This window comes from Pseudophryne corroboree, chromosome 5, assembly GCF_028390025.1.
Source record: "Pseudophryne corroboree isolate aPseCor3 chromosome 5, aPseCor3.hap2, whole genome shotgun sequence".
In the NCBI taxonomy this organism is placed as follows: Eukaryota; Metazoa; Chordata; class Amphibia; order Anura; family Myobatrachidae; genus Pseudophryne; species Pseudophryne corroboree.
In genome coordinates, this window is record NC_086448.1 from 479,082,908 (window position 1) to 479,154,996 (window position 72,089).

A 72,089-nucleotide genomic window follows, 5' to 3' on the forward strand; every position below is an offset into this window, starting at 1 on the left:
AAGGGAGCAAGAGGAGGGGGACGCTGGAGCTTACTTACCCGGCCGGCGTCTTCCTCTGTAGTGTATGGCTGCAGTCAGCGCCCGTCCTGTCCAAGGAGGAAGGCAGAGCGTCTGGGACCCGGCAGCAGCAGACAGGAGGTGACCCCCAGCAGCATAGGCACGAGTGGGATGACAGACTGCAGCGTTCAGGGTAAGTCTCTTCCATTCCATCCTTTCCCCTGCAGCCCACCACTGCTCCCATCCTGACCCCTACTGTCCACCACTACTCCCATCCTGACCCCTACTGTCCACCACTACTCCCATCCTGACCCCTACTGTCCACCACTACTCCCATCCTGACCCCTACTGTCCACCACTACTCCCATCCTGACCCCTACTGTCCACCACTACTCCCATCCTGACCCCTACTGTCCACCACTACTCCCATCCTGAACCCTACTGTCCACCACTACTCCCATCCTGACCCCTACTGTCCACCACTACTCCCATCCTGACCCCTACTGCCCACCACTACTCCCATCCTGACCCCTACTGTCCACCACTACTCCCATCCTGACCCCTACTGTCCACCACTACTCCCATCCTGACCCCTACTGTCCAATACTACTCCCATCCTGACGCCTACTGTCCACCACTACTCCCATCCTGACCCCTACTGTCCACCACTACTCCCATCCTGACCCCTACTGTCCACCACTACTCCCATCCTGACGCCTACTGTCCACCACTACTCCCATCCTGCCTCCTACTGTCCACCACTACTCCCATCCTGACTCCGGCAGTCCACCACTACTCCCATCCTAACCCCTACTGTCCACCACTACTCCCATCCTGACCCCTACTGTCCACCACTACTCCCATCCTGACGCCTACTGTCCACCACTACTCCCATCCTGATGCCTACTGTCCACCACTACTCCTATCCTGACCCCTACTGTCCACCACTACTCCAATCCTGACCCCTACTGTCCACCACTACTCCCATCCTGACCCCTACTGTCCACCACTACTCCCATCCTGACCCCTACTGTCCACCACTACTCCCATCCTGACGCCTATTGTCCACCACTACTCCCATCCTGACCCCTACTGTCCACCACTACTCCCATCCTGACGCCTACTGTCCACCACTACTCCCATCCTGACCCCTACTGTCCACCACTACTCCCATCCTGACTCCGGCAGTCCACCACTACTCCCATCCTAACCCCTGCTGTCCACCGTTATGCCCATCCTGCCTCCTGCTGTCCACTACCACACCCATCCTGCACCTTGCTACTTAATACTTAACTCATCCTGCCTTCTGCCCCAATACTTCCATCCTGCCCCTGCTCTCCACCACCACTACCCCTATCATGTTTTAAAGCCACCTTCTACCCACTACTCAAATCATCATCCTGTCCCCCCCACACACACACACCTATATCGTAACTAGGCCAGCTTAGAGGTGCCCCAGTCCTCCCTACAGCGCTGCAACTGGGCACTAGGACCCATCGGAAGGCCAGCGGGTACTTGGTGCCACAGTCCTCCCTCTTTGCACTGCCTCCATATAGAAGAGAAGCCATCGCCGCAGCAGTCGGCAGGCACTAGGACCTAGCAGCAGTCAAATACATCTCCTTTAGTCCCGGCATGAACAGGCTGTGGCTTGCACTGTGACCCCTGCACCCCCCCCACCCCCCCACCCCCCCACACACACACACACACACCTGGCAGCAGGGGCTTACACTGTGCAACCTTGCTGCTTGCATCCATTTACCGGGCTGGTCTTCCATCCCAATCCGTCCATGGTTACACACACAACACCATGGTTATTTTGTTGTCCAGCTCTTCTATTCAGTTAGCGCCACACCCACGGCGACCACTACACATTTTGTACACACACCAGTCAGTGCCTCACCAGCCACTGACCTCACCGCACGCCACTGGTTATACCTGCCCCCCCCCTACAGTGCACATGGTTTTGCCCATTAGCTAACAAATTTGGTGCTGTGTTCAGGTCTGAATCAGGCCCTTTGTTTCAGGAACTTGACATTTTCCTTTTATCCTGCATGCGGTTAATTCACTAATCAAATATCAGACATATCACATCACTGCTTCACCCCTCTACAAACTGGATCTGGAATGACTTGCCCTTCCAACATAATATTACAAAAATGTAGTGTGCTTAATCCAACTACACATATTCCTGTAAATTAAACTGAGCTGTTCAGAGGGAGGAAGGAGAGGAGATAGAATCAAATGCATCTCACAATTATACAAAAAAATTGTGAAGCAAGACCAGATCTCACTGAAAATTCTATATATAATGCAGATGTTACACTATAATGTATGTAGATGGCAGTTGTCATAGGTAAACTGAAAGAGGCATAGTTACAGTACTTTAGCATATGCGGTGGTTATGTAATGCAAAATGTTTACAGTAGAATCACTTCACCTACCACGCTCTACAAAGATATAATTAATATAATTAATAGAAGCAAGTAAATTTGCTAATGGAAAGACTGTAAACATTTAAACTGACCTTTGCTAGTGTGGATGCCACTGCAAAGGTAGTGGCTAAACAGGACTGTCCCGCGAAAATCGTGAAAATGCCAAAAGGTACTTTGAATATTTAATATAGTTTGAAAAATTCTCTAATTTAATGTTGCGCTCTTCAATAGACTTGTCTTCCACTCAGTATTTGACTGTAAACTAGTGATGTGCACCGGACATTTTTCGGGTTTTGTGTTTTGGTTTTGAATTCGGTTCCGCAGCCGTGTTTTGTATTCGGACGCGTTTTGGCAAAACCTCCCTGAAAATTTTTTGTCGGATTCGGGTGTGTTTTGGATTCGGGTGTTTTTTTCAAAACCCCTCAAAAACAGCTTAAATCATAGAATTTGGGGGTCATTTTGATCCCATAGTATTATTAACCTCAATAACCATAATTTACACTAATTTCCAGTCTATTCTGAACACCTCACTCCTCAAAATATTATTTTTAGTCCTAAAATTTGCACCGAGGTCGCTGGATGACTAAACTAAGCGACCCAAGTGGCCGGCACAAACACCTGGCCCATCTAGGAGTGGCACTGCAGTGTCAGACAGGATGGCACTTAAAAAAAATTGGCCCCAAACATCACATGATGCAAAGATAAATTAAAGAAAAAAGAGGTGCAAGATGAAATTGTCCTTGGGTCCTCCCACCCACCCTTATGTTGTATAAACAGAACATGCACACTTTAACAAACCCATCATTTCAGCGACAGGGTCTGCCACAAGACTGTGACTGAAATGACTGGGTGTTTGGGCCCCCACCAAAAAAGAAGCAATCAATCTCTCCTTGCACAAACTGGCTCTACAGAGGCAAGATATCCTCCTCCTCCTCATCGTCCGATTCCTCACGACTTTCACTGTGTACATCCCCCTCCTCACAGATTATTAATTCATCCCCACTGTAATCCACCATCTCAGGTCCCTGTGTACTTTCTGGAGGCAATTGCTGGTGAATGTCTCCACGGTGGAATTGATTATAATTAATTTTGATGAACATCATCTTCTCCACATTTTCTGGAAGTAACTCCGTACGCCGATTGCTGACAAGGTGAGCGGCTGCACTAAACACTCTTTCGGAGTACACACAGGAGGGGGGGGGGCAACTTAGGTAAAATAAAGCCAGTTTGTGCAAGGGCCTCCAAATTGCCTCTTTTTCCTGCCAGTATACGTACAGACTGTCTGATGTGCCTACTTGGATGCGGTCACTCATATAATCCTCCACCATTCTTTCAATGGTGAAAGAATCATATGCAGTGACAGTAGACGACATGTCAGTAATCGTTGGCAGGTCCTTCAGTCTGGACCAGATGTCAGCACTCCCTCCAGACTGCCCTGCATCACCACCAGTGGGTGGGCTTGGAATTCTTAGCCTTTTCCTCGCAGCCCCAGTTGCGGGAGAATGTGAAGGAGGAGCTGTTGACGGGTCACGTTCCGCTTGACTTGACAAGTGTCTCACCAGCAGGTCTTTGCACCTCTGCAGACTTGTGTCTGCCGGAAAAGAGAGATACAACGTAGGCTTTAAACCTAGCATCGAGCACGGTGGCCAAAATGTAGTGCTCTGATTTCAACAGATTGACCACCCGTGAATCCTGGTTAAGTGAATTAAGGGCTCCATCCACCATCCACATGCCTAGCGGAATCGCTCCATTTTAGCTCCTCCTTCAATCTCTACAGCTTCTTCTGCAAAAGCCTGATGAGGGGAATGACCTGACTCAGGCTGGCAGTGTCTGAACTGACTTCACATGTGGCAATTTCAAATGGTTGCAGAATTTTGCACAACGTTGAAATCATTCTCCACTGCGCTTGAGTCAGGTGCATTCCCCCTCCTTTGCCTATATCGTAGGCAGATGTATAGGCTTGAATGGCTTTTTGCTGCTCCTCCATCCTCTGAAGCATATAGAGGGTTGAATTCCACCTCGTTACCACCTCTTGCTTCAGATGATGACGGGGCAGGTTCAGGAGTGTTTGCTGGTGCTCCAGTCTTCGGCACGTGGTGGCTGAATGCCGAAAGTGGCCCACAATTCTTCGGGCCACGACAGCATCTCTTGCACGCCCCTGTCGTTTAAAAAAAAAATTCTACACCACCAAATTCAATGTATGTGCAAAACATGGGACGTGCTGGAATTTGCCCAGATGTAATGCACGCACAATATTGGTGGCATTGTCCGATGTCACAAATCCCCAGGAGTGTCCAAATGGGGTAAGCCATTCTGTGATGATGTTCCTCAGTTTCCGTAAGAGTTTGTCAGCTGTGTGCCTCTTCTGGAAAGCGGTGATACAAAACGTAGCCTGCCTAGGAACGAGTTGGCGTTTGCGAGATTCTGCTACTGGTGCCGCCGCTGCTGTTCTTGCTGCGGGAGGCAATACATCTACCCAGTGGGCTGTCACAGTCATATAGTCCTGAGTCTGCCCAGCTCCACTTGTCCACATGTCCGTGGTTAAGTGGACATTGGGTACAACTGCTAATTTTAGGACACTGGTGACTCTTTTTCTGAGGTCTGTGTACATTCTCGGTATTGCCTGCCTAGAGAAATGGAACCTAGATAGTATTTGGAACCGGGGACACAGTACCTCAATCAATTCTCTAATTCCCTGTGAATTAACGGTGGATACCGGACACACGTTTAACACCACCGCAGCTGACAAGACCTGAATTATCCGCTTTGCAGCAGGATGACTGCTGTGATATTTCATCTTCCTCGCAAAGGACTGTTGGACAGTCAGTTGCTTACTGGAAGTAGTACAAGTGGTCTTCCGATTTCAACAACAACAACAACAGCAGCGCCAGCAGCAGTAGGCGTTACACTCAAGGATGCATAGGAGGAATCCCAGGCAGGAGAGGACTCGTCAGACTTGCCAGTGACATGGCCTGCAGTACTATTGGCTTACCTGTCTAAGGAGGAAATTGACACTGAGGGAGTTGGTGGTGTGGTTTGCAGGAGCTTGGCTACAAGAGGAAGGGATTTAGTTGTCAGTAGGCTGCTTTCGCTCTCACCCAAAGTTTTTGAACTTGTCGATGACTTCTGATGAATGCACTCCAGGTGACATATAAGGGAGGATGTTCCTAGGTGGTTAACGTCCTTACCCCTACTTATTACAGCTTGACAAAGGCAACACACGGCTTGACACCTGTTGTCCGCATTTCTGTTAAAATAATTCCACACCAAAGAGGTGATTTTATTTGTAATTTGACCAGGCATGTCAATGGCCATATTCGTCCCATGGACAACAGGTGTCTCCCCGGGTGCCTGACTTAAACAAACCACCTCACCATCAGAATCCTCCTTGTCAATTTTCTCCTCAGCGCCAGCAACACCCATATCCTCATCCTGGTATACTTCAACAGTGACATCTTCAATTTGACTATCAGGAACTGGACTGCGGGTGCTCATTCCAGCACTTGCAGGGGGCGTGCAAATGGTGGAAGGCGCCACCTCTTCCCATCTAGTGTTGGGAAAGTCAGGCATCGCAACCGACACAATTGGACTCTCCTTGGGGTTTTGTGATTTAGAAGAACGTACAGTTCTTTGCTGTGCTTTTGCCAGCTTAAGTGTTTTCATTTTTCTAGTGGGAGGATGAGTGCTTCCATCCTCATGTGAAGCTGAACCACTAGCCATGAACATAGGACAGGGCCTCAGCCGTTCCTTGCCACGCCGTGTCGTTAATGGCATATAGGCAAGTTTACGCTTCTCATCAGACGCTTTTAATTTTGATTTTTGGGTCATTTTTACTGAACTTTTGTTTTTTGGATTTTACATGCTCTCTACTATGATATTGGGCATCGGCCTTGGCAGACGACGTTGATGTGATTTCATCGTCTCGGCCGTGACTAGTGGCAGTAGCTTCAGCACGAGGTGGAAGTGGATCTTGATCTTTCCCTATTTTACCCTCCACATTTTTAATCTCCATTTTTTAATGTGTGGAATTATATGCCAGAAATATATCAATAGCAATGGCCTAGTGTACCATACTGCTATATATATATATATATATATATATATATATATACTGGTGGTCAGCAAAATTCTGCACTGTCCTCCTACTATATACTGCACACAACTACAATGCAGCACAGATATGGATGGATAGTAAACTTGACGACACAGAGGTAGAGCAATGGACTACTGTACCATACTGCTATATATATACTGGTGGTCAGCAAAATTCTGCACTGTCCTCCTACTATATACTGCGCACAACTACAATGCAGCACAGATATGGATGGATAGTATACTTGACGACACAGAGGTAGAGCAATGGACTACTGTACCGTACTGCTATATATATACTGGTGGTCAGCAAAATTCTGCACTGTCCTCCTACTATATACTGTGCACAACTACAATGCAGCACAGATATGGATGGATTGTATACTTGACGACACAGAGGTAGAGCAATGGACTACTGTACCGTACTGCTTAATATATATATACTGGTGGTCACAAAATTCTGCACTGTCCTCCTACTATATAATGTGCACAACTACAATGCAGCACAGATATGGATGGATAGTATACTTGATGACAAAGAGGTAGAGCAATGGACTATTGTACCGTTCTTATATATATATATATATATATATATATATACTGGTGGTCAGCAAAATTCTGCACTGTCCTCCTACTATATACTGCGCACAACTACAATGCAGCACAGATATGGATGGATAGTATACTTGACGACACAGAGGTAGAGTAATGGACTACTGTACCAAACTGCTATATATATATATATATATATATATATATACTGGTGGTCAGCAAAATTCTGCACTGTCCTCCTACTATATACTGCGCACAACTACAATGCAGCACAGATATGGATGGATAGTATACTTGAAGACACAGAGGTAGAGCAATGGACTACTGTTCCGTACTGCTATATATACATAAATACAGGTTGTCAGCAAAAGTCTGCACTGTCCTCCTTCTATATACTGCGCACAACAATGCAGCACAGATATGGATAGTATACTTGACGACACAGAGGTAGAGCAATGGACTACTGTACCGTACTGCTATATATAAACTGGTGGTCAGCAAAATTCTGCACTGTCCTCCTACTATATGCTGTGCACAACTACAATGCAGCACAGATATGATTGGATAGTACACTTGACAACACAGAGGTAGAGCAATGGACTACTGTAACGTACTGCTATATATATATACTGGTGGTCAGCAAAATTCTGCACTGTCCTCCTACTATATACTGCGAACAACTACAATGCAGCACAGATATGGATGTATTGTATACTTGACGACACAGAGGTAGAGCAATGGACTACTGTACCGTACTGCTATATATATATACTGGTGGTCAGCAAAATTCTGCACTGTCCTCCTACTATATAATGTGCACAACTACAATGCAGCACAGATATGGATGGATAGTATACTTGACGACAAAGAGGTAGAGCAATGGACTATTGTACCGTTCTGCTACATATATATATATATATATATATATATACTGGTGGTCAGCAAAATTCTGCACTGTCCTCCTACTATATACTGCGCACAACTACAATGCAGCACAGATATGGATGGATAGTATACTTGACGACACAGAGGTAGAGCAATGGACTACTGTACCGTACTGCTGTATATATATATATATATATATACTGGTGGTTAGCAAAATTCTGCACTGTCCTCCTACTATATACTGCGCACAACTACAATGCAGCACAGATATGGATGGATAGTATACTTGAAGACACAGAGTTAGTGCAATGGACTACTGTACCGTACTGCTATATATATATAAATACAGGTTGTCAACAAAAGTCTACACTGTCCTCCTTCTATAAACTGCGCACAACAATGAAGCACAGATATGGATAGTATACTTGACGACACAGAGGTAGAGCAATGGACTACTGTACCGTACTGCTATATATATACTGGTGGTCAGCAAAATTCTGCACTGTCCTCCTACTATATACTGTGCACAACTACAATGCAGCTCAGATATGGATAGATAGTATACTTTACGACACAGAGGTAGAGCAATGGACTACTGTACCGTACTGCTATATATATACTGGTGGTCAGCAAAATTCTGCACTGTCCTCCTACTATATACTGCACACAACTACAATGCAGCACAGATATGGATGGATTGTATACTTGACGACACAGAGGTAGAGCAATGGACTACTGTACCGTACTGCTTAATATATATATACTGGTGGTCAGCAAAATTCTGCACTGTCCTCCTTCTATATGATGTGCACAACTACAATGCAACACAGATATGGATAGATAGTATACTTGACTACAAAGAGGTAGAGCAATGGACTATTGTACCGTTCTGCTATATATATATATATATACTGGTGGTCAGCAAAATTCTGCACTGTCCTCCTACTATATACCGCGCACAACTACAATGCAGCACAGATATAGATGGATAGTATACTTGACGACACAGAGGTAGAGCAATGGACTACTGTACCGTACTGCTGTATGTATATATATATATATATATATATATATACTGGTGGTTAGCAAAATTCTGCACTGTCCTCCTACTATATACTGCGCACAACTACAATGCAGCACAAATATGGATGGATAGTATACTTGTAGACACAGAGGTAGAGCAATGGACTACTGCACCGTACTGCTATATATATATATAAATACAGGTTGTCAGCAAAATTCTGCACTGTCCTCCTTCTATATACTGCGCACAACAATGCAGCACAGATATGGATAGTATACTTGACGACACAGAGGTAGAGCAATGGACTACTGTACCGTACTACTATATATATACTGGTGGTCAGCAAAATTCTGCACTGTCCTCCTACTATATACTGTGCACAACTACAATGCAGCACATATATGGATGGATAGTATACTTGACGACACAGAGGAAGAGCAATGGACTATTGTACCGTACTGCTATATAAATACTGGTGGTCAGCAAAATTCTGCACTGTCCTCCTACTATATGCTGCGCACAACTACAATGCAGCACAGATATGGATAGTATACTTGACGACACAGAGGTAGAGCAATTGACTACTGTACCGTACTGCTATATATATACTTGTGGTCAGCAAAATTCTGCACTATCCTCCTACTATATATTGCGCACAACTACATTGCAGCACAGATATGGATTGACAGTATACTTGACGACACAGAGGTAGATTAATGGACTACTGTACCGTACTGCTATTTATATACTGGTGGTCAGCAAAATTCTGCACTGTCCTCATACTATATACTGTGCACAACTACAATGCAGCACAGATATGGATGGATAGTATACTTGACGACACAGAGGTAGAGCAATGGACTACTGTACCGTACTGCTATATAAATACTGGTGGTCTGCAAAATTCTGCACTGTCCTCCTACTATATGCTGTGCACAACTACAATGCAGCACAGATATGGATAGTATACTTGACGACACAGAGGTAGAGCAATGGACTACTGTACCGTACTGCTATATATATACTGGTGGTCAGCAAAATTCTACACTATCCTCCTACTATATATTGCACACAACTACATTGCAGCACAGATATGGATGGACAGTATACTTGACGACACAGAGGTAGATCTATGGACTACTGTACCGTACTGCTATAAATATATATATATATACTGGTGGTCAGAAAAATTCTGCACTGTCCTCCTACTATATACTGAGCACAACTACAATGCAGCACAGATATGGATGGATAGTATACTTGACGACACAGAGGTAGAGCAATGGACTACTGTACCGTACTGCTATATATATACTGGTAGTCAGCAAAATCCTGCACTGTCCTCCTACTATATACTGCGCACAACCACAATGCAGCACAGATATGGATGGATAGTATACTTGATGACACAGAGGTAGAGCAATGGACTACTGTACCGTACTGCTATATATATATATATATATATATATACTGGTTGTCAGCAAAATTCTGCACTGTCCTCCTACTATATACTGCGCACAACAACAACGCAGCACAGATATGGATAGATAGTATACTTGGCGACACAGAGGTAGAGCAATGGACTACTGTACCGTACTGCTATATATATACTGGTGGTCAGCAAAATTATGCACTGTCCTCCTACTATATACTGTGCACAACTACAATACAGCACAGATATGGATGGATAGTATACTTGACGACACAGAGGTAGAGCAATGGACTACTGTACCGTACTGCTATATATATACTGGTGGTCAGCAAAATTCTGCACTGTCCTCCTACTATATACTGCGCACAACTACAATGCAGCACAGATATGGATGGATAGTATACTTGACGACACAGAGGTAGAGCAATGGACTACTGTAAAGTTATGCTATATATATATATATATATAACAGAGTGGAAAGATCCGGCACTCAAACGACTTGATGTAAAGCATTAAGCTGGTTTAAATATCAAGCTGACAGCGCAGCATCAATGGGTCATTGACCCATTGATGCTGCGCTGTCAACTTGATATTTAAACCAGCTTATTGCTTTTTCATCAAGTCCTTTGAGTGCCGGATCTTTCCACTCTGTTATCATTTTCAATATCTGGCACCTGGGCCCTCACTCTGTTGTTTTTTGGATCCTAAGGAGTGCCAGTCCATGCTTCATTATATATATATATATATATATATATATATACTGGTGGTCAGCAAAATTCTGCACTGTCCTCCTACTATATACTGCGCACAACTACAATGCAGCACAGATATGGATGGATAGTATACTTGACGACATAGAGGTAGAGCAATGGACTACTGTACCATACTGCTATATATATATATATATATATATATATATATATATATATATACTGGTGGTCAGCAAAATTCTGCACTGTCCTCCTACTATATAATGCGCACAACTACAATGCAGCACAGATATGGATGTATAGTATACTTGACGACAAAGAGGTAGAGCAATGGACTACTTTACCGTTCTGCTATATATATATATATATATATACACACTGGTGGTCAGCAAAATTCTGCACTGTCCTTCTACTATATACTGCGCACAACTACAATGCAGCACAGATATGGATGGATAGTATACTTGACGACACAGAGGTAGATCAATGGACTACTGTACTGTACTGCTATATATATATATATATATATATATATATATATATACTGGTAGTCAGCAAAATTATGCACTGTCCTCCTACTATATACTACAATGCAGCACAGATATGGAGCGTTTTTAGGCAGAGAACGTAGATATTTGCAGCACACTGAGCACAGATATTTGCAGCACACTGAGCACAGATATTTTCAGCACACTGAACACAGAAACTGAGAGAACGCAGCCACGTCCTCTCGCTATCATCTTCAATGCATGAGTTAAAATGGCAGCAACGCGCGTCTTTATATGCAATACGAATCTCGCGAGAATACGACAGAGGGATGATGACGTTCAGGTGCGCTCGGGTTAACCGAGCAAGGCGGGACTTTCTGAGGCTGCCTCGGAACCGTGTAAAATGGGTGAAGTTCGGGGGGTTCAGATCTCGAGGAACCGAACCCACTCATCTCTACTGTAAACTGATACAAATTATTAATTATTTAAAGGAAAATACAACAAAATTAATTGTCAGCATTGCCAATGAATGTGCTATTTGTCTAACATAAGCATTATAAAGGAAAACAAAGGCAACTGATTTAAAATGGAACCTAATACAAAAATGACCCCAGACCTTTATACCAAAGAGGAGTATAAAAAGTGATAAACAAACTGTATTTTTTAATGTGACTGTGCAGATGTTGTTTCCTGCTGTATTTAATATGCTGTACAATATGTCCAGTGAATTAACCTATTAGTTTTTGTAGTTGAAATACATTAATTAAGAACTTTAATGCACAGGAGAGGTTTTTTTTGTAAGTTATATCACACCTTTTAGTGTACTTTTGTTGACCATAAGTATTTTACAGTTGGTAAATTTTTTTACATTTTCTAAAAATATAGAAGATTTTACAATGTTTGTCATATTTCATTGCTGAAAGCTAGTAAAAAGAATGCACAAATTACATTAGTCTGAGTCTTGCTTATATTGTATTTTGCCAATATCAGGATTATAAATAGTAGGGCAGACATATTGATATATTTGGTGACTACAAATGCCTTAATTTACTGTCCAAATGCAGCCTGTAAAAATGTCAGAAAAAACTGTAAGGTACAATCAAATAGAAACAGAAAAATATTGGTCCACACACAAAAAATGCAGTATAGTTAGTTACAGTATGTAAATATAGAAAAATAAACATACAAGATATAAAATGAAGGGGGTGTGAAACATAAGGGCTCTATATGAAATGACCTACTCAGTGAAGGGAGACAGATGAGGCAGAGCCTTTCCTGTCATATTAACATTTGTGCCAGAGTTTTGACTGTATAAAGTATATGAAAAATACAAAGACTATGTTAAAAATATCTTCTTTGCGTTAATCTAATAATTTCTATAGCCAAAACTATGGATTAAAAAGTCTATGGCAGGAGAGGCAGTGCCTCCCCTGCCTATCTTTTCTGCACATCTCAGATCAAAAATCACCAAATTTCAAGGAATTTATACTGCTGCACCTGTGTTTAATGCCCAGATGTACCCAATGGCTCATATATTATGTGTAACTCTGGCTCTGGTGCTAGCCAATGCCTCCTGAGCAATTTACAGTACCTCACCGCATGACCCTGCACCTACTAGACCCACTGTGTGCCATTACCAATCAGCAATAAATGTATTTATTATTAATTAATTATCAGTTATTTATATAGCACACACATATTCTGCAGCACTTTACAGAAAATATTTGGCCATTCACATCAGTTTCTGCCCCAGTGGAGCTTACAACAGAGGCGGAACTACCGCCAGTGCAACCAGTGCGTTGCACTGGGTCCCGCCTCTGTCCAGGGGCCCAAAGCATGTAATGAGTCAAACTGACTCATTACATGCCACTGTGCACTGCGGGCAACCGCTGCCCGCAGCGCACAGCCGCCCGGAGAGAGGAGAGGAGCAGCGGTACGGGGGAGAAGGAGGAGGAGGGAGCCGAAGGAGGGAGCCGCAGCAGCGCTTTACTACTGGTGGAGGCGCTGCTGCTGCTGCCCCTCTGCTTCACTATAGGCTATCTTCCGAGAACAGTGACACAGCGCAGCTGCGGCTCCCTCCTCCACCTCCCTCTTCTTCACTATAGGCTGTCCTCCACTGCCCCTCTGCTTCACTATAGGCTGTCTTCCGAGAACAGTGACACAGCGCTGCTGCGGCTCCCTCCTCCACCTCCCTCTTCCTCCTTCTCTCCAGCCCGGGAATCGTCTGACGCTGCACCGAGGAGCCTGAGCCAGCGGAGACGCCGGAGAGGGTAAGTATAATTCTTTCTTTCTGTCTCTTTCTATTCTTTCTTTGTTGGGACTGCCTGCCGCTATGTGTAAAAATGGGGGACTGCCTACCGCAATGTGTAAAAATGGGGGACTGCCTGCCGCTATGTGTAAAAAGGGGGAATCTGCCTGCCGCAATGTGTAAAAATGGGGAATCTGCCTGCCGCAATGTGTAAAAATGGGGGACTGCCTGCCGCAATGTGTAAAAAGGGGGAATCTGCCTGCCGCAATGTGTAAAAATGGGGGACTGCCTGCCGCAATGTGTAAAAACGGGGGACTGCCTGCCGCAATGTGTAAAAACAGGGGACTGCCTGCCGCAATGTGTAAAAATGGGGACTGCCTGCCGCAATGTGTAAAAAGGGGGAATCTGCCTACCACAATGTGTAAAAACGGGGGACTGCCTGCCGCAATGTGTAAAAAGGGGGAATCTGCCTGCCGCAATGTGTAAAAAGGGGGGACTGCCTGCCGCTATGTGTAAAAATGGGGAATCTGCCTGCCGCTTTGTGTAAAAAGGGGGAATCTGCCTGCCGTAATGTGTAAAAAGGGGGACTGCCTGCCGCAATGTGTAAAACGGGGAATCTGCCTGCCGCAATGTGTAAAAATGGGGAATCTGCCTACCACAATGTGTAAAAACGGGGGACTGCCTGCCGCAATGTGTAAAAAGGGGGGACTGCCTGCCGCTATGTTTAAAAATGGGGAATCTGCCTGCCGCTATGTGTAAAAAGGGGGAATCTGCCTGCCGTAATGTGTAAAAAGGGGGACGCTGTCTGCCGTAATGTGTAACAAGGGCACGCTGTCTGCCGTAATGTGTAACAAGGGCACGCTGTCTGCCGTAATGTGTAAAAAGGGGACGCTGTCTGCCGTTATGTGTAAAAAGTGCACGCTGTCTGCCGTAATGTGTAAAAAGGGGGACGCTGTCTGCTGTTATGTGTAAAAAGTGTACGCTGTCTGCCGCTATGTTTAACAAGGGCACGCTGTCTGCCGTTATGTGTAAAAAGTGTACGCTGTCTGCCGTAATGTGTAAAAAAGGGGATGCTGTCTGCCGAAATGAGTAAAAGGGGGGACGCTGTCTGCTGTAATGTGTAAAAAGGGGACGCTGTCTGCCTTAATGTGTAAAAAGAGGAATCTGTCCGCTGTAAGGTGTAAAAGGGTCTCTACCTGGTGTAGTGGTGCTACTGTGCGGCGTAATTTGAAGAATGGAGACTACTGTGCACCGTTTTATGAATTGGTATTATTTTGTGGCCACACCCCTTCCCCACGAAGCCATACCACTATGTATTTTTGCGCGCGCCTACGGCGCGCACTGCCCCTGTTTTGCATGCAGGGGTGGGGCTCCGATGCCGTTTCTTGCACACAGTGCTAAAATGTCTAGTTACGGAACTGTTGCTAGGTATCCATTTCTCTGGCATTGAGCAGGTCCCCCACACCAGATCCTCTCCAGGGGTGAGGGGGTGGACTTGGATGGGATGTGGGGGGGGGGGGGCAAAGCATTTTGTCGCACCTGGGCCCACCGCTCGCTAGTTCCGCCACTGGCTTACAATCTATATTACCTACCACATGTACATGTACACACATTTACGCTAGAGTTCATTTTTTGTACATGCACACACATGCACGCTAGGGTTAATTTTTTGTTTGGAAATAATTTACCTACCAGTATATTTTTGGATTGTGGGAGGAAATCAGAGTACCTGGCAGAAACAAATGCAAGCACAGTTAGGGCCGTAGTGGGAATTGAACCCATGACTTTAGTGCTGTGAGGTAGTAATGCTAACCATAACACCATCCATGCTGCCCGATTAGTATAAAACAGACTGTGTAACAGTATAATATCTAGAATAAGCATACTCAAACCACAGACTTCCTGATTTGCTGTAATTTAAGCAGAGCATTTCCTGCTGGTTTTAAATTTGGTGAACAGGTTGTGACAATGAGCAATATGAGACTTAGATATTCAACAAGATAACAAATATGGGATAATGTAGGATAACATCCTGCTTATTATAACCACAATCCTACCTAAAATAGAGAGGGAAAGACTTTTACTGTTATCTACATAAGATTCAATTCTGTGGACCAGCAGGGGATAAATAGTAGCTTATAACTTAGACAGTGGGGGCAATTAATACCAAGTTAGTTCATAGTTGACTTTCCTATCCAGAAACTGCTGTACAATAGGATGGTTCAATGGGAATAAAGAAGAGAGGCATATCTGCAAAATCCCAGATTTATCAAGATTCACCCAGCAGTCTGCATAAGAGCCAAATTGCTGGATAAAAGAAACAATTTCAGGAATAGAACCCTGGGGATTATTAATAAATAAGGCTAACTTCACTGCAGGCTTCTCTATTAATACAGTATACCTTTAAACATGGCAGAGCTGCACAGTGCTACCTGAAGTGGTTCCAGACATAGAGTAGGTGACCATGGACATCACTGTCTTGTTCCATGGTTAATGGTGAATGGGACAGAGATATACCTGTTACCAGCCACCTGAGTAGTTGTGTATCTATAGAAAATTTGCAAAGCATTTATAAAATGGAAGGGGAATCCCAAATGCCAAAGGGATTCAAAAATATTATGTCAAGTATTGTAACTAAATTGAATGCTTTTCATCTTTGAGAGATAGAATAACATTAATCCCAAAAGTTGGAGTAATTTCAAGTGTTTACATTTTTTTATAATATTAACAACTAGAGATGTGCACCGGAAATTTTTTGTGTTTTGTGTTTTGGATTTGGATTCGGTTCCGCGGCCGTGTTTTGGATTCGGACGCGTTTTGGCAAAACCTCCTTGAAATTTTTTGTCGGATTCGGGTGTGTTTTGGATTCTGGTGTTTTTTTTTCAAAAACTCCTCAAAAACAGCTTAAATCATAGAATCTTGGGGTCATTTTGATCCTATAGTATTATTAACCTCAATAACCACAATTTGCACTCATTTCCAGTCTATTCTGAACACATCACACCTCACAATACTGTTTTTAGTCCTAAAATTTGCACCAAGGTCGCTGGATGACTAAGCTAAGCGACCCAAGAAGGCGGCACAAACACCTGGCCCATCTAGGAGTGGCACTGCAGTGTCAGACAGGATGGCACTTCAAAAAATTGGCCCCAAACAGCACATGATGCAAAGAAAAGAGAAAAAGAGGTGCACTGTGGTTGCTGGACGGCTAAGCTAAGCGACACAAACACCTCAATATCACTCAAATTATTCGTTCTAATCAATGGTATTATTGGTCCAAATCAATGGAAGAAAATGACAAAATCACAGGAATTATTTGTTCTAATCAATGGTATTATTGGTCCAAATCACTGGAAGAAAATGGAATGGATGGATACTTGCAGTGACACAGAGCTGCAAGATACAGCAATGGCCTTCTGTACACAACTATATACTGTTGGGTCACCAAAATGCTGCACTGTAATAATATATATACTGCTCACAAAAATGCCGCACAGATATGGAATGGATACTTGCAGTGACACAGAGCTGCAAGATACAGCAATGGCCTACTGTACACAACTATATATTGTTGGGTCACCAAAATGCTGCACTGTAATGCTATATATACTGCTCACAAAAATGCTGCACAGATATGGAATGGATACTTGCAGTGACACAGAGCTGCAAGATACAGCAATGGCCTACTGTACACAACTATATACTGTTGGGTCATCAAAATGCTGCACTGTAATACTATATATACTGCTCACAAAAATGCTGCACAGATATGGAATGGATACTTGCAGTGACACAGAGCTGAAAGATACAGCAATGGCCTACTGTACACAACTATATACTGTTGGGTCACCAAAATGCTGCACTGTAATACTATATATATTGCTCACAAAAATGATGCACAGATATGGAATGGATACTTGCAGTGACACAGAGCTGCAAGATACAGCATTTGCCTACTGTACACAACTATATACTGTTGGGTCACCAAAATGCTGCACTGTAATACTATATATACTGCTCACAAAAATGATGCACAGATATGGAATGGATACTTGCAGTGACACAGAGCTGCAAGATACAGCAATGGCCTACTGTACAAAACTATATACTGTTGGGCCACCAAAATGCTGCACTGTAATACTATATTTACTGCTCACAAAAATGCTGCACAGATATGGAATGGATACTTGCAGTGACACAGAGTTGCAAGATACAGCAATGGCCTACTATAAGTGTAATTATATACTGGTGGTCCCCAGTCCCCACAATGCAGCACACTGAGCACAGATATTTGCAGCACACTGAGCACAGATATGGAGCGTTTTCAGGTAGAGAACGTAGATTTTTTCAGCACACTGAGCACAGATATTTGCAGCACACTGAGCACAGATTACGGAGCTTTTCAGGGAGAGAACGCAGCCACGCCCTCTCCATTCAATCTCCAATGCACGATTGAAAATGGCGGCGACGCACGGCTCTTTATATAGAATACGAATCTCGCGAGAATCCGACAGCGGGATGATGACGTTCGGGCGCGTTCGGGTTAACCGACCAAGGAAGGAAGATCCGAGGCTTCCTCGGAACCGTGTAAAATGGGTGAAGTTTGGGGGAGTTCGGATCTCGGAGAACCGAACCCGCTCATCTCTATTAACAATAGATTATTTTACCAAAAAGATCCTGTTTGATCTGAATAAAATATTTGTGGGTATAAAAAAAAAGAATTTCTTTTCCAGGCTCTTGGTAAATGTCTTGTAATCAATTTTAAGAGGGACATTGGTGTATTGGAGCTGGGTAAAGTAAAATCCATACTAAGTTTGGGGAAAATTTAAAATCAAATTATTAAAATTATTAAAATACATCAATACTGTCTGAGAAAAAAAGTAATAATCAAATTATTAAAATACATCAGTACTGTATGAGAGGAAATACTATTAATAAACACAGATACCAAAGATTCTCATATTTTATCCAATATAATTTGGTAATATTCCTCACTGAGTTCATTAAAGCCAATAACTTTGAATGATTTAAATACTTCTTCCAATATAATAGGGCCCTCAAGTACTAGCAAATATTGGTCCTTCAACTGAGGGAGAGATTCAACTTCCAAAAAGGCTAAATTTTGATTGACATATAGAGGTATATTTGCTAACATTCGTATTTCTGCAGATTTCAGCCGCGAACAATCTCGGCTGAAATCCGCAGTGTGAGTTTGCAACTTCTTGAGAAAAAACTCAGTAATTTACTAAACTACCGTGTTTTTTCAATTTGAATTCACAGATGTCGGAGTAATTTGTATTGCCAGCAGTGTTTTACATGAGAGAATAGTAAAACACTGCCAGACTTAACACAATGAAGCCCGGCCGAATTAGTGAGGTCCGTGCAGGGCTTTATTGTGTACAGCATAGTAATAGTTGAATTTAAAAAAAAAAACATTGCGTGAGGTCCCTCCTCCTAAGCATGATCAGCCCCGGGCTCTTTGAGCAGGTCCTGGTTGTTTGAATACCAGGAAGGGGGGGAATTGTGTAAGGGTCCCCAGTATTTATATAACCAGCATCGAGCTCTTGGTCCAATCCTGGTTAAAAATATATTGGGGACAAAAGATGTAAGAATCCCCCGTATTTTTTAAACCAGCACCGTCTCCACAAGCCAGGGGCATAATGCCACAGCCAGGGGACACATGTATGTAGGTCCCTGCAGCCATGGCATTACCCCCCAACTAGTCACCCCTGGTTGGGTTTCCCTGGGGGAGTAACGACCCCTAAAATGAAGGGATCCCCCCGTCCAGGCACCCAAGGACCAGGGGTGAATCCCAAAGCTGTTCCCCTCATCCCTGGGTGGTGGATGGAGGGCTGTTAGCCAAAAATTGTGTAAAAATAGAATATTGTCTTTTGATGTGGAACTATAAGTCCCAGCAAGCCTCCCCCACATGCTGGTACTTGGAGAACCACAAGTACCAGCATGCATGGAAATAACAGGCCTGCTGGTACTTGTAGTTTCCAACAAAAGAAATACCCCAAAAAACACACAACACACACCATGAAAGTACAAGTGTATTTACACATAGATGCACACATACACACTCACACATACACACTCACACATACTTACCTAGTGTCCCACGGAGCCCATCGGTCCCCTTGTCTATGAGAATTCATTGGGGTACCTGTAATAAAAATGCCAAAATACTTCCCTATTATTCTGTGTAGATCAGTCCTCTTCTGTACCTGTAGGCATCCATGGGTTAAAAACAAAAACAAACTGAAAATACCGAACCAACGATCTAAAGGGGATCCATATTTACACATGGATTCCCTTTCCTCGAATGCCGGAACCCCCCTGTGACTCCTCTCCCTAGAGGACCCAGCAGCCAATCAGGGAATGCCACATCATAGCACTTTCCGGATTGGCTGTGCACTCCTGGCCTGTCAATCAGGCGGAGCGCTCCGCCTATAATGGAGGATCACGGTCCTCCATTATAGTCTATGGTGGGAAAATTGTGGTCTGCAGCTAACCGTGAGGTTAATTGAGGTCACTCTTGTACTTCAGTACTTTATTACTTTTTAGCAATACAAAATAAGTATTGAGTAATATTTTTGGCTTATATGTATTTTATGGTGCATCAAATGGGGTTATTTGGCACAATTTGAGGACAGAGTTATGTGGACACATCCGCATATGATATATTACATAAAACTGGGCTTAATACATGATAAGAAATCTGTTAAATATAACATACAATAAATGAACATTAGGTGTAGATAAGCATAGTGCAAAAAGTCCGACGTTTCAACGCCTCACAGGCATTTTTCTCAAGGTGCAGAATGCAGTGTATAAAACAACAAACAAAACAAGAACAGCTTACAACACATGACCTTACCTAAACAGTGTTACAAATGTGTCTGTTTGTCCCTGCTTCCGGACGCCGGTGAGGCGCCGGCCGCGCAAGCTGGGTCCGTGTCCGGGATGCATGAGTGTGATGTCACCACGTTGCTTGGCAACCGCTGACACTGCTTGTCCTGCCTCCCTGGCTCTAGGAGCTAGGAATGACAGGCGTGTGTACATATGAGTGACTGCTGTGAATGAGAGCTGTCACATAGTGATAAATACAATGCATACATAAAATTGGAGCCTCAGCTCTCTAAATGGTGTGTGGATGGTGAAGATAAAATCATGTGTATAATGCTGATAGACATCCACTAAAACCGTAACCATTAGCATCCTGGGAATTATACTTGATACTTTAACCAGTTGTCAATAACAACTTTAAATACTAACCTATTAACATATTAAGGTTAGTATTTATGTACACACTCCTGTCATTCCTAGCTCCCGGAGCCGGGGGGCCGGACAAGCGGTGTCAGCAGTTGCCAAGCGTCGGTAAGCAGGGATGAACGGACACCTTTGTAACACTATTTAGGTAAGGTCATGTGTGGTAAGCTGTTCTTGTTTTGTTTGTTGTTTTATACACTACAGCCTGCACCTTGAGAAAAACGTCTGTGAAGCATTGAAATGTCGGACTTTTTGCACTATGCTTGTCTACACCTAATGTAAATGTTTTTTATGGAAGTATGAATATTTGTTTCATTGAAAATCCATGGAGTGCTGCCTGGTTCCTATTCTAGGAGACGACAAATTGGCCTGACCCAGGGAACCACCTACAACCTACGCATTTATTCACAGGAGGGCACCCCGGTAGCTGTATCTATCTATCTATCTATCTATCTATCTATCTATCTATCTATCTATCTATCTATCTATGTATATATATATATATATATATATATATATATATATATATATATTTATTTTAAATGCAAGATTGTCCTTATTAGTATAACCAAATGGGGATTTATTTATTTTGATAATATAGCAGATTGAATGAATAATGATTTTAGATAGCAGAGGTTTGCAGACTGCGCTGTAGTCTTGAGGACAACCACATTTCCTATAAATAGCACTATGAAAAAAAAAATTTGAAATGCAAAAAGAAACTGCTAGCAGCAATTTAAATATAAATGGATTAATCTTTAGTGCATCAAGTCAGGAAATAGAATATTTTAATGTGAATGAATAGTTCAGATTTAAGGAAAAAAATAAGTAAATTTTCTCCAGTTTAATCACATGTAGACATATATTCAAGATAGATCTTTCACATCAAATAAATAACCATTTAGGCAAGAGTCACACGTGTGGTCTACTTGAAATAGTGCATATTATGCTATTATCATAAATATGCAAACAGTGTCAAGAAACATATACTTCAAATAAACAAGGTAATTTTTGCTTGAGAAGCATGATTACAAACTCCACACACACAAGCGCGCGCACACATGCGCACACACACGAGCACACACACACGCAATAATGGTACTCTAAACTAAATTAACAATCTTGTGTTGGGCTATCATTCATAATAGGGGTGCTAGCCAACCTCTTTAAATTACTTTCTAATAAACATGTTTTTTTTTGATTGGCAGGCGTGTATTGGCCTGTTGGGATAATGAGTAAATTCCCATTGAGTTGGCCCCATTGACCTCTCTGCCAGGACACCTGACTCACTCTGTTTGCCGCTCCAGGATGATTCATAAGTCAGTCAGGTCGGCTGCCATGCTTCTTTTCATTAGCTCTGGGAGTGGAACAGCAGGATAGGGGATCAATATGAAATAACTATAATCAAAATCCCGACAGTTAAAAAACTGACAGCAATTGACCAATGGTCAAAATATCAACTTGGTCAAAATACCGATAGCATTGTCAATAAAGGCTGCAAACTGTTTCATGTGAACAGCATGCTGGTACATGCTGCTGTATGCCTGGCTCAGCACAAAGGGTACCTCATGGGAGTTGTACTATTCTTTTTTTTTTTTATATATATATATTTTATTGAGGCGTGGTACAAGCCAAAGTAAGCAGTGTAAGAAGCAATAACAGAGCCGCATCCAAATGACATAGGACACATAAGCAAATGGATATAAACAGTAACAGCAAAGCCCTGGATCGCACCTCAAATTTTTATTTTCTGACAGAAAACATATATATTAGAAAGGTGACCAGTATATAGCACAATAAAGTATTATGAAAGAAAATAAAAAATATACTTCTACGAAGCCATAACAGGTCTAATATGAGAATAGTACATTAACTATATAAAGGCATCCAACAATATGAAGGACGCATTACATAAACAAAAACAAAATAGAAAAACCAGAAAAATAAAAACAACAAAAACATTATCCACAAAGGTCAGGGGGCTACCAACCCATCCATGGAGAGATTATCCGAGCAAAGGAAATTACAGATACTGGAGGTCCAGAAGAATATAGAGAGGAAATGGAGGGAGATGAGAGGAGAAGAAAGAAAGAGAAAGGTAGCGAGGGGAAGAATATTAATAGTGTAGAGTTATGGAAGGGAGATAGGAGGTCTATGATCTAGAAGTTGGTGACAATACCATGTGGTGCAGTGAAAGCTTTGTTGGATGGCAAGTTTAGTGGATGTGTTTAGTGTATGAATGAATTTTCCCCAGCATTGGAATAATGCAGGAGTCAGAATTTACTTATTTTGAGATGCCTTCAACCAATCCATCGTAAAGAGAAAGAGCAATCTGGAGGTTGCCATGGGTAAGGAAGGAGGAGTATCATGTATCCATTGTTGAAGGATAGCTTTCCTCCCCACAGCTGATAGAAGTGTCACTAGTTTTTTATCAGAAGAGGGAATATTGGCTGGTCAAGGATGTGTCCAAATAGAGCCCAAGAGGCGGTGCTTTGGAAATTGATACCTAGTTCAAAGGAACTATATGTCTGTAACTCACCCCAAAATGTTTGTATGTAAGGGCAGTGCCAGAAGCAATGCATAATGTCTGCCATAGGTGCAGAGCATTTAATGCATGCCGCGGACTCAGAAAGGCCCATCAAGTGACTCCGTTTTGGAGATATGTAAGCTCTCTGCAAGATTTTATACGACATTTCCTGATAGATACTTGCCGGAATAAGCTTCAAAGATTTATTAAAGCTATCCAACACAGCCTCCGGGGACATAGAGGGGATCTGAGATGACCATTTTTAAGTTGTATAAGATCAGAAGAGGGGACAATATCCGTGCGAATTCGGGCGTAGATTGTCGATATGGAGTATGTGTTTGAATGCAAAAGTGTGTCCAGAGGATTAATAAAATCTGGTTTGCAGAGTTGTGACAAAATCATGTGTAAGTAATGGGAGGCTTGGAAATAATAGAATTCGTGGCGAGGGCAAATATCATATTTGTCCACAGCTTCAGTGAAAGTAAGCGGTTTGTTTAGGGAATTGAGAAGACTGCGAATATGTGTGATTCCCGCAACACGCCAAGAATTAAAAGGGAAGGAGGCTCTGCAATTTTGGAAGTCCAGATTGCCAAGAAAAGTGAGAAATAGTGAGTGACGGTACTGTAGGTCCAATGACTTCCTAGACCTTCTCCATGCTAAGATAGTGGGAAGTAGGAGAGTGTTGTCACAGTGAGGTAGTTTCAGGGTAGCGTTATTGGCATGTAGAATGTAGCTGAGGGATAGAGGGGCACACAGTTAAGAGTCCAACAATGAGTCAGTGAAAATATTTGTGTCTCTAAGCCAGTCCATGGCAAAGCGGAGAAGGCAGGCCCTATTATATTGCTCTATGTCAGGCAAATTTAGTCCTCCATTCTGTACCGATTGGGATAATTTAAGAAGACTAATTCGAGGCCGTTTATTGGACCATACGAATTTAGATATGTGTGAGTGAAGGAAGGATAAATCAGATTTGGTGAGCAAGACAGGGACCATTTGGAGGACGTAGAGCAATTTGGGGAAGCTAGCCATTTTAACAAGGTTACACCGACCCAAGAGGTTGAGAGGAAAATCTTTCCAGAGACCGAGTTCAGTCTGTATTTTAGTGAGAATGGATTGGACGTTGTAGGAATATAGAAAGGAGGGATCCACGGGCAGTAAAACACCTAAGTAAGTGAGGTGGGTAAGGGCCCACCAGAATGGGAAATGAGGGTCCCATCCTACAGTGGCTTGTTGAAATATGGCCCGGGCTTCCGATTTGTCATAGTTAATTGAGAAGCCTGCAAAGGAAGAGAAACATTCTATAGCTTCCTGCAGTGCCGGGATGGACTGTTTGGGGTTTGAGGTGAGGAGGAGAATATCATCCGCGAATGCTATTATTTTCAGTTCTTGGGTACCAATTAGAATACCCTTGAAACTAGATAGATTAATAATGTAGCGTATAAAAGATTCCAAAGCTAAATTGAAAAGGAGGGGGGAAAGAGGACAACCCTGCCTAGTCCCCCTTTCAAGAGTAAAAGGAGTGGAGGAGATATTGTTAACCAGTACTTGCGCCGTAGGGACGGTAGAGAGGGAGCTAACTAGGCCACAAAACTTCTCCCCGAAGTGTTGGTGGCGCAGAACCCGATCAAGGTGAGGCCAGGCGATGTTATCGAAGGCCTTTTCCGCATCGAGATTAATTAGTATGTTATCAACTAAGTTGTGATAGCGAGAGTAAATGATAGCGGCCAAGGCTACCCTTATGCCCCATACCGATTGTCTATTTCTGAGGAAGCCCAGTTGAGCAGGTGATATGAGACAAGATAAACATAATTGTAGGCCATTAGTTTGGTCAGAATGTTAAAGTCTTGATTGAGGAGGTAAATTGGTCTGTAGGAGCTAAGGAGGGAAGGGTCTTTGCCAGGTTTTGCTGTGACAATTATCTTAGCTTTGTTAAACCTTTTGGAGGAAAGGATGTGATTATAGAGGGACGTGAGAGTGGGGGCCAAATCATCACGTAGCATTTTGTAAAATTCCGCACTAAAGCCATCGGGGCCGGGACTCTTATTATTCGGCAAGCTTTTTATAGTGTCCATAACCTCCTCCATGGTAATTGGGCTTTCTAGTGAGTCCCTCTCTTCTTGAGAGAGGACAGGGAGATCAGCTGATTCAAGGAAAGAGCAGTTAGCAGTCGTATCATCAGGGCTTTTGGTGTATAAGGAATGATAAAAATGCATAAATTCAGAACAAATAGATTCAGGGTCTGAAATCAATTTACCTGAGATATTAATGGCGTTAATCCATGTACGGGATTTGGGACCCTTGATCAGGTTAGCTAATAGTTTACCCGATTTATTGCCCCACCTGTGAAACTTATTCCGTTGGTAGTCATAAGAAAGTTGGGCTCGTTCAGTAAGGAAAGTGTCATATATGAGTTTTGCTGAGAGATAAGCCTCTTTATGGGCAGGAGTGTCATGCTGCTTGTATCTCTGATATGAGGAGGTTAGCGTCATACTCAGAGTCTACAGTTGTAAGGAGAAATTATTTTTTTTGGAGTGAGTATAGGACATAACGTGGCCCTTGAGGACTGCCTTAGCAGCACCCCAAAATAATGGGGAATCCAGGTTCTGGTCACTGTTATCTAAGGTGTAATTAAGCCAAGATTGTTTGAGGTGAAGTGGCGTAGGTATGCAGGAAAGTGCCAGCATGCGGTAAAATGAGGAAGTAAAGTCAGTTGAATGTGTAAAGATATGGGGGCATGATCAGAGATAATAATGTCGGCGATCGACGTGTGAGTGACCTTAGGAAAGAGGCATGTGGATGTGAAGATGTAGTCAATGCGAGAATGAGACGAGTGGGGATAAGAGTAGAAAGAGAAGTCTTTCTGGGTCGGATGAAAGATGCGCCATGAGTCCAGTAAGTCGAGTTGTGTGCAAAAAGAAGACAGTAGATGACAGGTAGGGGTAGTAGTGTGAGTACTTACTCGAGATCTGTCCGTGGATGGGTCAAATGCTAAATTAAAATCTCGGCCTACAATCAAATTTCGGCCACCCCACATAAGGAGTGTCGATAAAAGGGCTGCAAAAAAAGTCAGGAGAAACATTGGGTGCATAAACGTTAAGAAAGATGTATACAATATTGTCAATTAGTACATCAAGCAAAATGAACCTGCCCTCTGGGTCAATAAACTTCCTACTAATTGAATGTTGTAAGATGGCATGGAAGAGGATAGCCACTCCCCGGGACTTAGAACGATACGGGGCTGAAATACATTCCCCTATCCAGGGGGCTCATAGGGAGTTCCGAGGGTCATCTAACCAGTGCGTCTCCCGACGGAATACAACTTGGGGGGCCATACGTTTTAAATGTGAAACTACTTTCCTCCTCTTAATGGGATGATTAAGTCCCTCCACATTCCAGGAGATTAAGCGTAGTGAAGCATTACTAGGGTCTCAAGTTACATGAGAGTGTGGGGAGGTTACAGAGGACATGTTAGCCTATCCCCACTGTCGGGAATAACAAAATGAATGTGTATAAGGTGAGATAGGGCCTCTCCCCGTCCCAGCGAGCAGGGGGAGGGCACCCCAGGAGGGGAATGGGGCCCCGGACCAGGTAGACATAAAACAAATAAAAAAACAGTAGCAAAAACAGCAGAAACATTAAACAAATAGTGAATGAACTAGGAGCATGCATATATTATAGACATAATACTCCACACATGGGACCCGAAATTTGAAATCAGGACAATAATAAGTTTCAAGCCAGTAGGTATTAGTCACAGTCAAGTATTAAGTAAGGAAAAATGTAGCTTCGCCTGTCCAGGGTCATCAAAAAACACCGGTTTGCCATTCTCAAAGACACGGAGGCGTGCAGGGTAGACTAGGGAGAACTTGACCTTGGTATCCAAAAGGTGTTTGCATATGGGAGCAAACTCTCTGCATTTGGTAGCCACAAGGGCAGAGAAATCTTGATAAAAAGGGGGAGGCGGTCACCATTGTAAGATAAGGAGGCTGTTTTGCGATAGTGATCAAGGAGCTTCATCTTATCAGCTTAGTTCAAGATTCTCATTATGACAGGGCGGGGACGTCCGGTGGAATTTTTCCGTTCAGGTCCGATCCTGTGGGCTCTTTCAATGATAAGTGGGACTCCTTTAAGGTCCATAGCTAGTTGTTCTGGGATGCCAGAAGAGAGGAGATCCATAAGTTCATGACCTTTGACCTATTCTGGGATGCCAATGTCCCTCAAGTTGTTACGCGGGCTACGATTTTCCAGGTCAACGATCTTCTCCGAGAGGTCAGCAATCTCCGATTGATTAGCTTGTATGGTTCGCTGGGCCGTCGTTAGGTCATCCTCTAGCGTAGATATCCGCTGCTCTGCTTCATCTAAATGACTAGAGTGTTGATTGAGTCGGGTTAGAGTGGATTCGATGGCTTCCTTGATGCCAGCCAGTTTTTCATCCAAGAGGGGACCTAGGATAGCCACCAAATCATTGTGTTTTGTTTTCGGCTGTATAATAGGCGGTCTGGATAAACGTGTGTGCTGAGATGCAGAGCGCGAGGCCGAACTGTCTGAATCAGAGGAATTACCACAAGGAGTGTCGTTCTGAGACGGTAAAGGAGCCCCTGCAGAAGACATTGAAGCAGGAATCAGGAACTTTTCCATGCAGAATCGTTGAAGTGTAAGATCAACAGCAACAAGGGTGTGCAGAGATCAAGATGCGTTGGGAGTGTATCGGGTCTCACATGTGGAGCATCAGATCGCCGTGTCGCTACATCACGGTAGATTTATTGTAAGATATAGTCGGAGTGAGGAGCATGTAGGGAGATATGAAATAGTCACAAAATGCCTACATGGAGCATCCAGCAATTATAAACAAATAAAGGCAAATGGTGAGTGGGGCGTATAATGAGACATTTTTCTGCAACTCCGGATAGCGGCACGGGGAGCATAGCACAGGTCAAAGCACAGTTGAAGAAGATAGTAGCAGGGGCAAAGTTAGCCGATTAGTAGTTGGAGGATAAAGTGAGGGGTCCGGGATGAGAGAGATGTGTCGTATTGGAGAAGGTCGAACCACTGCAGGGGACGTCCAGACAAGTAGCAGGAGCAGGGTATAGGTGCTGTAAAATCACAGAACAGCAGTTCCAGGTTGAAGGAAGGGAGCCTGTTGGTCCCTCCAAAGCTCCCCGTCAGTGCGGTGTCCTCATTGGGGGTATCCAGGGGATCAAAGCAGCTGCCTGTATAGTGGTGGTGGGGCCCTAGCCACGATCTCCTCACAAGAAGCAGACAAGGGGGCGAGGGGGGGGGTGCAAGCCCAATGTCGGGCTATATACAACCAAGCTAGGGCAAGGCTCTCAGTGTAACAACTATAATAGCCGGTAAGTAGGTATGCGGGGCCCGCAGCCGTGGGTTTAATAGCAGGCTCCAACCCTGTATAATGTCCTGAAGGGTTCTGCTGATGGGCGCAGTCCCTGTATCAGGAGGCAGTGGTCGGGTCACCCAGGGGATGGAGAGAGTCTTTCTCCTGATTCTGTATTTGATGTGCTGTGTGCAGCAGGTTTCTCCTCCTCACCAGGGGGCAGCGTGCAGCATCATCCCGGCCGCGGGAAGATGGCCGCCCACCAGCGGTATCCTCAAGAGGGACAGCACCGCTCACAGCCAGCCGGGCAGTAGAGGTGAGGTAGTCGGCCGCGGGTTGACCCGGGCACAACACGGGCAGCGAAGGAGCCGGGGGCTGCAAAGAGAGGTGAAGGAGGCTTGATCACGGAGCGTTCAGCGGTCCGGCGGCTGAGCTCAAAAATCAAAGTCCCGGCTTCCTGCTGATGGCCAGGCCGCAGGTCGCGGGAGCCTCTATGGCGCTCCCCGGCACAGCAGCTTGTTATGAGCCACGGCTGTGGCTCATTCCTGTTTTGCATTTTTGGTTATGTATTTTATGTTATACTTCTGTTCATGTTCCCCGTGGGTGTCATGGGGTGTTCGGAGTTCACCCTTAAGGAAAGGGTACTGTTATGAACCACAGGTAGTGGTTCATTCCTATTTTATGTTTATAGTTGTCTTGCAGGCCAGGTTTTCCCGTTGCTCTGGTTTAAGAATATTCTTGTTTGCTGCCAGTGGTGAGTCTGTGTAATTGCAACTTGTTCCCATGTGTTCAGCCTCACCTGTCTCTTGATTGCACCTCTCAGTTGTGCAGCAGGGCAGCTGCATGACATAATTAATTAAGACTCTCTGTTATATGCTGGCTCAGTGCAATTCACAGACGCTGGTGATATTTCCAGGTTTCTAGACTTCCAGAGTTCTTGCGTTCTGAGCTAGTCCCTGCCAGTTCCTGAGCTCCTGTCTAGCAGTGTCTGTCTAGCTGCTTCCAGTGTTGGTTCCTGTGTCGATTCCTGTGTCGGTTCCTGTGTCCTGCCGTGAAGTGTTCCTGTCCAGAAGTCCTGTGGCTTTGTCTGTGCCTAGTCGAGTTTCTGGCTTCTTGGTGTCCACCAGTCTGTCGTTTGGGATTCTGCCTGTCCTCCGGTTCTGAGAGTCTGTGTCGGCTAAATTGGGGGTTCCTGTCCGTTTGCCAGTGTTTGTACCGGTTCCGTGAGTAGCGGCTTTGCCGTGTCCGTCGGCCTAGGCCGCAGTATTCTTTGGTTATATTTTATTACTGGATTTTTGCAGAGGGTTCTGCTTATGCTGTCACTGCCGGTACACAACAGTATTGTGTCGGCGAGTGGACAGCATTTCCTTGGTTGTTCTTTTCCTTTGGCGGCGTGCCGCACATATATTTAGTTTTAGGGTAGTAAGTAGCCCCTAGCTTTCTGTTGTTTTAGTCAGAGGTCCCCTTGTTATTATCCTGTCTCGGTTCACGCCTTGTCTCACGCTAAGACCTGGGGGCATCGGAGTTGGGCAGACATAATCCGCCCTTCAAACGCGGCTGCCGTGGGCCCAAGAAACCATAGTCACTCAGGCGTGAACTGACCACACGGGTAAAACAACGGAGGTAGGGTGCTAGGGGCTATTTCCACACCACATCTTATTTCAGCGTCACGTTCTGGTGCTCAGGACTCACTACGCAACATCTCCCTTGTTCTGAGCACCAGGAACCTAACACAGCTACGGCAGAATCGAGGTGGGAGGCTTTATGGGGGGATGCAGGAGAGAAATTGAGGTGTTGTGTCGGGGCAGAGCAGGTCTGGAGGGTAAATAGATGTTACTGGAGCAGGAGCTAATGAAAGCTACGACTGCTCTCCTCCGGTGTTAGGCCACTCCCCCGTACTATTCTTTTTAACCCATGGGCTGTGGCTTGTGAAATGCCATTTACCTGCATGCTCCAGGACATAGCTTTTTACATGCTGTAGCAGGAAGTGTTGGGCATCACAGAACAAATCTAAGCTGATCTTCCGAACTCACTACACACAGTAGGAGATAATCTGATGTGTAAGGTCCTTTATATGTAAGCCTTCTTCTCAGGACGTCTGCTACACATATTGCTGCTCTGCAACAACTGTCACCCTCTGGTACATACTGTATCTACCTACTTTACTACATCTATCATCCCCTGCTACATCTATCATCAACTTCCATACATTTTCCTGCTCTATTCCATCTATCACCCTCTGCTACACATTATCCTATTCTGCTCTGCTACAGCTTATTATTCCTGCTCTGCTACAGCTATCCACTATCAGTGTGCAAGATCTTGCTTTCAACTTCAAGGACAAGGGGGGTCATTCCGAGTTGTTCGCTCGGTAAATTTCTTCGCATCGCAGCGATTTTCCGCTTAGTGCGCATGCGCAATGTTCGCACTGCGACTGCGCCAAGTAAATTTGCTATGCAGTTAGTAATTTTACTCACGGTTTTTTCTTCGTTCTGGTGATCGTAATGTGATTGACAGGAAGTGGGTGTTTCTGGGCGGAAACTGGCCGTTTTATGGATGTGTGTGAAAAAACGCTACCGTTTCAGGGAAAAACGCGGGAGTGGCTGGAGAAACGGAGGAGTGTCTGGGCGAACGCTGGGTGTGTTTGTGACGTCAAACCAGGAACGACAAGCACTGAACTGATCGCAGATGCCGAGTAAGTCTGGAGCTACTCTGAAACTGCTAAGAGAGGTCTAATCGCAATATTGCGAATACGTCGTTCGCAATTTTAAGAAGCTAAGATTTACTCCCAGTAGGCGGCGACTTAGCGTGAGCAAATCTGCTAAAAGCAGCTTGCGAGCGAACAACTCGGAATGACCCCCAAGGTTAATAAAATCTGAGTTGTAATGCTGTGCTCTTCCACAGCCTGCCCAATGGTACCTTTCCTTACCTGAACCCTCTGGCACCTTTTCTTCATTGATGCCACAAATGTAGGTAAAGTATCATCACTCTTCTCATCCTCCTACTCTAATACTACTCCTGCTGATCCCATACCTTCACAAATAAAGCTCTGTCTGCGGTGCTCATCCCAACCTTAACTAAAATCTGTAATCTCTTTCTCTGTCTCTACTGGTATCTTTCCATTACTTTTCAAGCATGCAGTGATTACTCTCATTATGAAAATATGAAATTCTGACCTCAAACTACTGTCTCATCTCTCAGCTCCAATACCCCTCAAAGCTACATGAGAGTCTTGCCTGCACCTCCATCACATACTTTTTGGGCCCACTTCAGTGATACTTTCATTCCCAACACTCCACTGAAAAGGGGCAGATTGGTACACCAGGGCACCAGACTGGATTCCCTTTGGCCAGCATGGTCGTCCCCTCAGTGACCACCTGCCATTATAAATGTCGGCTGACTGCTGCGATTGGAGATCAGCTCAGATTGCAGCAGCATTAACTCAGAAGCTCAATGGAACACCAAGAAAATGTCTGCCATCGGAGCTGCCCCCCATAAGTCTATGCAGCAGAGCCGGCCTGTCAGTCACCACTGACGGCTTTGCCTCCCCTAGAGCCCCATGATCACACAGAGTCTGTTCAAAGAAGTTGCTGCAGCAGCCAAAATAGAAGCTGACAGCTACCCAAATCTGACTGTAGTGACACTCAGTCAGTAATTACCATTATTTAGATAATTACATAGTGTTCCTGCACTGTTTATAAGAATTAGCTGCACAATATAGTGTATATGTATAATATATATAGTATATATATGTATAATATATATTATATATATATATATATTTGTGTGTGTGGGTGGGGGCATCCTAGATGGCTTAAATAAATACAGTAGACCATGATATTAACAGAAAATTGTGTCAATGAGGCGGGGATGTGCCTCTGTTAGTGAGGGGATGTGCTGCTGTCAGTGAGGCGGTGATGTGCCACTGTGATGTGCTGCTGTCAGGGCTGCTATCAGAAACTTCCTGGGCTGGTTTTTAAACCCAATCCGCCCCTGACACTGACTAAAGTAGTAATTGATCTGGTTACTGCAAAGTCCAAAGGCCATTACTCACTTCTTATTCTTCTAGAACTCTGCTGCTTTTTACACAGTTGACTATTCTCTTCTCATTCAAAAGTAGAAAAGAAAATGGGTACCAGCGCTGGCTGAATGAGGTTAGATTGATATATTATCAATAATAAAAATAATAATAATAATAATAATAATAACAATAATATTAAATAATAATAATAGTACGGATGGTTTGTTCTATGTAAAAAGGTAACAGTTTAATAACATATCACATATGACAATTCTAAAAAAGAAGGAATTCCTCTTGCCACTAGGTGGCAATGAAAGCTTGGATATAGCTTATCTGGACAATATTATTGAGTTTCACATTCTCCAATATTGAAGTTGTAAATATCTACCAAGTACAGTGAATGCACAGAGGGAGGCTGTCCTAGCCTTTAGGAATGGACAACTTCAATATTGGAGAATGTGAAACTCAATAATATTGTCCAGATAAGCTATATCCAAGCTTTCATTGCCACCTAGTGGCAAGAGGAATTCCTTCTTTTTTAGAATTGTCATATGTGATATGTTATTAAACTGTTACCTTTTTACATAGAACAAACCATCCGTACTATTATTATTATTTAATATTATTGTTATTATTAGTATTATTATTATTATTTTTATTATTGATAATATATCATTCTAACCTCATTCAGCCAGCGCTGGTACCCATTTTCTTTTCTACTGTCTAGTTTTGAGGAATTGACCTTCCTCCTACCTGCTGCTGTTGGCCGCGCACTTGCTTATTTGCTATTTGTACTCTTCTCATTCAAACATTACTATCCCTAGGTCATCAGGTCACAGCCCTTTCATGGTCATCATCCTACCTATCTATTCACTCTTTCAGTGTCTGCTTCTCTGAATCCACCACCGCTTTGCTACATCTATAAGCTGGAGTACCAAAAGGATCAGTCTGAGGCCCTCTGCTTTTCTCAATCCATACCATACAGTATCTCTTAGGAAACTAATTAGCTATTCAGTATTTCAGTATCAACTATACATGCATGATAGTCAAATTTACCCATCCATCCCAGATTTGTCACCATCTGCATTGGTCCATGTCAATAAATGCCTTTCTGCCATTTAATCTTGGATGTCATCTCGTCACCTTAAAATTAATATTTCCAAAACAGAATTGATTATATTTTCATCAACCAATTGTAGTTACCAACCTCATATGATATCTCTATCACTTTTGAGAACTCAACAATCAATTCTACCCCACAAGCTCACTGCCTAGGCGTCATCTTTGACTCTGAACTGTCCTTTGTTCCCCACATTCAATCTGTCTCAAAATTATGTTACACGCTTCTAAAAAAAATATCCAAAATACAACCATATCTTAAACAAGACACTGCAACTACTCTAATACTTGCTCTCATTATCTCCTTCATTGATTATTTCATAAGTCTTCTTACTGGTCTTACCAAAAAAGATTTTCAACACTACAATCCATTCTGAATGCAGCTGTGAGGATAATCTTCCTTGCTAGATGATCATCGTCTGCTGATCTGCTCTGTCAGTCCCTCCATTGTTTACCTGTATTCTGCCGTAGTTAATATAAAATAATTTTACTCCCACACAAGGCCATTAACCAAATTCCTCTAACATACATCTCTTCACTTATCTCAAAATATCACCCAACCCAAGCTAAGTTTCTACCTAACATCCCATACAGATACACTTTTTACTGCATTTCCTATTGAATAAATACATATTTAGACAATACCAATTTTCATACAGTTAATTTCCTTTCCAGCACTACATACTACATACAGTACACATGAAACACTTACTTCATCTTTCCGGTACGTACACATCTCCAAATCCCTAGTCACATTCTGGGTATATAAGTACATATTTACTAGACAGCTGTATTAAGTGTTACCATTCATAATGCATGCACATACTCTCACTAGAGATGAGCGGGTTCGGTTTCTCTGAAACCGAACCCGCACGAACTTCATGTTTTTTTCACGGGTCCGAGCAGACTCGGATCCTCCCGCCTTGCTCGGTTAACCCGAGCGCGCCCGAACGTCATCATGACGCTGTCGGATTCTCGCGAGACTCGGATTCTATATAAGGAGCCGCGCGTCGCCGCCATTTTCACACGTGCATTGAGATTGATAGGGAGAGGACGTGGCTGGCGTCCTCTCCATTAGAAATTAGATTAGAAGAGAGAGAGAGATTGTGCAGAGTCAGACAGAGTTTACCACAGTGACCAGTGCAGTTGTTGTTAGTTAACTTTTATTTATTTTAATATAATATATCCGTTCTCTGCTATATCCGTTCTCTGCCTGAAAAAAAACGATACACAGCAGCAGCCAGTCACACAGTGTGACTCAGTCTGTGTGCACTCAGCTCAGCCCAGTGTGCTGCACATCAATGTATAAAAGGCAAAGCTTATAATAATTGTGGGGGAGACTGGGGAGCACTGCAGGTTGTTATAGCAGGAGCCCCCAGGAGTACATAATATTATATTAATTTAAAATTAAACAGTGCACACTTTTGCTGCAGGAGTGCCACTGCCAGTGTGACTAGTGGTGACCAGTGCCTGACCACCAGTATAGTAGTATATTGTTGTATGTATTGTATACTATCTCTTTATCAACCAGTCTATATTAGCAGCAGACACAGTACAGTGCGGTAGTTCACGGCTGTGGCTACCTCTGTGTCGGCAGTCGGAACTCGGCAGGCAGTCCGTCCATCCATAATTGTATTACAATATATACCACCTAACCGTGGTATTTTTTTTTCTTTCTTTATACCGTCGTCATAGTGTCATACTAGTTGTTACGAGTATACTACTATCTCTTTATCAACCAGTGTACAGTGCGGTAGTTCACGGCTGTGGCTACCTCTGTGTCGGCAGTCGGCAGGCAGTCCGTCCATCCATAATTGTATTATTATTATAATATATACCACCTAACCGTGGTTTTTTTTTCATTCTTTATACCGTCATAGTGTCATACTAGTTGTTACGAGTATACTACTATCTCTTTATCAACCAGTGTACAGTGCGGTAGTTCACGGCTGTGGCTACCTCTGTGTCGGCAGTCGGCAGGCAGTCCGTCCATCCATAATTGTATTATTATTATAATATATACCACCTAACCGTGGTTTTTTTTTCATTCTTTATACCGTCGTCATAGTGTCATACTAGTTGTTACGAGTATACTACTATCTCTTTATCAACCAGTGTACAGTGCGGTAGTTCACGGCTGTGGCTACCTCTGTGTCGGCAGTCGGCAGGCAGTCCGTCCATCCATAATTGTATTATTATTATAATATATACCACCTAACCGTGGTTTTTTTTTCATTCTTTATACCGTCGTCATAGTGTCATACTAGTTGTTACGAGTATACTACTATCTCTTTATCAACCAGTGTACAGTGCGGTAGTTCACGGCTGTGGCTACCTCTGTGTCGGCAGTCGGCAGGCAGTCCGTCCATCCATAATTGTATTATTATTATAATATATACCACCTAACCGTGGTTTTTTTTTCATTCTTTATACCGTCGTCATAGTGTCATACTAGTTGTTACGAGTATACTACTATCTCTTTATCAACCCGTGTACAGTGCGGTAGTTCACGGCTGTGGCTACCTCTGTGTCGGCAGTCGGCAGGCAGTCCGTCCATCCATAATTGTATTATTATTATAATATATACCACCTAACTGTGGTATTTTTTTTTTCTTTCTTTATACCGTCGTCATAGTGTCATACTAGTTGTTACGAGTATACTACTATCTCTTTATCAACCAGTGTACAGTGCGGTAGTTCACGGCTGTGGCTACCTCTGTGTCGGCAGTCGGCAGGCAGTCCGTCCATCCATAATTGTATTATTATTATAATATATACCACCTAACCGTGGTTTTTTTTTTCATTCTTTATACCGTCGTCATAGTGTCATACTAGTTGTTACGAGTATACTACTATCTCTTTATCAACCAGTGTACAGTGCGGTAGTTCACGGCTGTGGCTACCTCTGTGTCGGCAGTCGGCAGGCAGTCCGTCCATCCATAATTGTATTATTATTATAATATATACCACCTAACCGTGGTTTTTTTTTCATTCTTTATACCGTCGTCATAGTGTCATACTAGTTGTTACGAGTATACTACTATCTCTTTATCAACCAGTGTACAGTGCGGTAGTTCACGGCTGTGGCTACCTCTGTGTCGGCAGTCGGCAGGCAGTCCGTCCATCCATAATTGTATTATTATTATAATATATACCACCTAACCGTGGTTTTTTTATACCACCTAACCGTGGCAGTCCGTCCATAATTGTATACTAGTATCCAATCCATCCATCTCCATTGTTTACCTGAGGTGCCTTTTAGTTCTGCCTATAAAATATGGAGAACAAAAAAGTTGAGGTTCCAAAATTAGGGAAAGATCAAGATCCACTTCCACCTCGTGCTGAAGCTGCTGCCACTAGTCATGGCCGAGACGATGAAATGCCAGCAACGTCGTCTGCCAAGGCCGATGCCCAATGTCATAGTACAGAGCATGTCAAATCCAAAACACCAAATATCAGAAAAAAAAGGACTCCAAAACCTAAAATAAAATTGTCGGAGGAGAAGCGTAAACTTGCCAATATGCCATTTACCACACGGAGTGGCAAGGAACGGCTGAGGCCCTGGCCTATGTTCATGGCTAGTGGTTCAGCTTCACATGAGGATGGAAGCACTCAGCCTCTCGCTAGAAAACTGAAAAGACTCAAGCTGGCAAAAGCACCGCAAAGAACTGTGCGTTCTTTGAAATCCCAAATCCACAAGGAGAGTCCAATTGTGTCGTTTGCGATGCCTGACCTTCCCAACACTGGACGTGAAGAGCATGCGCCTTCCACTATTTGCATGCCCCCTGCAAGTGCTGGAAGGAGCACCCGCAGTCCAGTTCCTGATAGTCAGATTGAAGATGTCAGTGTTGAAGTACACCAGGATGAGGAGGATATGGGTGTTGCTGGCGCTGGGGAGGAAATTGACCAGGAGGATTCTGATGGTGAGGTGGTTTGTTTAAGTCAGGCACCCGGGGAGACACCTGTTGTCCGTGGGAGGAATAGGGCCGTTGACATGCCAGGTGAAAATACCAAAAAAATCAGCTCTTCGGTGTGGAGGTATTTCACCAGAAATGCGGACAACAGGTGTCAAGCCGTGTGTTCCCTTTGTCAAGCTGTAATAAGTAGGGGTAAGGACGTTAACCACCTCGGAACATCCTCCCTTATACGTCACCTGCAGCGCATTCATAATAAGTCAGTGACAAGTTCAAAAACTTTGGGTGACAGCGGAAGCAGTCCACTGACCAGTAAATCCCTTCCTCTTGTAACCAAGCTCACGCAAACCACCCCACCAACTCCCTCAGTGTCAATTTCCTCCTTCCCCAGGAATGCCAATAGTCCTGCAGGCCATGTCACTGGCAAGTCTGACGAGTCCTCTCCTGCCTGGGATTCCTCCGATGCATCCTTGCGTGTAACGCCTACTGCTGCTGGCGCTGCTGTTGTTGCCGCTGGGAGTCGATGGTCATCCCAGAGGGGAAGTCGTAAGCCCACTTGTACTACTTCCAGTAAGCAATTGACTGTTCAACAGTCCTTTGCGAGGAAGATGAAATATCACAGCAGTCATCCTACTGCAAAGCGGATAACTGAGTCCTTGACAACTATGTTGGTGTTAGACGTGCGTCCGGTATCCGCCGTTAGTTCACAGGGAACTAGACAATTTATTGAGGCAGTGTGCCCCCGTTACCAAATACCATCTAGGTTCCACTTCTCTAGGCAGGCGATACCGAGAATGTACACGGACGTCAGAAAAAGACTCACCAGTGTCCTAAAAAATGCAGTTGTACCCAATGTCCACTTAACCACGGACATGTGGACAAGTGGAGCAGGGCAGGGTCAGGACTATATGACTGTGACAGCCCACTGGGTAGATGTATGGACTCCCGCCGCAAGAACAGCAGCGGCGGCACCAGTAGCAGCATCTCGCAAACGCCAACTCTTTCCTAGGCAGGCTACGCTTTGTATCACCGCTTTCCAGAATACGCACACAGCTGAAAACCTCTTACGGCAACTGAGGAAGATCATCGCGGAATGGCTTACCCCAATTGGACTCTCCTGTGGATTTGTGGCATCGGACAACGCCAGCAATATTGTGTGTGCATTAAATATGGGCAAATTCCAGCACGTCCCATGTTTTGCACATACCTTGAATTTGGTGGTGCAGAATTTTTTAAAAAACGACAGGGGCGTGCAAGAGATGCTGTCGGTGGCCAGAAAAATTGCGGGACACTTTCGGCGTACAGGCACCACGTACAGAAGACTGGAGCACCACCAAAAACTACTGAACCTGCCCTGCCATCATCTGAAGCAAGAAGTGGTAACGAGGTGGAATTCAACCCTCTATATGCTTCAGAGGTTGGAGGAGCAGCAAAAGGCCATTCAAGCCTATACAATTGAGCACGATATAGGAGATGGAATGCACCTGTCTCAAGTGCAGTGGAGAATGATTTCAACGTTGTGCAAGGTTCTGATGCCCTTTGAACTTGCCACACGTGAAGTCAGTTCAGACACTGCCAGCCTGAGTCAGGTCATTCCCCTCATCAGGCTTTTGCAGAAGAAGCTGGAGGCATTGAAGAAGGAGCTAACACGGAGCGATTCCGCTAGGCATGTGGGACTTGTGGATGCAGCCCTTAATTCGCTTAACAAGGATTCACGGGTGGTCAATCTGTTGAAATCAGAGCACTACATTTTGGCCACCGTGCTCGATCCTAGATTTAAAGCATACCTTGGATCTCTCTTTCCGGCAGACACAGGTCTGCTGGGGTTGAAAGACCTGCTGGTGACAAAATTGTCAAGTCAAGCGGAACGCGACCTGTCAACATCTCCTCCTTCACATTCTCCCGCAACTGGGGGTGCGAGGAAAAGGCTCAGAATTCCGAGCCCACCCGCTGGCGGTGATGCAGGGCAGTCTGGAGCGACTGCTGATGCTGACATCTGGTCCGGACTGAAGGACCTGACAACGATTACGGACATGTCGTCTACTGTCACTGCATATGATTCTCTCAACATTGATAGAATGGTGGAGGATTATATGAGTGACCGCATCCAAGTAGGCACGTCACACAGTCCGTACTTATACTGGCAGGAAAAAGAGGCAATTTGGAGGCCCTTGCACAAACTGGCTTTATTCTACCTAAGTTGCCCTCCCACAAGTGTGTACTCCGAAAGAGTGTTTAGTGCCGCCGCTCACCTTGTCAGCAATCGGCGTACGAGGTTACATCCAGAAAATGTGGAGAAGATGATGTTCATTAAAATGAATTATAATCAATTCCTCCGCGGAGACATTGACCAGCAGCAATTGCCTCCACAAAGTACACAGGGAGCTGAGATGGTGGATTCCAGTGGGGACGAATTGATAATCTGTGAGGAGGGGGATGTACACGGTGATATATCGGAGGGTGAAGATGAGGTGGACATCTTGCCTCTGTAGAGCCAGTTTGTGCAAGGAGAGATTAATTGCTTCTTTTTTGGGGGGGGTCCAAACCAACCCGTCATATCAGTCACAGTCGTGTGGCAGACCCTGTCACTGAAATGATGGGTTGGTTAAAGTGTGCATGTCCTGTTTTGTTTATACAACATAAGGGTGGGTGGGAGGGCCCAAGGATAATTCCATCTTGCACCTCTTTTTTCTTTTCTTTTTCTTTGCATCATGTGCTGATTGGGGAGGGTTTTTTGGAAGGGACATCCTGCGTGACACTGCAGTGCCACTCCTAGATGGGCCCGGTGTTTGTGTCGGCCACTAGGGTCGCTAATCTTACTCACACAGCTACCTCATTGCGCCTCTTTTTTTCTTTGCGTCATGTGCTGTTTGGGGAGGGTTTTTTGGAAGGGACATCCTGCGTGACACTGCAGTGCCACTCCTAGATGTGCCCGGTGTTTGTGTCGGCCACTAGGGTCGCTAATCTTACTCACACAGTCAGCTACCTCATTGCGCCTCTTTTTTTCTTTGCGTCATGTGCTGTTTGGGGAGGGTTTTTTGGAAGGGACATCCTGCGTGACACTGCAGTGCCACTCCTAGATGTGCCCGGTGTTTGTGTCGGCCACTAGGGTCGCTAATCTTACTCACACAGTCAGCTACCTCATTGCGCCTCTTTTTTTCTTTGCGTCATGTGCTGTTTGGGGAGGGTTTTTTGGAAGGGACATCCTGCGTGACACTGCAGTGCCACTCCTAGATGGGCCCGGTGTTTGTGTCGGCCACTAGGGTCGCTTATCTTTCTCACACAGTCAGCTACCTCATTGCGCCTCTTTTTTTCTTTGCGTCATGTGCTGTTTGGGGAGGGTTTTTTGGAAGGGACATCCTGCGTGACACTGCAGTGCCACTCCTAGATGGGCCCGGTGTTTGTGTCGGCCACTAGGGTCGCTAATCTTACTCACACAGCTACCTCATTGCGCCTCTTTTTTTCTTTGCGTCATGTGCTGTTTGGGGAGGGTTTTTTGGAAGGGACATCCTGCGTGACACTGCAGTGCCACTCCTAGATGGGCCCGGTGTTTGTGTCGGCCACTAGGGTCGCTTATCTTACTCACACAGCGACCTCGGTGCAAATTTTAGGACTAAAAATAATATTGTGAGGTGTGATGTGTTCAGAATAGGCTGAAAATGAGTGTAAATTATGTTTTTTGAGGTTAATAATACTTTGGGATCAAAATTACCCCCAAATTCTATGATTTAAGCTGTTTTTTAGGGTTTTTTGAAAAAAACATCCGAATCCAAAACACACCCGAATCCGACAAAAAAAATTCGGTGAGGTTTTGCCAAAACGCGGTCGAACCCAAAACACGGCCGCGGAACCGAACCCAAAACCAAAACACAAAACCCGAAAAATTTCCGGCGCTCATCTCTAACTCTCACCACTGAACAGAATTCAGTTACTGTATGTATGTACCACATAGATAAGGTGAGTGCTGGACATATTCCACATCTTAAATTGCCAGGGAAAGAAATCAATTGAAAATAGAGATTTCCCTCTTTCAATAAATGGTACCCACATGTATGTAAATGACAGTTTTACCCTCCCTAATGTATAGAGTACAACAATCACTTGACAATTGCTCCTAAGTGGACACATCATTTGCTAGAGGGAACTCCCCTTATTTAATATGTGGGTGGCCCATGTGTACAGTTGCATATATGGAAGTGTATATTTTCCACAATGCAAAGATTAAATTGTATGGTTATCACAGGTCTAATAAATTTGCATTTCTAATTCAATTGCTTGGAAAAATCTATGAAAATATCCTGCAAAGTGTGCAATAATGTAATTTATGATTAGTCAGTATGGAACTCACTGTTAATTGAATTTTCCAATTTTCAAGTTAATAAGAACTTTCAAAAAAAGTTTGTCATGAAAAACTCACCTATTTCACCAATGATATTATATCCAAAAAGTAATATTTGAAAAGGTAAATTGTGAAGTGAAGGTCACACAGTATTTACAGGATTGTAATTCACATTTTTAATGAACTCATTCAAGCATGGAACATTTTCATTCCCTATAACCACAGCATCAGTAATATACACATATAATATACATGTTTCTGATTTAGATTTAAATTAGATGAATACATTTGTTTCCTCTACTACTGAACAAAAATCATACTGACAAAAATCTAATTTGCAACCTTTTAATCAGGATAACTAATATCTGTGCATTGGGCACATATTATTATTGTATTATTAGCACTCTTGAACTGAGAATTTGTATTATATTTTTGTACACATTACTTAAATTTATTTTAGCATTTTAAAAATTAACATGGACTAGATTATAAAACATTTTGTGATATAGATATTGATAAATGGCATTGATGGGAAGATATTTGTTTGCAAGCATGTACTTAAAGGTATTACATGTAAAAGAGAAGAAATGCAATGTATAACCCCCCCAAAAATACCCTATCAGATACACATTTCATTGTGTGAAAATCTACCTACATTATGTCCCAAGCGTAAATGCTGTAGGTTTGTAACCATTTTCTATTTTTTTGGAACTGCTCCAGAAAAAGTAATATATGATTACTATTGCTATATTTCAAGTTTGTCTGGAGATGCATGTGGTTATAGGAGTTAAAAAAATATACATCAAATTCTACCTATTGTTACCATCACTCTTTGTTAATTTTTAGAAGTTTTTGGCATAAAGTTCAGCTTATAGTAATCATATATTCATGGTAGAGATGTGCACCGGAAATTTTTCGGGTTTTGTGTTTTGGTTTTGGATTCGGTTCCGCGGCCGTGTTTTGGATTCGGACGCGTTTTGGCAAAACCTTCTTGAAAATTTTTTGACGGATTCGGGTGTTTTTTTTAATAAAAAAACCCTCAAAAATCATAGAATGTGGGAGTCATTTTGATCCCATAGTATTATTAACCTCAATAACCATAATTTCCACTCATTTCCAGTCTATTCTGAACACCTCACATCTCACAATATTATTTTTAGTCCTAACATTTGCACCGAGGTCCCTGGATGACTAAGCTAAGCGACCCAAGTGGGTGGGACGAACACCTGGCCCATCTAGGAGTGGCACTGCAGTGTCAGACAGGATGGAACTTAAAGAAATTGGCCCCAAACATCACATGATGCAAAGATAAATAAAAAAAAGAGGTGCAAGATGGAGTTGTCCATGGGCCCTCCCACCCACCCTTATGTTGTATAAACAGGACATGCACACTTTAACAAACCCATCATTTCAGCCACAGGGTCTGCCACACGACTGTGGCTGAAATTACTGATTGGTTTGGGAACCCACCAAAAAAAGAAGCAATCAATCTCTCCTTGCTCAAACTGGCTCTACAGAGGCAAGATGTCCACCTCATCATCATCCTCTGATTCCTCACCACTTTCACTGTGTACATCCCCCTCCTCACAGAGTATTAATTCGTCCCCACTTTAATCCACCATCACAGGTCCCTGTGTACTTTCTGGAGGCAATTGATGGTGAATGTTTCCACGGAGGAATTGATTATAACTCATTTTGATGAACATCATCTTCTCCATATTTTGTGGAAGTAACCTCGTACACCGATCGCTGACAAGGTGACCGGCTGCACTAAACATGCTTTCGGAGTACACACAGGAGGGGGGGCTACTTAGGTAAAATAAAGCCAGTTTGTGCAAGGGCCTCCAAATTGCCTCTTTTTCCTGCCAGTATATGTACGGACTGTATGACGTGCCTGCTTGGATGTGGTCACTCATATAATCCTCCACCATTCTTTCAATGGTGACAGAATCATATGCAGTGACAGTAGATGACATGTCAGTAATCGTTGGCAGGTCCTTCAGTCCATAACAGATGTCAGTTTCCACTCAAGACTGCCCTTCATCACCGCCAGCAGGTGGGCTCGGAATTCTTAGCCTTTTCCTCGCAGCCCCAGTTGCGGGAGAATGTGAAGGAGGAGCTGTTGACGGGTCACGTTCCTTTTGAGTTGACAAGTGTCTCACCAGCAGGTCTTTGAACATGTGCAGACTTGTGTCTGCCGGAAAGAGAGATACAACATAGGCTTTAAACCTAGGATCAAGCACGGTGGCCAAAATGTAGTGCTCTGATTTCAACAGATTGACCACCCGTGAATCCTGGTTAAGTGAATGAAGGGCTCCATCCACAAGTCCCACATGCCTAGCGGAATTGCTCCGTTTTACCTCCTCCTTCAATTTCTCCAGCTGCTTCTGCAAAAGCCTGATGAGGGGAATGACCTGACTCAGGCTAGCAGTGTCTGAACTGACTTCACGTGTGGCAAGTCCAAAGGGTTGCAGAACCTTGCACAGCGTTGAAATCATTCTCCACTGCGCTTGAGTCAGGTGCATTCCTCCTCCTTTGCCTATATCGTAGGCAGATGTATAGGCTTGAATGGCCTTTTGCTGCTCCTCCATCCTCTGAAGCATATAGAGGGTTGAAATCCACCTTGTTACCACCTCTTGCTTCAGATGATGGCAGGGCAGGTTCAGGAGTGTTTGCTGGTGCTCCAGTCTTCAGCACGCGGTGGCTGAATGCCGAAAGTGGCCCGCAATTCTACGGGCCAGTGACAGCATCTCTTGCACGCCCCAGTCATTTTTTAAATTTTGCAATGTATGTGCAAAACATGGGACGTGCTGGAATTTGCCCACATGTAATGCACGCACAATATTGGTGGCTTTGTCCGATGTCACAAATCCCCAGGAGAGTCCAATTGGGGTAAGCCATTCTGCACTGATGTTCCTCAGTTTCCGTAAGAGGTTGTCAGCTGTGTGCCTCTTATGGAAAGCGGTGATACAAAGCGTAGCCTGCCTAGGAATGAGTTGGCGTTTGCAAGATGCTGCTACTGGTGCCGCCACTGCTGTTCTTGCTGCGGAAGGCAATACATCTACCCAGTGGGCTGTCACAGTCATATAGTCCTGAGTCTGCCCTGCTCCACTTGTCCACATATCCATGGTTAAGTGGACATTGGGTACAACTGCATTTTTTAGGACACTGGTGAGTCTTTTTCTGATGTCTGTGTACATTCTCGGTATCGCCTGCCTAGAGAATTGGAACCTAGATGGTATTTGGTACCGGGGTCACAACACATCAAGCAATTCTCTAAGTCCCTGTGAATTAACAGGGCATACTGGACACACGTTTAACACCAACACAGCTGCCAAGGCTTGAGTTATCTGCTTTGCAGCAGGATGACTGCTGTGACATTTCATCTTCCTCGCAAAGGACTGTTGGACAGGCAATTGCTTACTGGAAGTAGTACAAGTGGTCTTCCGACTTCCCCTCTGGGATGATGATCGACTCCCAGCAGCAACAACAGCAGTGCCAGCAGCAGTAGGTGTTACACTCAAGGATGCATTGGAGGAATCTCAGTCAGGAGAGGACTCGTCAGACTTGCCAGTGACATTGCCTTGCAGGACTATTGGCGTTCCTGTCTAGGGAGGAAATTGACACTGAGGGAGTTGGTGGTGTGGTTTGCAAGTGCTTGGGTACAAGAGGAAGGGATTTAGTTGTCAGTGGACTGCTTCCGCTGTCACCCAAAGTTCTTGAACTTGTCAATGACTTCTGATGAATGCGCTCCAGGTGACGTATAAGGGAGGATGTTCCTAAGTGGTTAACGTCCTTACACCTACTTATTACAGCTTGACAAAGGCAACACACGGCTTGACACCAGTTGTCTGCATTTCTGTTGAAATAATTCCACACGAAGAGGTGTTTTTATTTTTGTAATTTGACCAGGCATGTCAATGGCCATATTCGTCCCACGGACAACAGGTGTCTCCCCGTGTGCCTGACTTAAACAAACCACCTCACCATCAGAATCCTCCTTGTCAATTTCCTCCCCAGCACCAGCAACACCCATATCCTCATCCTGGTGTACTTCAACAGTGACATCTTCAATTTGACTATCAGGGACTGGACTGTGGGTGCTCCTTCCAGCACTTGCAGGGGGCGTGCAAATGGTGGAAGGCACCACCTCTTCCTGTCCAGTGTTGGGAAGGTCAGGCATTGCAACCGCCGACACACTTGGACTCTCTTTGGGGATATGTGATACCATCTTAGAACGCACAGATCTTATCTGTGCTTTTGCCAGCTTAACTCTTTTTGTTTTTTAAGAGGGTGTATGAGGGCTTCCATCATCATGTGATGCTGAACCACTAGTCAGAAACATAGGCCTGGGCCTTAGCCGTTTTTTGCCTCTCCGTGTCGTAAATGGCATATTGGCAAGTTTACGTTTCTCCTCAGACCATTTAAATTTATTTTTTTGGGATCATTTTACTGAACTTCTGCTTTTTGGATTTGATATGCCCTCTACTATGACAATGGGCATCGGCCCTGCCAGATGACGTTGATGGCATTTCATCATCTATGTCATGACTAGAGGCTGCATCATTAGCACTGTGAGGAAGTGTTTTTTGATCTTTCCCTATTTTATCCTCCACATTTTTGTTCTGCATTAGTTTTCTGTAGTTATATAACAATATGCGGTACAGGAGAGCATACCTCTACACCATACAGGGCAAACCCTGTGAAAATTATTTTAATTAAATATTAATAATTGCTTTATTTGGAGTAAATAATATACAGCACAGGACAGCAACACTGAACTTTTATGGCAGTACCACTGGACTGGACTTATACGGCAGCACCACTGGAATTATACGACAGTATCACTGGACTTATATGCCAGTACCACTAGAATTATATGGCAGAATCACTGGAATTATACAGCAGTACCACTGTACTCATGGCAGTACTACTGGACATATACGGCAGCAACACTGTACTGGATTCATATGCCAATACCGCTGGAATTATACGCCAGTAGCACTGGCATGTTACGGCAGTATTACTTAAATTATATGGCAGTATCACTGGATTTATACGGCAGTACCACTGTACATATACGGCAGTATCACTGGACATATACGGCTGAACCACTGGACATATACAGCAGCACAGGGACACCACCACTGGACTGATGCAGGATAACACAGCACCACTGCAATGTACTGAACTTATACAGCAGCACTGGACATATGGCAGCAGAGGACACCACCACTGTGACTGGACTGATGCAGCACAAGACACTACCACTGTACTGATGCAGGACAACACAACACCACTGCAATGGACTGGACTTATACAGCAGCACTGGACATAAGGCAGCAAAGGACACCACCACTGTGACTGGACTGATGCAGCACAAGACACCACCACTGGACTGATGCAGCACTAGAAAGCAGCACTGGACTTGACTTATACAGCACCACCTGATATATGGCAGTAGAGGACACAACCAATGTGCCTGCAGCACAAGACACTACCACTGAACAGATGCAGGACACTGAGTATGGAGACACAGCCTCTCTCTACACTCTCCAATGCCGGAGTGAAAATGGCAGCGACACGCGGCTTCTTATATGGAATCCAAACCCCACAAGAATCCAACAGCGGGATGATGATGTTTTGCCTTGCTGTGGTTACTGAGTCAAGTGGGAAAACCTGAGCCGGGCTTGGATCCGAGCTTGGGTGGTGAAGTTTGGGGGGGTTCGGTTCTCATCTGTAATTAATATATATATATATATATATATATATACACACAACATTACTGAATAATCACCATAATTGTGGTCATGGCTAGGTTAATCCCAGGCCTATTAGTCACCAAATTGTCTCTAATGGACTAACATTTCTCAAAACTTATTCAGATAGATATACGTCTTCCATTGTCACATATTTGTTAAAAACAATGGGGGTCATTCCGAGTTGTTCGCTCTGTAATTTTCTTCGCATCGCAGCGATTTTCCACTTATTGCGCATGCGCAATATTCGCACTGCGACTGCGCCAAGTAAATTTGCTATGCAGTTAGGAATTTTGCTCACGGCATTACGAGGTTTTTTTCTTCGTTCTGGTGATCGTAATGTGATTGACAGGAAGTGGGTGTTTCTGGGCGGAAACTGGCCATTTTATGGGTGTGTGTGAAAAAACGCTGCCGTTTCTGGGAAAAACTAGGGAGTGTCTGAAGAAACGGGGGAGTGTCTGGGCGAATGCTGGGTGTGTTTGTGACGTCAAACCAGGAACGAAACTGACTGAACTGATCGCAGTTGCCGAGTAAGTGTGGAGCTACTCAGAAACTGCTAAGAAGTGTCTATTCGCAATTCTGCTAATCTTTCGTTCGCAATTTTACTATGCAAAGATTCACTCGCAGTAGGCGGCGGTTTAGCGTGTGCAAAGCTGCTAAAAGCAGCTTGCGAGCGAACAACTCAGAATGAGGGCCAATATTCATATAAAATTGTACATATAGTAAACAGTGTCTGTATTTGTGACAGAATATCTTCTCCCCACTCCTTTCTATGAAGACTGGGGATCACAATTGTATGAATAATCCAATGCTTTTCGTTTTGTGTCGAGATTTCATCAGGAGTATATCTTTAAATGTGTTATATTTGATCAGCAAATGTAGGAATATATATCTAATAAGGATATTCAGAACTGATTAGTGGAACATGTGATTCTTTGTCTACATTGCAATGACCTGACAACCTATGAAAGCCAATGTTTAGAAATCAGTCATATACTTGGATAATTGAGGTAGGGAGAGCTCCAAATAAGATTCAAACTATCTCCACTGATGTGAAAGTCCTCCAGTGTCTCAAAGTGTTCTGATATCAGAACACTTTTTTTAAGGCCAAAAGCACCAGATTTTTTTTGTTTGAATTAAATTAGTCCTGTATATCTTTGTTTGTTTGGACTACCAACCAGATTTAGTGAAGCATGCTTGAATGTCTGCAATAAATGGTAAATGTCAGAATTTATGATTTATGAATATCAATGCACTATCCATCAAAAGAGCTGAAAATAGCAGTAGTTTCCATTATATCAGGTATTGATGCAGCTGGGTTGGAAACAAGTGACATAATTTCATCAGCAAATACTGTAGGGATACCATTAATTTCAAGGGCCCAACTTGTTACCCTGAATACAATGGATGACTGCACAATGAAATGGCCAGGTGTTCTAACGTAAGATCAAACAATAGTGAAGAGAAGAGGGGACATCCTTCTCTGGCTTGTATAATTTGCACATATTGGGATGTAAATCCAAATCTCTGAAGGGTCTCATAGAGGCTGGCTGCTAAGAACTTAGACTTATTTGTCACAGCATGCCATCCCCAAATAAAGCCAGATTGGTCAATATACACAATACTAGGGAGGACACATTTCAACTGTTCAGCCACGATCTTTGTAAGAAATTTGTAATCTATATTTAGCAGGGAAATTGATCTATAGGAGAAGGGCAAACTGGGTCTTAACCTAGCTTTTGGAGTATTCTTTTTTTATGGCTGTGTTAAAATGCAGAGGAAAATGTTGATTTCGCTGCCTAGAAGAATAGAATAATCCACATGCGGATATAAACTACATATGAGATTTAAAAAAAATAGGATTTAGAATATAAATTAGAGGCATACACATTTGCAATAATATGTCAGTGACCTGCAATGGTGGTATCCAAGATTACAAATTTACCAGTGGGGTCATCTGTAGTATGATGTACGATTATCTGCACCCGCTGATTTTGTGGAGCAGGTGGCAGAGGATGAAACCTTATGTTTAAGCCTATTGAGTTTAGCATGTGCAGGTTTGGTTAGGTGGGTCTCTCTTAAGAGAGAGATATCTGCATTAGCCTTATTAAAAGAAAAGTTAAGATATGTTTCCTCTTAATGGCACAGTTGACACCTTTAACATTCCAGGAGTATACTTAAAACCAGGGTAGTATATAGGAGTACTGTAAAGCCCACACTATGAAAATATTGTGCCTAATTCAGATCTGATTACAGCAACAAATTTGTTAGCTAATGTGTAAAACCATGGGGCTAATTCAGACCTGATTGTAGCCATGCAAAATTTAGCACGGCTACGATCAGCCACCCTGACATGCAGGGGGATGCCCAGCACAGGGCTAGTCTGCCCCGCATGTATGCCCCCCCCCACCGCACAGGTCTGCTAGCATCGCACAGCGGCGATGTTATAGCACCCGACAAGTAAGTCCCTATGTGTGCATCATTGCCCCCTCTCACCCAGCGAACGCCTCTGTCTGTCGATCAGGCAGAGGCGATCGCTGGGCTGTGATGCCGATCACATCGCTGAGATGCCGATCGCATGTGCAGTTTAGACCTGATCACCCGCTGTGCAAAATCGCACAGCAGCGACCAGGTCTGAATTAGCCCCATGTGCACTGTAGGGGAGGGGGGCAGATTTAACATATGAAGAGAGAGTTAGATTTGGGTGGGGTGTGTTCAAATTGAAATCTGAATTGCAGTGTAAAAATAAAGCAGCCAGTATTTATCCTGCACAGAAACAATGTAACACACCCAAATCTGACTCTCTCTGCACATGTTATATTTTCACCACCTGTAGTGCACATGGTTTTGCCCATTAGCTAACAGATTTTCTGCTGCGATCAGATCTGAATTAGGCCCATTGTACACCAGTGAATAGTGAGGTAACGTCAATGATACAGTAGGAAGAAGGAGAGGATAGGAAAAGAGGGAATAAGTAGATGTAAAAATCAAATAAAAAACAACATACTAAGCAAAAGAAGGCACCCACTGTAAGAGATGAAAGAGTAAGAGGGGGATGGAACTCTACAGTGGTCATATATACAAGAAGAGGAAAACAGAAGATAAATAAGAAACATGTATATGTAAAAGACAGGAACAGCCAAACAAATAAAAGTTATGGAGCACGACAATATGAAATGCAGGGAAGAAATATAAGCATTGTAAATATGATAGACTTTAACAACTAGCATCAAACATATAATTTCTATACTCTTAAACAGAATGATACAGGGGAGAGTCCACTATGACCACATCAAATAATACAAACTAGAAAATAACCGGTAAAATTAAGTATTAATATTAATGAAATAATAATAGCAATGGGTGGTCTTCAGGTTGCCGGCTGCTGGGCTCCTGATGACCACCATACCGGCCCGACCGCCGACATACCGACAACTTTTCTCCCTCTTGGGGGGTCCACGCCCCCCCTAGAGGGAGAATAGATAGCGTGGTGCACGTAGCGAGCCCGCAAGGGGCTCATTTGCGCTTGCCAAACTATTGATATGCCAGCGGTCAGGATTCTGGCACCGGTATGCTGGTCGCCGGAAGCCCGACCGCCGGCAACACATACTACTCCCATAGCAATATACAGGCCAAATACTCAGCCTGGGGAGTTTGCAACTGGATGTTAGTAGTAGATTTGGAGCATTCCATGTCTACTTTGATAGCAGGCTCTAGTGTATCAGCAGGGGTGTTAAAAGCCTTAAAGTCCTTACTATCATAGATGCGGAGGCATGCTGGGTAGAATAGTGCAAACTTATGATGGGCTCAAGCAAATTTTGAAGATATAGGGGCTATTTCCCACTGGGCCTCTGTGATTTCTGCAGAGTAGTATTAAAGCATGAGGAGGGAATGACCCTTCCATTTAATCTGCCAAGCCTGGCAAGGTACAGACCATCTTGTGGTAGAAATTAATGCTCTGGAAAAGTAACAGTTCATGGCCCTCATTCCGAGTTGATCGCTCGCTGCCGTTTTCGCAGGAGAGCGATCAGGTGAAAAATAGGCATTTAGGCGCATGCGCATGGTACGCAGCGCTAAGTACTTTCACACAAAAGTTTGTAGTTTTACCCAAGCTCCAGCAACGTTTTTCAGTCGCTCGAGTGTTCGTAGTATGATTGACAGGAAGTGGGTGTTTCTGGGCAGCAACTCTGCGTTTTCAGGGAGTGTGCTAAAAAACGCAGGCGTGCCAGGCAAAAACGCAGGAGTGGCTGGAGAAACGGGGGAGTGACTGGCTGAACGCAGGCCGTGTTTGTGACGTCAAACCAGGAACTAAACAGACTGCAGTCATCGTAAGATAGGAGTAGGTCTGGAGCTACTCAAAAACGACATGAAATTTTTCCTGTGCAGTTCTGCTAATCTTTCGTTTGCACTTCTGCTAAGCTAAAATACACTCCCAGAGGGTGGCGGCTTAACGTTTGCATTGCTGCTAAAAGCAGCTAGCGAGCGATCAACTCGGAATGAGGGCCTTAGTCTGGAGCCCCACCATCCCAAAACAAGCCAAGATGGTTTTCCCATTCAATTTCAAAGGAGGAGAGCTCCTCAGTGATTCTCAATGCTGCGGAATGATTATTCTGCAAAAAATACTTCAATGCAGATCCCTTGAATGTTTCCAGAAGTCCGATCAGTCAGAGATTGTTCCGCTGTGACCTATTTTCTACGCTCTTCACTTGTAATCACTTGTTTAGTAGTGTGTTGTAATTGAACTTTGAAATACTGAATGGAAGTAGTAAATGTATCTGCCTGTGCTTGCATAAGAGGCTCCATGGTTTTTAATGACTACATCAGAGAAGGTAATCGGAGATAGAGGTTTTTTAATGATCACATCAGAGAAGTTAATCAGAGATTAATGTTTTTTTAAATGACTTAATCAGAGAAGGTAAGTGGAGATGGAGGGGGACCAGTCACTTATAAGGGGACAGACAGCCAAGTAGTTTCACTGTAGGATGGTGGTTTTTCACTGCCATTTCTGGGGAAGATGGCAAATGCCTGCAGCTTTGAGACCATGGCAGAATGATTGATAAACAGGATTTGCTGCAGAAAATGTCATGTGTTTTATTGACCATTAGGTGGTGGCCTACACCATTGAAAATCACATATTAACAGTGGTGTTATGTAAACAGTAATCAGGAATCAGGGAGAATGGCACCCAGAAATAGCCACCCACCAAATGTACCAGTATATAGGAGTCTCAGCCTATAATAGTACAAATGACAGGATTAAAACTGAATGCTTTGGGGAAGAAGCAAATTATACTTACCAATAATTTTGTTTCTTCAAGATACTTCATGGCAGCCATTACTATGGGATTATATCCCATTCTCCTAATACTAGACAGGAGTTTTTGCAATGGTTAGGGACCACCCACGTCAGGTATATAGCACCGCTCCTCCCCTTCCTCCTTAGTCTTTTGAGTGTCTCTTTCACAATTGCTATTTAAAAACTCACTAAGGGAGGGTATATTGTAGGCTGCCATGAACTATCTGGAAGAAACAAAATTATCTGTAAGTATAATTTGCTTTTTTCTCCTGCGCTACTTCATGGCAGCCATTACTCTGGGATATACCAACGCTCAATATAGAGAGGGTAACAGAAAACACAAGAGACCCTGAATCCATGCTGAATCATAACAAGTATTTATTACAATGCCCCCTCAAGGACATGTTTCCTAAAGTGGGAAAATCTACAATGTCTAATGCATAATGACTAGAAAACGCATGTATTGATGACCAAGTAACTGCTGCACATATGTCCTTTACTGACACTCAAGCTTTCTTAGCTGCAATAGCCCTGGTGGAGTGTGCCTTTAGTTCTTCTGGAACTTTATGACCACTTTCCTCATATATGAATGTTAACAGTTCTCTAATCCATCTGGAAATGGTTTGCTTAGTTGGTGTCTCCCCTCTCTTTGCTCCTGAATGTAGTACAAACATTTGCTTTGTCTTCCAAACTCTCTAACTCTTTCCAAATAAATCTAGATCGCTCTTCGTAGATCCAAATTACAGTATGCATCTTTTATTCTTCCTTGTTCTGTGGTAGTGGATAAAAGATGGTAACACAATTTCTGGATTCAAATGAAACTCTGACACTACTTTGGGCAGAAATTCCGGATTGCTTCTTAGAGCAACTCTATATGGGAAAAAATGTAGGTAAAGTTCCTCCGACCACAGATCCTGTAATTCGCCAACTCTTCTGGCTGACGGGATGGCTATCAGGAAAACTACTTTCCATGTTAACAATTTCACTGAAATATCTTGTAAAGGTTCAAAAGGAGGCAACATTAAAGCATTCAAAACCAGATTCAAGTCCCACGGGGCAAGAACTGATCTAATTTGAGGTTGTATCCTCTGTATTGCCTGACAGAATTTACTCACCAGATCTTCTTATGACAATCTTTGCTCCAACAAGACACTCAGAGCTGCTATCTGGACTTTAATAGTGGATACTGCCAGTCCCTTTTCAAAGCCATAAAATAAGAACTGCAATACTTGAGACGTAGCTGCTTTTTTGGCGTCAAATCATGAATTAGACCAAACAATGAAAGTTCTCCATATCCTATAATAAATATTAGAGACACTTTCTTTCATACCTGAATCAGTAGATTAATGACTTGCTCAGACAACCCCTTTTTTCTCAGTAGCTCCCTTTCAATTTCCACGCCGTCAAATTAAACTGCTGCAGATTCGGATGCAGTAATGGTACCTGATGTAACAATTCTCTCCTCAGAGGCAATATCCAAGGTTTCTTTACCGCCATCCTAAACAGTGAAGGGAACCAAATTATTTTTGGCCAATAAGGAAGAATTATTATGACTTGTGCCTTCTCTTCCCTGATTTTCTTCAAAATACGTGTAATCATTGGAAACGGAGGAAATATAGTACATGTGCCAGCTTGAACCTCCATGTTTTGGAGAAGACATTCACTCCTCCTGTTCCTGGAAGATGATATCGGTAGAAGAAAAGAGGTACCTTTGCATTGATATGTGTGGGCATTAGGTCCACCTGAGGTTGTCTGAACCTATGTATAATCTCTTGAAACACTACTTTGTTAAACTGCCATTCTCCTGGTAATACTTCTCTGCTGAGAAAATCTGCTACCGCATTGTTTACTTCTGGTACATGCAAGGCTGACAGAGTCTCAATGAGATTCTCTGCCCATTCTAGTATCTTTGACACTTCTTTCATTAATGCTTGACTTTTGGTGCCACCTTGCTGGTTTAAATAGGCCACTACTGCGACATTGTTCGAGAATATTTTGAAATGATTCCCCGTCAACTGATCTTCAAAGCATTTTTTTGCATTCCATACTGCTCTCATCTCCTTATGGTTTGAAGACAACCTTCTCTCCTTTTGGTACCAGATGCCTTGACAATTTTGGTGCAACAAATGTGCTCTCCATACTTTTGCACTTGCATCTGTTGTTAGAACCAACAATGATGTTCTGACAGAGATGTTTTTCTGCTGATGAGTTCTGTCTCCATCCACCAGTCTAGAGACTCTTTTGCCTTCTGACATAACTTTATACAGTAATTCAGATAATATATATTTTTGACTGTAGTTTAGAATGTCCCACTGTAGCTCTCTCATCCTCTATCTTGTCCAAGGAACTATGTATATGGTGGAGGCCATGATTCCCCAAAAAAGCATTCCTTGACACAATGTTATACTGCTGTACATCTTTACTAAAGTAGTCAGGTCTTGAATCTTCCTGTATCTGTCTCCTTAAAGACCTATCATATAACTGAGAGTATCCACCTGTACCCACACAAACTGTATTTTTGTGGTGGTCTCAGCTGGCTCTTCTCCAAGTTTATTAACCAGCCAGAACACTGAAGAACATGTAATGTCTTGTCCAATGCTTCCATTACGTCTCCTTTTGATTCTCCGCACACCAGCAGATCATCCAGTTATGACCATACTGCTATTTGTTGTCCTCTTATGACAGTTATACGTGCTGTAAGGACCTTTGTAAATGTCCTTGGAGATGTCTTGAGACCGAATGGGAGGCAAGTAAACAGAAAATGTTTGCAAACATTTGTGACTAATTCTCTGAATTTTATTACCACATAGGTTCAGGGATGGTTACAGGTAATTTTCAGTGTGCGGAAGGGAATTTAGGGGTGGGGATTTGCACCCCCCTCCTCTCTGTCTGTTGTTTGTCTGTGACCCCTCCCCCTTCCAGCACCTGATATATAATTATCTCCAGGTATGATTGAGCAACTGCCAAATTGTTTGTCTGCTTGTGTGCAAGAGGCATTGAATGGGAGCAGCATTTGGAAGGCATGCTGTTCCTTGTAGTGCCAATGGGAGATCCTGGGGGTGGCTCCTGGTTAAGTTAGCTCTCTGTCTGGAAGTGTTTTAGTAATAGCCTTTATCATGAGGCCTACTGTGACAAATTACATGGCCCTATGTGGGCACTGCTATTATGTAGGTTAGGACTGCTGTATCGGAGAAGACGTGATGTGGCCAGTAGCTAAACATGTGTTTGCAAACATTTGTGACTAATTCTCTGAATTTTATTACCACATAGGTTCAGGGATGGTTACAGGTAATTTTCAGTGTGCGGAAGGGAATTTAGGGGTGGGGATTTGCACCCCCCTCCTCTCTGTCTGTTGTTTGTCTGTGACCCCTCCCCCTTCCAGCACCTGATATATAATTATCTCCAGGTATGATTGAGCAACTGCCAAATTGTTTGTCTGCTTGTGTGCAAGAGGCATTGAATGGGAGCAGCATTTGGAAGGCATGCTGTTCCTTGTAGTGCCAATGGGAGATCCTGGGGGTGGCTCCTGGTTAAGTTAGCTCTCTGTCTGGAAGTGTTTTAGTAATAGCCTTTATCATGAGGCCTACTGTGACAAATTACATGGCCCTATGTGGGCACTGCTATTATGTAGGTTAGGACTGCTATATCGGAGAAGCCGTGACGTGGCCAGCAGCTAAACATGTGTTTGCAAACATTTGTGACTAATTCTCTGAATTTTATTACCAGATAGGTTCAGGGATGGTTACAGGTAATTTTCAGTGTGCGGAAGGGAATTTAGGGGTAGGGATTTGCACCCCCCTCCTCTCTGTCTGTTGTTTTTCTGTGTGATCCTGTCATCTCATTGGAGATCTTGCCTGTGTTGTGCTGTGACCTGGAGACTTTGACTGATCAATTTTTGACCAGATCTTGCCAGCCGGTGTTCAGGTTTTCGTGGAGTATCCACGCTAACAGTTCTTTGTTTATATTTATATCTTTAACATTCCTGAGCATTGTTGCTCTCACTGTTTATTTGCTTATAACATCTAATTCTCATTATCACTCGTGCATTGGTGTTGCAGGGTTAGTTACTGTAGGTTCCCCCTTACTCACTCGCAGTCGCGGTGGTGCCTTGTCACTTAATAAGACCGCGGGGCTTGGGAGTTTTGGCGGACCTAATTCGCCCATTCAAATGCGGCTGCAGTGGGAAGAACACTATCACCGTAGGCACCATCCAACCACTAAGAGGGGTAACGGAGTCAGATGTAGAGCACGAGTTGCTGCAGACATCAATTCTAGCTGCAGCTTTACCTGTGAGTACTGGAACTTCCCAGTTGTCGCATACTCCCCTGAGTTCCAGTTACTCATCCATAACAGTTACAAATTAAATTTCCTATCATCATCTTGCATTTCTTCTGACTCTGCACTAGAAACTGCTTGATAATCATCCTCATAATTACAATCATGTGAACTGATTCCTCCACAGATTCAATACTATCCAGGGATCTAGATCTCTTATTTCCCTGCAATTCAAACAGCTGCTTCTTGGTAACAAAGGATTTTTTCATCCAATCCATTAAATCCTGTATCTGCCTGGATTGTTTAGAGCTATGAGAATCACTCTCAGTACACTCTTCACAGATCTTCACATTTTCCACAGAAGAATAGATTTTGTCACAGGCAGCGCAATGAATATGCGTATGCTTCTTCTTACACAACCTTTTATTAGGTGGAGACACACAACAATCTTAATAATACTACTATTAACATCTATCCTAACCAAACTTTTTACTGAATAATATCATGCCCTCTATGAGGACTTACCTCTTTTGGGCAATAGTAAGCTTTTGGGGAGAAGGTTCCTTTTCCATGCTGCTGGTATGCACAAGAACCTGCCCAGACCAAATGAGGAGAATTGCTGCATTGTTTTTTAAACCCATTTTACCATATAGCAATGTGCAGATACGCAGATCATCCAACTGAATACACTGAAACATCTGCTACACAGCACTTCCGCCTGCCAGCTGCTGCCTCCAGACTCTCTCTAGTGCTTCCACCCACCAGCCACCACATCCTATTCTCCTACCTGCCCTTCCTTCCACCCATTTGTATTTCCAGTCTCAGAACTTGGCTACCCGACATGGCAGTATACAGGGCAGAGGCTACACAGACCGGTGGTTATATGGCCCAACAAAGCAGCAGCTACCCAGAGTGGCAATGAGAGAGACCTGCGATGTTACCAGCAATCAGACACCATAAGCTGTAAGTGGGAACTTACTTGGCCAACCCCCAGGGAGCTACCCTTATCCAGCATGGCTGCAATCAGACATATTCGCTGGGAACAATAGAGGTAAACCTTCAGAACAGAAAAATAACAAACTCTACACTGTCACACTAGGAGACAGGAAAAAGACTAAGGAGAAAGGGGAGGAGCGGTGCTATATACCTGAAGTGGGCAGTCCCTAATCATTGAAAAAGCTCCCTGTCTATTATTAGAATGAGATATAATCCTAGAGTAATGGCTGCCATGAAGTAACGCAGGAGAAATCCATTTATACAGTGAAATTATTTTTTTGGGACATTAACCAATAAAGTATGACATTGGTCTATGCCAATTACGTGTATCAAATGTCATTCTAATACTTGTTACTGTACATCTGTCAGGTCTTATTTAGGTTTTTAGTTTAGAATGAAATTCAAAAATCATTGTATATAATACTAGCTGAATACCCGTGCTTCACTAAGGAATTTCAGGTATAATTACAAAGAGATGAAAAGCACTGGTATTTAAGCAAATGTAATACTGCTTTTAAAATAGGCTCACTTGTGGTAGGATGTTATTGAGATCAAAGTGCCCCTCCATGAGACTTCCCGAGAACACACCAAAGCAATAAATGGATTTAATTTTACAGGAATTTGTCTCTGTGTCTTATTTTATGGATAACGGGATATACAGTACCTAAAGTAAACTGGTCAGTTAATCACAGAATATCAGCAATTAGACTTACAACAGGACATTCTCTACTCACCACTGCCAATCTTTGTCAGGCTGCACCTCCGGACAGGCCTTCCCAGGATTGATGCTGTCAAAAGGCTTGTGCTAAGGAGATTAATCCGCCTCGTTCTCTGCCCCGTCCCACCTCTGATGCTTCCATGCTCAGTCCTGTAGATGCTGTGATGACAGTCCAAGCTCCGCCCACTGTATGTTAAATATGTAAGGATTGCGGGGATAGGCTGACTCTATTCCAAAGGGCCCTAGTTCTCCTTGCTTAGGTTCTTGCTCTCCTTAGGGTGCCTCCTTTGAGGTAAAAAGGTAAATATTTTTGCACAACACTTAAGGTCACTGGGAGAGCTCTCACTACCCTTTACATAGCAGATAAGCAGTTGCTGACCATCAAGCTCTCCTTTAATGCATTTAAGAGTCAAAATATCTATCTCTCCTTGCCTCCTATTGCTCTCTGAGAGGTTCGGCAATGTTTATTTCAAGTGACAGGTTAACCTCTGATAAGTGAGACACAATCCTCTCCTGACTGTAAATAGGTTGTTTAAGTACTTATATCAGAAATCTATATCTATAAAAGGCAAATACCACTGACTCATCACAAAATCTCCTGAACCATAAGGCTGGACTTCCTTGCCAGTGGCATTTGCAGAGCAGTCCATTATTCAAATAGGGAAGCCACACCCAACAATGTTTGACAGTGTTTAGGGGTGTTAGTTGATGTGTCTCCTCTATTTGAGTAATGAACTGATCTGCAACTGCCACTGGCAAGGAAGTCTGTGAACAGAGCATTGTGTCCTCCCCCTCTGCGACTTGTTATCGCCGGCTCCATGCATTCTTCATAGGAATATCCTCTGACAAAACCGATTGCCTCATTAGCGGAGAAACGCGTAAGTAAGGCACCATCAACTGGACCCTGCTGCCCGGAGTATCTCCAATACTATTCCCATTGTTATACAAGGTTGCCGGTGAGCCACAAAACAGGGGACAAAGCTGACACGAGACCTGGATAAGGAGGTTCGTACCCCGTTCACCAGAAGTTGTTTGTGGCCGTGATTATCCGACATCACCAACTTCGATTGCTACTAACAGGGGTCGTAGCATACTGCTGTGAACAGTTGATTAACACAGTGCTCTTCCCCTGCTATTAAAAAACATTTTACAAGCGGCAATATAGAGACTGCATTCACTTTAATATTCTGGCTCTAAGAGACTATCATTTATCCATTTAAAGAAACTTGATACAACTTGTTTTAAAGATTACAAAGTGGATGATATAAGCGGAGTCCAGAGGGACATTATAAACTTTATATTTTGGAGAAAAGGGCAATCGATTGAGGAGAAATTGCATACTGTATGTATATGTATTTAAAACTTTTTTTAAATAGTTTTTTATGTGGATTATAAATAATTAAATGTGTTGTGTATAAATTTATCAAGGTCATTGCGCTCCGTTGATAGTTTTTATTATCTTTGTGGTTTATTATTCTTTATAGCTCCAGCTAGGTGGGCTGTCTTAACTCTCCTCTGTGAGTGGGGGGAATTATCTCACCCCTTTGCTGGTGGAATTTTGAAAAATCCCTACTTAGTGGGTGCCTAAATCACAAAAGCAAGCTTCTGTCCAAATTTCAAGTCATGATGAGTCAGTGGTATTTGCCTTTTATATATATATAGATCTTGTGTTTGTGGCCGGGGTGATATTTCTCATAACAGGCAAGACCACTGCAATAGCTCCTGTCCTGTAATAGGAGCATTGATTTAGTTTTTAACACGGTTGACCCTTTGAGATACAGTAGCAAAGAACAATATGTATCTCCTACCAAAACTGCTCATTAATAAAAGGCGCAGACCAATAAATATTTGGGGAATATACTTTCCTGGATCTCACCAGGTATAGAGTCAGTCTGTTACAAAAAGCATTAGTGCTCATAGTACTCACTAGGTACTATCTTTAATATACTTGGATCATTTATGAGACAAAAATAGTACCAGTTTTATGACAATGAAAACAATATTTTTCATAAAAGTTATCATTTTAAATTATGATATTGTAACATATTGACTGAAAAAATAAAACATATATTGCATTCTATTGTATTTTCACATTTCAGTAATGCATTAAATAAATCCATTCAGTTTTTATGAATGCCTTTCCAAGCAGGAAAACATCACTATGCAACATATTCTATAAGCAAGAATTACAAACAGACATGATTGTAAATAACCTGTCAGGAGAGGTCAAAACTGATAAGCCTTCCTTTTGTAATAAAATAGAAAGGATGAAATTGGATTTCCAAGTCATTATTTTCCCAGATGACCATGCTAAACTTGGAGAGGCAAATGTCACATTCACAAAGAAAATTGACATTTCCTCCATTTTGCACGCTTGCTGTGAATATCCTTTAAGCATCTGTGAAGTAAAATGCATAGCAATTCTATAATCAGTCTATTTAAAGGTATAATTTAAAGTATGAGTCACAATTTCTACTTGACTGGGTTATAAAAACAAACATTCAATGCTTAATGTGTATAGCACCAGTTAATGAGAAATTAGATAAATTAGTTATTGACATATTATGAAAGGTCAATTTGAAAGGACATCTGAAATTAATATATTATGTTTTCACCTTGCATTTTTTTTCAGTTTGAATTTATGTTTTGAATTCCATGTAATATTAAAAGATATGTTAGATCTTATGTAGAGTTGTGTCCTCATACAGCTAGCATCAGTACATCATATGGGGTCAAGTATGAAATCCCGAGGGTCAGGATCCCGAAATTCAGGAGACCGATGCTGGAATTCCGACAGCCAGAATCCCGACACTGAGACAGCAAGTCCCCTCTCTGGCTCTTTGCGCTCACCACGCTATTCTATTCCCCGTCGAGTGATGGGGGGGGGCGGACTGACATGCGGGGAGGACTAGCCCTGTGCTGGGCGTACCCCTGCATGTCAGGGAAGATGATCGTAGCTGTGCTAAGTTTAGCACAGCTACGATCAACTCGGAATGACCCCCTAAGTCCCTATAGTATTTAGATGGACTATAAAATTGCAGAAAGAAAGTCTGCTACACATGGCTCATTTAAAAAAAGTGACATTTGCACATATGAAGATGTGCTTATAAGTGTTTAATTTTGTCAATTTGTACTGTGACATTCTGATTTAAAGTACACTCTACCTTGCCTCTCACATATCACCAATTGTTAACATTTTTATATTAACATTTTAGGAGCCCTACCATAGTTTTATCCATTAATCATATTACAAGTGGCAAATGCTCAAGTGACATGCTAAAATATAAATGAGTTCTACACTTAAAACATTACACAGTAGAATATAGAAATTCAATATGTTTTACCATTTTATCAGGCAAACATAGGGGGTAATACAGAGTTGTTAGCAAACCAAACAAGTAAGCAATTGGGCAAAACCATATGGCACTGCAGGTGGGGCAGATGTAACACGTGCACAGAGAGTTCGATTTAGGTGGGATGTGTTCAAACGGAAATCTAAATTGCAGTGTAAAAATAAAGAAGCCAGTATATATAGATGTAGCCATGCTCATCGTGTCTACATCTGCACTAAACGTGCACTTCCGCCATGGCTATGCACACCCGTGCCTTCCCATGCTAAGAAGCGGCATTTGCCGCTCCAATTAGTTAATGCGAACTGTATGCGTGCGCGTCTAAGATGCACGTGCACTCCAGGCGGTCCTGCCTAACAAGGCGCGACAGTGGTAAGATGTAGCCCCGAAGAGCGTGGCTACATCTGTGCCCTGCACAGAAACAATATATCCCAAATATAAATCTCTCTCTGCACATGTTACATTTGCTTCACCTACAGTGGAGCATGGTTTAGCCCACTTGCTAACTTTTTTGGTTTGCTAACAACTCTGAATAACCCCCTTATTCAAAACAGTAAAAATTTAACTAATATAACATAATAGATCCTGTATATTATAGTTCTAGCATAAATTGAAAATTGAGGCAGGGCTTATTAGTAAAGCAATATTATTAATTACATTTTATGACAGAAAACACATGCGTAACATACATCAAAAAGGGTTCTGTATATTTTGCAGATTGTTGAAATGATGACAGTCAAAACCCGTTGTGGGTTTTGGTTTTGGATATGTATCTCCTTCGTGTTTTAGATCTGTATTAGGTTTTTGCCAAAACTACCCTTGCTTATTTTGGTTTTTGATCGGTATATATATTTTCTAATTGATGAAACCTGCAAAATTCAGTAATGTTGGCCTTTTTGTTCCTACAGTATTATTAACCTCAATAACATTCATTTCCATTAAATTCCAGACAATTTTGACCACCTCACAGCCCGCAATTGTGTTCACCAACTTAGGCCAAAGGCTAGCTGGCTAAACTAAGCAACAGAGCCGTGGCAGTTATACAGCAGTTATTTCTGTTTGGAAAATGTATTAGCAAAAATTAATCAATCTAACTTACAAGTAATTACAATAGAAAACAATCCAACACAGAAATGTACTAGCAATCATACGTGCAATATCATTGCTCAATACAAAAGTACTGTAGTAGTAGTTAACAAGTAGCAAAAAAATAACCCTAAACCATGTGTAAAACCTTAAGAGCACAGCAAACGTGAATGCCATGTAGACCAGGGCAAAAGCCCCAAGCACATGCCCAATCTGTGTATCCCTCCTGGGGGTACTGGGCCACTGATGACTGGCACTCTGTGCTCATGTAAAGCCCCAATAAAAACAGCCTTTTTATTGTGCAGTTCCCCAATATATCTCGAACGATAAAAACAATGTGGGTCAGATACAGTGTAGCTTACAGTGCAGGTCAGATACAGAGCAGGTCAGATACAGTGCAGGTTAAAGGGCGTTAATCAACAGCAAACACTATTGCAACGCGATCACATTTCCCTGGGTCCTGGCGCAGAGTGCACACACTGGGGCAACTCTGTGCATGCGTGGGCCAGTGGGATGCAATCACATCTCAATGGTGGCAACACAGTGCTGCCAGGCCCATGCAGTGAAAATGGGTGTAGGATGAGGCTATTTTTGGGGTGGCCACATGGCATCACACGCGGCCGCTGCAACAGGAAAATGGTGATCACCCGACTGCCTTATTTATTTAATTGAATTGCGATTGCATCGCTGGTGACCATTAGCATTCTGGGCAGCCCCCAGCATGTGACTAATTGCAGTTGCAGTTTGGATATATTACCAAAACTGCAACTGAATCTGAATGAGGGCCACACTGTGGGTCGTATACAGTGTGATATAGTGTGGGATGGACTTTGTCGGACTGGGGCATGTAGGGCCCACCGGGGGAATGCAGTGTTAGGAGCCCATATTTAGGGATGAGGCCAGCTGCCACATTGGTTTGCCTAACCATTTTGCATGGGATGGGCCCCATGATAAATATATACAGTAAATTCTGTAGTACATGCATCATTATGTACTGGAACCTGAGCCCTAGAGGAGGGGGTGGGAATCCCGGCTGTGGGGCCTCCGGGGGTTACCCCTGTACCCCTGTGGGCCAGTCCAACCCTGGGGATGGATGCAGTGCAGGTTAGATACAGTGAGTGCAGATCAGATACAGTGCGGGATACAGGGCAGGTCAGATACAGGGAAGGTCTGATATAGTACGGGGATATATTGTGGGATGAATACAGTGCAGGGTGGATACAGTGCAGGTCGGAAATAGTGTAGGTTAGATACACCAATAGTGCACTTACTATGACAGTGGTGTCGGTAATGCCAGCGTTGTCCTCAGTGGGGTGATAGCGGTGTCAATGTGGTGCAGTAGTGCCAGCTTTCTTGGCATAGCAGGGATACTGGAGGTGTCAGCAGAGCAGGGGTGCCAACAGTGCCAGTGGTGTTGGTGTGTGGGTGCCATTGGTGTCCTCAGTTTGGGAGTGCCATTGGTGTCCTCAATGTGCGGGTGCCATTGGTGTTGGCAGTGTAGGGTGCCAGTATTTTCGGCAGTGTGGGGTTGCTGATGGTGTCCTCAGAGTAGGGGTATCAACAGTGCAGGGTTGCTGATGGTGTCCTCAGTGTGACAGTGCCAGCATTGTCAATGTGCCGATGGTGTCCTCATTGCAGAGGTGCAAGCGGTGTTGGCATAGCAGGGGTGCCATTGTTGTTGGCAGAGCAGAGGTGTCAGTGGTGTCAGCAGTGCAGGGTTGCTGATGGTGCCCTGAGAGCAGGGGCAGCAGTGTGCGGGTGCCATCGCTGTCCTTCATTCAGAGTTGCCAGTGGTGTTGGCAGTGTGGGAGTGCCAGTGGTATCCTCAATGTTGGGATGTCAGCAGTACAGGGGTGCCAGCAGTGTCTGCAGAGTGGTGGTGCCAGCGGGGTCTGCAGAGTGATGGTGCCAGTGGTGTCTGTAGAGTGGTGATGCTGACAGTGTCCTCAGTGCAGTGGTGTTGGCAGTGTCCTCAGTGTTGGGGTGGCCGCAGCAGCAACAGGGGTGGTGGCAGAATCTCTGTGGGAGGATGGAAGTCAGCTGGGCACTTTCTTTTTTCATGGATTCAATGGATTTCCACTGATTGGGTGAGAGCTGTGACAGACAGCTCTCTCAGAAAATCAGTGGTAAGCCAATCGTATTCAATGGGACTTTGCAAATTGGCACTCAAGGCAATACTGGAAGATCTGACAGTGGAATGTTGTGGTTTTGCCTTGGGTATGGATCCAAGGCAGGCAGAGAGATCCGAACTGTGTCTTGGATCTCCCCAGATCCCGGAAGTTTGGATGGGCTTGGTTCTCTGGGAAGTGGGCCCACTCCTTTCTAGTCAGGTAATATATGTTAACAGAGTACATGGTGATATGTTCATGACATTGACACAATGTCGACATGCACAATTCAACTTTCAGCATGTCAACTAGCAAACATTTTATATATTCAAAATTTTAACACCTCATTTTAACTATACTTACCATTACTGTTGTAACATTTTGGCTATGCGGACATTTTGTAGATGACAACATGTTAGATGTTGACATTCTGAATATGTTAACGTGAAAAACATTGATATTCTATTGTCGACATTGTGCTTATCACTTAGTAATTGTCAATATCCTGGCTGCAAAACATTAAAAAAATTAGCTTATCCTTTCTGGTTAGTTTCCTTTGAGCTTTCTGCAATTATTGTGAGGCCTCTTTTATTTTTTACATGTGACCCTGCCCCCATATAACAGGAGGCATTTGATATGCCGGCTGTTGGGATCCCGGTGCTCAGCATACTGGTGCCGGAAACTCGACAGCCGGCATACTGACATCTATTCTCCCTCTTGGGGGGTCCACGACACCCCAAGAGGGAGAATAATCAGAGGTTAAAGTAAGCATTCCGTCAGTTCCATTTGGAGCCAGAACGCAGTTCCACCTCCTCTCGCTCACCTAACCAAGGGAGAAGTTGGGTGACCACTGAGATTTTGTTTTCAGCGGGTGCCCACCTTCTTCCTCTCAGTGGCTTCTGGCTCAGGCAGTGTGCACGTACATTGCTATGGGATAGACATCATGACATCTCTCCCATAGATCTGAAGAGCGAGCAGCCAGGAGGAGGGCAGCAGCGGTCCGGAAGCAGGAACGGTGCTGGTGATTATTGTGGGTTTTTTTGTTTTGTTTTTTATGAGTGTAGGTGGTGCTACTAGAGGCACATCTACTGAGGGCACAATGGCTGGGGACACATCTACTGGGGGAACATCTGCTGGGGGCACATATGCTGGGGCATATATGCTAGGGGCACAATTGCTGGGGACACATCTACTTGGGTCACATCTACTGGGGGCACATCTGCTGGGGACACATCTGCTGGGGGCAAAACTACTGCTGGCACATCTACTGGGGGCATAACTTCTGACTGGGGGCATAACTAGAGGTGGCACATCTCTGGGGCACATCTACTGGGGAACAACTACATGGGGCATAATGTCTGGGGGAATATCTGCTGGGTACATAACTACAGGGACCATAACTCCTGGGGGCATAACTACTGACTGGGGGCATAACTACTGGGGCATAACTACTGGGGGCAATACTACACGGGGCATTACCACTGGGGACATTACTACTAGGGGCACTACTAATGAGGGCATTGCATAGGGGCACTTTTTAAGGGGCATCACTCATGGAGACATAAGGGGCACTATAACTGAGGGCATTGTATAAGGGGCACTATTGCTCTGGGCATTATGTGTATTTGGGGTTTTACTACTGTGGGCTTTGTATATAAGGGGTACTAATGTGTGGTGTAATGTTGATAAGACTGTGCTACTGTGCGGTATAATGTGAATTGGGGATACTATTGGGTAACCACGCCCCTTTCTTTTTGAGACCACGTTACCTTTTTGAGGCACGCAGTCCCTTTATTTCACAGCCAGGGTGGAAGGGGGGTGAGTTCCACCACCACTCTAGGACCACTTTAAGCACTGAGAATTACCATGGCCACAGCATGGTGAGCGCAGCGAGCCTGCAAGGGGCTCTTTTGCGCTTGCCCCTCTGCCGGCATGGTATGCTGGACACCGGATATTTTGAGCGCCGGTATACCATAGTAGACCCCATATAACAGACAGCCCAATGGCACTTATTACATTCACACGCAGCATTGTTCCTGTTCATTCTGTTATTACAACTTTTTGTATTGTATGCAGCACAGTAACTCTGTCATCGATCTTTTCACTGCAGTATATATACTGTACATTATCTGTATGCCTCACATCACTGTACATACAGCATATGTATATGCCTTGAATCAGTGTATATACAAAATCTGTATATGTCTTGCATCTGTGTACATACTGTACCTCACATCAATTTATATACTGTATATGTCTTGCATCAGGATATATACACATCATATGTATATGACTCGTATCAGTGTACAGTATATACAATCATCTGTCTGCACTTTCTCTAACTACAAGTTTACCCACTTAGTGCAAGAACCTTACTACTAGGCTGATTTATTTGTGAATCATAAACTTGTTATATTCCACGTTTTATCTTACAATTCGGATTAGGATGACTATATAACTTAAAAATATGATGTATGTACTGCATCTTTTTTCATATTTAACACTTTATGTGTGCTAGTTCACCATTCACCATTAATTTGATCCTGAATGTTAGTTGGGCAGGCAAAAGCAGATAGTTAGGCCGCTTCTACATATTTTTCCAGGGAAACTTTTACCCTGCCTATAATATTTGGAAGCTCTGAATGTTGTGAATACAGGTTGAGTATCCCATATCCAAATATTCCAAAATACGGAATATTCCGAAATACAGACTTTTTTGAGTGAGAGTGAGATAGTGAAACCTTTGTTTTTTTATGGCTTAATGTACACAAACTTTGTTTAATACACAAAGTTATTAATAATATTGTATTAAATGACCTTCAGGCTGTGTGTATAAGGTGTATATGAAACATAAATGAATTGTGTGAATGTACACACACTTTGTTTACTGCACAAAGTTATAAAAAATATTGGCTAAAATGACCTTCAGGCTGTGTGTATAAGGTGTATATGTAACATAAATGTATTCTGTGCTTAGATTTAGGTCCCATCACCATGATATCTCATTATGGTATGCAATTATTCCAAAATACGGAAAAATCCCATATCCAAAATACCTCTGGTCCAAAGCATTTTGGATAAGGGATACTCAACCTGTACAGTCTTTTATTCCACACAATGCACAAAACACTTTCCCTAATAGCACCTCTTCTTTCTCCAAACAGGATCACAGTCCAGGGAATCTTAAAGTACTATAAATTATCTAAAAAGTTTAAGAAAATAGTGCCATCTAGTGTAGTATATTCATTCTTAAATGGTGATTTGAAAAGACATAAACATCTAAACGTACAAAAGAGTCTCCGTATTTGTTGAGATTTTTTTCTGCAGGTCTCTTCACAGAGGATCCTGAATATGTCAAGGTGAATCCACATCTGGAAAACTAATATATACACACACACACACACACACACACACACACACACACATATATACACACACATATGTATATATATATATATATATATATAGTTAGTATTATTATTTTTTATTATAAAATTATGTCCTTAGAAAAATAAACTTTAGGGTAAGTCCCACGCCATATGATGTATAGGTGCATGAGGTAAAAACACTGTACTCTTGAGTAACACAAAAAATAAAAATAAACAAGCAATAAATAAAGTTCAGTATTCTTTTGAAAACCTTTAGGGGGTTATTCAATTTGTCCTGAGGGTGCCGGGTGATTAGTATCGGCGCCGGGGGCTATTTAATTGGCCCCGATAAGCAGGCAGGGGAAGCAAAATGCCTGATAACAGCCCCGTTTTCATCCGAAAACGAGGCTATTTCACCCAAAAACACACAGGTTTCACTGAACCTGTGTGTTTACGGATGAAAAAGCAGGTTTTACCGGCCGAGCAAATTAAATAGCCCGACCACAGCACCTGAAGAAACATCGGGGTTATTACTCCTGATGTCTCTTCGGGCCAAATTGAATATCCCCCTTAGTGTTCAATATAGAACCATAGTCCAGGAAAAAAGGTATATGTGCTCATACCAAGGAAATAATTTACGTTGTCCTGACATCCACACTGCCACTCAGATTGGGGTTATAAAGATATGGGGACATCGACCATGAAGTAGAATTTAAAAAATAACTTTTTATCCACACATACATGTAGATCAATAAATAGAGATTATCTGCTGTAGCCCAAATAAATATTCCAGGTAGTAAAAAGTGTAGGTTACTTATCACAGAACCACCTGAACACATTTCATCGCGTGCCTACTGGCTGGACTACAGCAAGTGGATTAAGGGGGTAATTCAGACCTGATCGCTGCTGTGCATTTTTGCACAGTGGGCGATCAGGTCCAAACTGCGCATGCCTATGCACCGCAATGCACAGGCACGTCAAAGCGGATCACCGTTCAGCGATGGGATTGTGCGATTGATCCGTTAGCACGGGCGATCGCAAGGATATTGATAGGAAGAAGGCGTTCTTTGGTTGTCAACTGACAGTTTTCAGGGAGTGTCTGGAAAAACGCAGGCGTGTCCATGCGTTTGCAGGGAGGGTTCCTGACGTCAATTCCAGTCCCAGACAGGCTGATGTGATCGCAGCGACTGAGTAAGTCATGGGCTGCGCAGAGACTGCACAAAATCTGTTTGTACAGCTCTGCTACACTTGTGTTTGCACACTTGCACAGCTAAAATACACTTCCCCTGTAGGCGGTGACTATCTGATTGCATTAGTGCAAAAATTGCTTGCTAGCGATCAGGTCTTAATTGGTCCCTAAGTCTTGAAATGTCCTTAGATAAAGGATGAAACAAGTTCGTCTATGTTTTCTTCTGCAGTCTATCAACTGCCCAGAAAACCCAACAATGCCCACTGAGGAGTTTACTATTTTGACCTATTGCCAGTTAAGAGAATAAATGGAGCCACTTCTCAGTGCTCATATCCGCACTCTATCCACACTCCATCTGGTTGCTTTCCTGAAACAGCACAACATCTGTCTCTTCACCAATGCTGGATCACGTTGCGGCTAAGGTGCACTGCTGATATCTGAGACAGCTGCTCTGAATGCCTGCTTTTTATCCACATGGAAGCTGGTTTCTAAGGCAGCATACATACCAGCAAAGGCTCAAGAGGTGGGGCTGCAGCGCAGTCAAAATTTCAAATAGGGGAGCCACACCTACTGTCACCCCAAACTGACTCACTGGCAGTTGGTGTAGCTGCCCTACTCAAGCTTTGAACTGAGCTGCAGCCCCACCTCTGGAGCAGCTACTGATACAAACTATCTCTCTGCACTTCCGGTTCCCACTGTGGCTGACCTACACTGCCATAAATTAATAGTCACTGAAGGTATGGGTATATAAAGATGTTTCCTCACACATATTTGCCTGCATCCATATGGATCGCAGGCTGCTATTCCCGGCGCAGTGTGTTGTAGCAGGAGAAATAACAGGAAAAATGCATTGCAGCCTTGGTCAGTGAGGTTGGATGCTCCAGCTGATCTGCATATCAAGGGGAGAAAGCAGTAGTTAGTTAGAATGGGTAACGGTTGCTAACTTACTAAGGTGGGAGATTTTTAGAACAGGTGATGTTGCCCATGGAAACCAATCAGATTCTATCTGCTAGAAGCAGCAAGATAAATGTTGACAAGAATCTGATTGATTGCTATGGGCAACATCACCAGTTGTAAAAAACTCCCACCTTAGTAAATTTACCCCAGTATCTTTTACTGTCATCAGACACTGTGCACAGCATACACAGGCTTAGGCCTGGTCACACAGGTACATACAGAAAATAAACCAACAACCATAAAAAGTCCTATCCTGGGCTGCCATCAGAAATTGTGGGGTCCGGGACTAACAAAATAAAAAGCACATATGGAGCAACACTATATTATGCCCCTGCACCATATTAAGTCCCCATCGTAATGCCCCAGTCACCATATTGTGCCCCCACAGTAATGTCCCTGTTATCATAATATGCCCCACACAGTAATGCCCTTGTCACCATATTATGCCCACACAGTAATTATGTAAGTACCTGCTTGTTGTCAGGTGTACTGCAAAAGTCCGGGCAGCAGGGAGCGGGCAGGGGCAGGGCGAAGCAATGGGCTGTAAAAGCCCATTGAAATTGTATGGGGAAGCGGAACCAGTACAGGCGCCTCAATGACAGGG